Source organism: Bidens hawaiensis, unplaced genomic scaffold (assembly GCF_021521415.1).
Source record: "Bidens hawaiensis isolate Kalapana, Puna unplaced genomic scaffold, B.hawaiensis_p1.1 tig00008945_1, whole genome shotgun sequence".
In the NCBI taxonomy this organism is placed as follows: domain Eukaryota; kingdom Viridiplantae; phylum Streptophyta; class Magnoliopsida; order Asterales; family Asteraceae; genus Bidens; species Bidens hawaiensis.
In genome coordinates this window covers 295840-358535 of record NW_027491649.1, presented here as the reverse complement: position 1 = coordinate 358535, position 62696 = coordinate 295840, and the positions used below count along the sequence as shown (strand labels likewise).

Genomic DNA, 62696 nt, shown 5'->3' with positions numbered 1-62696 from the left:
AAACTTATCGGCAGCGGTGGTGGCGAACATTGGTGACAATATGTTGGTTTAGTAATCTGGTCGACCGGAAAGAAAACTACATCCAGGGCAGCCTAATATATTTTTTAGTTTTTTTAATATTATTTAATTTAATTATTTTAAATTGTAGGAGAATCAAAAATTTAATTTAATTACACAAATAGCCCTTTATATGGTAAAAAGACTAAAATACCCTCATGTGCAACTTAACTGAGAAACTTGATCTTCGTTAGTGTAAAGGACTAAAAACGAGACAAAATTCCAAATAAAGGACATAAAGTGAAACTCATTTTCGCAAAGGACCCAATCTATAATTTTAGATACTCAAAAGGACAAAATTTGTAATTTTTTATTTTTAAGATTGAAAAAATAAATAATTTATATTATTTTATATATTCTTGCAATATTTGCATAGAACCCTCCCAATGTATACGTGTGTACACAAAACAAAACAAAACAAAACGTAACATTCATTTTTCAATCCTTAAAATTTTAAACTACAAGAAAATGGTTTAAATATAATATTTATTCATTTTTTCTATTTCAAAATAAAGAAAAATTCGATGAATAAATTTTGTTCATACATAAAGTTCACATATGTCTAAATATCATGTGTAAGTTATCTCTCTTATACGATAAAGAAAAATTGGTTTTAAATAATCCCAATTATGCTCTATTGGTAAATACCAGTCCCAACTTTAAACTTGTATGGTGGCGATACCAACTAAAAGGGTATTTGTTTATAACGGATCCACGACTAACAGATGTTAACTCCGTTAGTCTATTGCTTACGTGGCATGCATACTTGCCAAAAATTGCTAATGTGGCGAATACGTGGCAAATACATCTCATCTCATCTCTCTAACTATCTCTCCCTATCATCTATCAGCTCACTCTCTAATCTCTATCACTTCCCCAATAATCAAACCCTCACTTCACCCCATCTCCCTCGTTCCACACTTCCAGACACCACCTCTCTCTCAACTCCGACCAACACACCTACCACCACCACCACCAACCTCACGTACCACCATCGACCTGCAACTTCCATCAATAGTGACGGGTGCCGTTGCTGTGACGTTCAGATCACGAGTGGCGGATGGCGCTAGTGTGGTAGTTGGATTTAGGATTCCGGCAACCACGAGTGACGGCTGCGTGGTTGTTGGATTTAGGGTTTCGGCGGTGGATTGCTGACTAAAGATAGGAATGGTTTTGATTTCTTTCGTCCAATAAATTGGGTGTTGAGAGGTTGGTATTTGGGGATTGGTTGTGCTTGTCATCGCTCCGGAATTGTTCTTGCCATGTAGCCGCCAGCGAGATTGATGCCAATGAAGGACTCTTCAATACAGGTCAACAATGCGGGTATGGGAATTGGGATGAAGAAGAAGGGTGAGGATTGGGGCCCACTTTGTCACACCCCGACCAAAGGCGGAACATGCCGGGATGCAACGTGATTGGACAAATACACAAGACACTATTTGAAGTGACAATATTCATTTAACTCATTTTATTTCAACAAATCGATAAACAACACTTCTCGTCTACACAAACAAACTGAATACAAGTAATAATTATATTGTTCGTTTTGCTAATATCCTAAAGGTCTTGGTAACGTTTTCCGTCAAGCACTCGAGTCAACAAAAGTCAAACCTGTAACATTTCATAAAATAAAGTTTGTCAACACAAAGGTTGGTGAGCAATTCATAAGTTTGAGCATATAAGTGTATAGTATGAAAATCCACAAAACTTGTATACAAAACAATAAATAAGAGCTATAAACTGGAATAAATAGTTATCGCTAACAAGTTAGCGACACCTAGCTATTGGCAATTAGTCTAGGATTTTATGACAGTTGCTAATAAGCTTACATTAGCACCACCTAACTACAAGGGGATGCCGAGTAGTCTAGGATTTATAGTTATCGTTAATAGCATACGTTAACGACACCTTGCCATTGCCAAATGGTATAGGATTTATAGTTTCACTATCCAAAAGCTGTAAACACATAGTCAAATAAGCATAGAACACCAAATCGAGCAATTATTCAAATAAGGTATACAATCACGTTTGTGGGTTTAAGATGCAAGTAATTAAAGCATTTAGTTTGATAAGTATGAAATGTCACCCCAAAACGAAAGATGGAAAAAGGGGTATGAAAGTACTCACCTCGACTGATGAACCGAGAATTAAATAGACAAGTAAATGAAGCTGAACGTAAACGAAAGATCCAACTTGAATGATAAACACCTTAGCTAGAATAAATAATGTAATATATATTAATGAACTTGACACCGTAAAGTAAAATATATAAATAGGACGGTTCGGTAGTAAATCGGATTGTCGGTTAATTTGTTAATAATTAGGGACTCATACTTAAATGATAATTAATATGAAAATGATATTATTTTATTTGGGCTTTTAAACAACCAAACCAATATTAAATATAAACAAGACGGGTTTTAAATCAAGGGTTCGCTTTTTATAAAAAGAAGGAATTGATAATAAAGTTTATAATAATACTAATAATGATAGTTAAAGAATAAAATCTTGGTATTAATTTTAAGGTGTTGTTGATAAACATAGTAATAATAATAAGTAATGATATTGATAGTAAATAATGATACTATACTCGATGTCGGTTCGATTTCTAAACGAGTTCACAAAATAAATATAATAATATTATTGTTAATAAATAAATGATAAAAATATGATTTCAATAGATAATAATATGATCTTTAATAATATTAATAACAACTTTAATATTTATAATAATAGTGATAATAATAATCATTTTGTTAAAAGATAATAGTAATAAAAAAAATATTAATAATCTTGTTAATAATAATAATGATAATACTAATAATTATCTATTTGATAATAATAATGATAAATAAATATATTAGTAAGTTATACGTAATAATACTAATAATAAATTTTATATATTGATATTAATACTAATGGTTAACAATTTGTTAAGTCTAAAAATATTATATCGAAACCGGTCTAGGTTGAGACACGAACCCGAGACCTCTTGTTCAACAACTTATGTACAAACCAACCGAACCAAAATAATTAAACCCATAAGAACATCATGTATTCATTTCCCGCTCGTTTATCTTTTACCCAAAACAAACCAACTCCATACCCATCAATCTCGCTTCAAAACTATAACCGATACACAAACCAATTATTAACTACTTAAACCCGGAAATCAATATATGAAACTAATAATACAAAAACTGAAATTTATTTACCTATCACATATTCCCGAGTCGAAAAAACTGCCGAAGATGGAAACCAAACAGAGGGAGAGAAGAGAGCTAGAGAGAGACTGAGTGAGAGATAGAGAGGGAGTGACAGCAGCCATGGCGGCCGGAATTCCGGTCGCCAGAAAAATGAAAACCGAGGAGAAAGGGGTAAGGGCTGCCGGAAACGTGAGGGAGGGAAGGAGAGGGTGTTGGCGGAGTTATGGACCAAAAGGAGGTGGAAAGTGGTGGCTGGGCGTGCGTCGGAGTTACGGGACTCGCCGGAAATGGAGGTTCGCCGGAAAACGGCAGGGGGGTGGGTGGCGGCTGGGTGAAGGTGTTCGTTGGTGGTGTTGGCCGGCAGGGGTGGCGTCGGCTGTGGCGGCGGCGGCTGCGTTTTATAGAGAAGGAGGTGGAGGTGATGGAAGTGGTGGTGTGGGCTGCGATGGTTGTGGTTTAGTGGTGATGGTGGTGGCCGGAGTTGGGCTCGCCGGAAGGCGGCAGCCGGAAAACGGCTAGAAGAAGAAGATGGCTGGGAATGTTTAAGTTAATGTTAGGGTTTGTTTTTAGTTAGGTTTATATAATACATATTTACACAACAGGCCCCTCAAGTTTTAATGGTTGTTTGAAACGAGTTTGAAGGCTTCTAATGCTTATAACACTTTACGAAAATAAGTTTGGACCATCATAAGTTTTTCTTAACGACACTACATTACGACAAACATTGGTTTATTTACGGTCGAGGTATATTATAATATTATATAATAAATAAATAAAGAACAAAGGGTGTTGTGTCGGTTTTTACAATATGAAAGTTTACAAATGAAATATAAATCGAAACTCAAATTTGACGAATGTCACACACTTTATGCCACATAATGAAGTTTTTGACAAGTAGGCATGCCACGTAAGCAACCGACTAACGGAGTTAACATCCGTTAGTCGTGGGTCCATTATAAACAAATACCCTTTTAGTTGGTACCGTCATTAGACAAGTCTGAAGTTTGGACAGTTATTTACCAATAGGGCATAGTTGAGATTATTTAAAACCAATTTTCCTACAATAAAACAATGGGCGAACTACGATTTTTGTCTATGTGGTTTGTCTAAATATGTGGTTTTAGTCTAATAGCTTTAAATTTGTGATTTTCATTCATAGAGTATCATTTCACTTGCAATTAAACCCGATCCCACTAACCTCGTAAGTATGGTCGTTAAACTCATTAGTGTCCCACTATGCCCATCACGTAAGGGGCAGTTTTGTCATTTTTCTCCCCAAATAAACCCCAACCCTAATTCGCAAGCCCCCTTACAGGAGGGGTTGGGGTGTATTTGGGGGGAAAAGGGACAAAACTGACCTTCATGTGAGGGGCACACTGATGGGGTTTCAGACTTAACGTCGTTAGTGGGGTCGAGTTTAATTGCAAGTGAAATGAAACCAAAGGGACGAAAATCGCAAATTTGAAACTATTAAACTAAACCGCAGATTTGGACAAACCACAGGGACGAAACCCGTAGTTTATTCTAAAACAATTGGTTTTTCACCAATTCCCCTTTTATAAATAACCAAATGTTTTTAAAGTGTCATATAAAATTGCCTAAATATTTTTTAAATTTTTTTAATTCTAATTCAAATCAATATCATGCTATCATGTTCATATTACATTTTATCAGCAACCAATTGAAAGGTTCTAACCCTAACAATCACCATCTTTTTGTTGCATTCAAATCCATCAAAATTCCAAGTAACTATCAAACCTTTGTAATCTGATTCACATGTTCAATCGTATTACCTAAACAGATTCACTCGAATTCACAACTTCAATTGGTTTAAATTGATTCACAGGTTCAATCGATCAATCTTTGTAATTCTTTTCACATGCATGTTTGGTTGGAAGTAATAGAATGAAGAGGAAATGGAATGAGAGAAGGAATGAAATAAACAAGGGAATGGAATGGATCATTACTATCCCTTTATCTTGTTTGGTTAACCTATGTGAATAAAATGAATAATTACTTTATGTTGTTTTGTATCTAAAAAAAATTGTAGGAATGAAATAGAAATAATAAAAATATTCCTATCCTAAAATATATATATTTTACTAAAAAAATAAAACTGAAATGCGACGGTGGTGGTGGTAGCTCCGGCGACGAAAATGGTGGTGGTGTGGTGCTAGGGGTGGCGGTGGTAGTATTGGTAGTGATGGTAGGGTGGCGGTGACAGAGGTGGTGGTCAGGCAACGACAGTAATGGTGGTGGTTATGGTCAGGTGGCGGTGGCAGCGCTGGTGGTAAAGTGGTGGTGAAGGTGGTGGCGACGGTGGCGGTCAGGACGTTAGGTGGTGGTGGCGATGGTAGTGGTGGTGGTTGTTGTTAAGTGGTGGTGTTGAGAAAGTAGGGTGAGGGAGGAATGAAATGAAAAAAAAATGGAGATGGGAGGATTGGTTTTGATGGAATAAGATTCTATGTGTAATGGATGATTCCATTCTATTGAGCAACCAAATATCACTTTTTTCATTCCCACATAATGAATCATTCCATCCCTCCCTGTCATTCCTACATACCAAACGCTACCTAATTGATCAATCTTCGTAATGCAATTTATGTAATTCGAATTATGTAATATGATTCACGTATTTGATTAATATGTAAACCTTGGTGTTTTATTTATGCTAATTTTATATATGACGTTTTTATGTCATTCATAATGAAACATCTTATCATCTTTTGTTAAATTTCGTTATTGCATTACAAAATATAATTACAACTTATAAATTCACTGCGTGTATATTTTTTCGTGACAATAAAGAAAATTTCGTAAAAATGCATCATGTATTCATATGAATATTTCATTAGAAAATATAAATTGAATTTATAAACTATTTAATTTGATAAAATATACGGGTTTTTTTTTAAAAAAAATTGTTCATTAATTTATATAGTTTAATTGTATTTCTTTAAGTATCTTGTCTATCACACGAGTTCTAAAGCTAGTTATCTATAATTTTAGGTAAACGATTATAGGTACGGAAAAAAAACATGAACAAATTATTATTATTATTATTATTATTATTATTATTATTATTATTATTAACATACACATTTGTATTTAAGGAATACAAAATAAATACAATAATATGTCAATTTCGAATGTTTTGAATTGAGAAATAAAATAGTAACAAAAGTCTCGAGCACGAGGAAGACACGCCAACAACTTTAGTCTAATTTTTCATTGACAATAAAATAGAAAAGGCCTTCACCGCTTAACGTTATTTATACTTGAATACTTGAATTAAACCTGTTGGATTTACAAATTAAAAATGACATAACTCAGTTTGTACAAAATTCTTATTCGATAATATTAAAGTGAATATTATATTAGTAAACATAAAATTACACTAAAAAGTCAATACATTTTCTCTCTAAGTTTCAATTATACAATACGTTCATACATTTTTTCTCTTCTTTACTCATAACCGCTTTCAAAAAATATTAAAAATCACTACATTGTCTCTCTTCCACTCACAAGTCACAAGTCAGAACGACCTAAAACACTCTCTAAATTATAAAAACCTTACCCATAGATTTTGACTAAAGAATGTGAATGCTCTTAGGCATAGATTATATTAGCTACACATAATCTATACATGTGTAGGTAAATCGTTAAAAATTAAGAAAAATACTATTATTATCACATAACAAACACATTTGTATTTAGGGAATACAAAAATATGAATCAGAATCACTGATTAAAATTTCAGTGACTTAGGTATGTTCTTTATGTTTATGCAATAATTTAGTATTACACTCTAAAATATTGATACAATCCTTTGCCATTTTTAGTGTGTTGAATAAACAAATGAAAGTGTAAGAAAAGTCATGAGCACGAGAATGACACGCCAACAACTTAGTCTAATTTCCAATTTCCCATTGACGATAAAAATAGACTGGCCTTCACCACATAACATTATTTATATTTTAACCTACAATATACATTGGTCTTCACATATACATTTGCAATGGCTTCCTTAATGCATATATTAACCCCTCTTCTATTTCTCCTAGTTCCACTTGTGGCCACCACTCACCACCACCACCACCATGGACTCAAATCTCTCCACTTTGCACTCTACCAACACGAAACCATAAACAAAACCGGTTACTTTGTCGTACCTGGAGTCGCTGGTCCGCCTGTCAGCCAGACCACGACTCCGTTTGGGACCTTGTTTGTCTTTCAAGATCCCTTAACTCTTAAAGCAAACCGTACTTCAAAACTTGTTGGAACCGCCCAAGGAACCTCGATCACTTCCGGACTAGATGGTCTTCAAAGCATCTCTATTGCTCAAATCAATTTGAATGTGAAGAAACACAAAGGCTCAATCTCTATTGTTGGTGTCACAAATAACATTAAGCCTTCAAACCATCCGGTTGTAGGTGGGACCGATGATTTTCTGTTTGTTCAAGGCTATGTGACGTCATCTCCGGTTAATCTGGTTGGGTTAACCGTTACTTACAAGATTGAGTTTCATCTTTATTGGCCTCCTTATGCATCTTTTAAACCATAATCCTTGATCAAGAATATATATCACCTTGTAATAATATGTTACTTTTGTTGTTCGCTTATATATGCTTTTTATTTATTGTTCCATTATCTATTGTTAGTACTAAGACGAACCATTTGTACGCTTTTCACCTATAAAGATAATAAGAGCAACAACGCGGCTTCATTTCCACTTGATCTAATATCATGACGGGTAAGGAGACCGGTCTCCATAATTTCGTGTTTGTTGTGTCCTGCCTGTTAATGAATTTTGCTTGTTGGTCATATATATTAGTGAAATGGAAATATGATTATTTACTTGGTATGTAAAGAATAAAAAAGGGAACTACAGAACAAAAAGAACTAAGTAGTGAGTTGTGACCGAGTCATTCCTAGTTGGTCAAACAAGTCACAATAATAAGACCCACTGGATCAGACTTCCTCCAAATTTCATTCAAATTCCAAATAGGATACTTGATTATGGCAAGGAAAGGTATTAAAATAAATTTTTAAAAAAATGAGATACAACAAAGTCAAAAGAGTAGTTTGATTTTAAGGTTAAAAACTAGGAAACATGATTAAATACATTTTATTTTTAAATACATTTTATTTTTAACATGAAAACGGTGAGAATCAATTCGTTGTTATGATTAAGTTTATTTTTATAGGTGTTTGCTGCTACTTTTTGTTCGTATTTGCTAATTTTCGATTATGAGACGTTATAAGTATTTGCTTATTTATATTTTATTGTTATTATTAGATGTTTTCTTTTGCTGTTATAAGTATTTGCTGGTATATGCTGTTATTATTGTGTTCTTGATTTTGTTTATTTTGTTGTAGTTTTTAGGTTATTTTCTTTGTTATTATAAGTCATTGTTTATGTAGATTGGTATTGTAGTTGGTATTGTTTCTTACGTTCGCATTTTTAAATAAATTGGCATTATTTTCTATGTACTCATGTTAAGATAAAAAATGTACATGAACCTTCCCCTAAAAACTAGTAAGTCAAATAGAATATTGGATTTAAAGAAATTGGAAGTTTGTTTAGGCTAAACGTAGTGGGCGAGAAAACACGCAATTTTGGGGCGATTTTTTGGAGGAACACCCCCCCCCCCCCCCGGCGATAATTGGGCGATTTGGGGCGGGGGCGGGATATATTTGTCGCCTGAACTTTGAGAAAATAATAATATTTTATTATTTTGACCGTTTGACAACGGTACAAAATAAAAAAAAATTAAAACAATATATTATATATCTATATAAACATATACCTTCTTCTCCATTTCATATCCTTCTTCTTCATTTCACATCTATATAAACATAAACTTTCTTCAAAAAATTTAGTAAAATGAATCCTACAAACAACCCGAACCAACCGACACTCGTTGGAGTTACGGGACTCGTCGGAAATGGAGGTTTGCCGGAAAACGGTAGGGGGGTGGGTGGCGGCTGGGTGAAGGTGTTCGTTGGTGGTGTTGGCCGGCAGGGGTGGCGTCGGCTGTGGCGGCGGCGGCTGCGTTTTATAGAGAAGGAGGTGGAGGTGATGGAAGTGGTGGTGTGGGCTGCGATGGTGGTGGTTTAGTGGTGATGGTGGTGCAAGATGGTGGTGGCCGGAGTTGGGCTCGCCGGAAGGCGGCGGCCGGAAAACGGCTAGAAGAAGAAGATGGCTGGGAATGTTTAAGTTAATGTTAGGGTTTGTTTTTAGTTAGGTTTATATAATACGTATTTACACAACAGGCCCCTCAAGTTCTAATGGTTGTTTGAAACGAGTTTGAAGGCTTCTAATGCTTATAACACTTTACGAAAATAAGTTTGGACCATCATAAGTTTTTCTTAACGACACTACATTACGACAAACATTGGTTTATTTACGGTCGAGGTATATTATAATATTATATAATAAATAAATAAAGAACTTCTTCAGCTTCTAGGTCTCAAAGCTTCGTTTTTAGCAGGATTGGCTTTGCTGTTCAAAAGGGGGTTGCGGCGCAGCTTGTTGCCCGTTTGCCTGCCACTTTATTGTAATCGTTTTATAGTAAATTATATAAAACTTCGATTTAAATAAAAAAAATAAAAAAATAAATAAAATAAAGAACAAAGGGTGTTGTGTCGGTTTTTACAATATGAAAGTTTACAAACGAAATATAAATCGAAACTCAAATTTGACGAATGTCACACACTTTATGCCACATAATGAAGTTTTTGACAAGTAGGCATGCCACGTAAGCAACCGACTAACGGAGTTAACATCCGTTAGTCGTGGGTCCATTATAAACAAATACCCTTTTAGTTGGTACCGTCACCAGACAAGTCTGAAGTTTGGACAGTTATTTACTAATAGGGCATAGTTGAGATTATTTAAAACCAACTTTCTTACAATAAAACAATGGGCGAACTACGATTTTTGTCTATGTGGTTTGTCTAAATATGTGGTTTTAGTCTAATAGCTTTAAATTTGTGATTTTCATTCATAGAGTATCATTTCACTTGCAATTAAACCCGATCCCCCTAACCTCGTAAGTATGGTCGTTAAACTCATTAGTGTCCCACTATGCCCATCACGTGAGGGGCAGTTTTGTCATTTTTCTCCCCAAATAAACCCCAACCCTAATTCGCAAGCCCCCTTACGGGAGGGGTTGGGGTGTATTCGGGGGAAAAAGGGACAAAACTGACCTTCATGTGAGGGGCACACTGATGGGGTTTCAGACTTAACGTCGTTAGTGGGGTCGAGTTTAATTGCAAGTGAAATGAAACCAAAGGGACGAAAATCGCAAATTTGAAACTATTAAACTAAACCGCAGATTTGGACAAACCACAGGGACGAAACCCGTAGTTTATTCTAAAACAATTGGTTTTTCACCAATTCCCCTTTTATATTTAACCAAATGTTTTTAAAGTGTCACATAAAATTGCCTAAATATTTTTTAAATTTTTTTAATTCTAATTCAAATCAATATCATGCTATCATGTTCATATTACATTTTATCAGCAACCAATTGAAAGGTTCTAACCCTAACAATCACCATCTGTTTGTTGCATTCAAATCCATCAAAATTCCAAGTAACTATCAAACCTTTGTAATCTGATTCACATGTTCAATCGTATTACCTAAACAGATTCACTCGAGTTCACAACTTCAATTGGTTTAAATTGATTCACAGGTTCAATCGATCAATCTTTGTAATAATTTTCACATGCATGTTTGGTTGGAAGTAATAGAATGAAGAGAAAATGGAATGAGAGAAGGAATGAAATAAACAAGGGAATGGAATGGATCATTACTATCCCTTTATCTTGTTTGGTTAACCTATGTGAATAAAATGAATAATTACTTTATGTTGTTTTGTATCTAAAAAAAATTGTAGGAATGAAATAGAAATAATAAAAATATTCCTATCCTAAAATATATATATTTTACTAAAAAAATAAAACTGAAATGCGACGTTGGTGGTGGTAGCTCCGGCGACGAAAATGGTGGTGGTGTGGTGCTAGGGGTGGCGGTGGTAGTATTGGTAGTGATGGTAGGGTGGCGGTGACAGAGGTGGTGGTCAGGCAACGACAGTAATGGTGGTGGTTATGGTCAGGTGGCGGTGGCAGCGCTGGTGGTAAAGTGGTGGTGAAGGTGGTGGCGACGGTGGCGGTCAGGACGTTAGGTGGTGGTGGCGATGGTAGTGGTGGTGGTTGTTGTTAAGTGGTGGTGTTGAGAAGGTAGGGTGAGGGAGGAATGAAATGAAAAAAAAAGAATGGAGGTGGGAGGATTGGTTTTGATGGAATAAGATTCTATATGTAATGGATGATTCCATTCTATTGAGCAACCAAACACCACTTTTTTCATTCCCACATAATGAATTATTCCATCCCCCCCTGTCATTCTTACATACCAAACGCTACCTAATTGATCAATCTTCGTAATGCAATTTATGTAATTCGAATTATGTAATATGATTCACGTATTTGATTAATATGTAAACCTTGGTGTTTTATTTATGCTAATTTTATATATGACGTTTTTATGTCATTCATAATGAAACATCTTATCATCTTTTGTTAAAATTCGTTATTGCATTAAAAAATATAATTACAACTTATAAATTCACTGCGTGTATATTTTTTCGTGACAATAAAGAAAATTTCGTAAAAATGCATCATGTATTCATATGAATATTTCATTAGAAAATATAAATTGAATTTATAAACTATTTAATTTGATAAAATATAAGGGTTTTTTTTTTAAAAAAAATTGTTCATTAATTTATATAGTTTAATTGTATTTCTTTAAGTATCTTGTCTATCACACGAGTTCTAAAGCTAGTTATCTATAATTTTAGGTAAACGGTTATAGGTACGGAAAAAAAACATGAACAAACTATTATTATTATTATTATTATTATTATTATTAACATACACATTTGTATTTAAGGAATACAAAATAAATACAATAATATGTCAATTTCGAATGTTTTGAATTGAGAAATAAAATAGTAACAAAAGTCTCGAGCACGAGGAAGACACGCCAACAACTTTAGTCTAATTTTTCATTGACAATAAAATAGAAAAGGCCTTCACCGCTTAACGTTATTTATACTTGAATACTTGAATTAAACCTGTTGGATTTACAAATTAAAAATGACATAACTCAGTTTGTACAAAACTCTTATTCGATAATATTAAAGTGAATATTATATTAGTAAACATAAAATTACACTAAAAAGTCAATACATTTTCTCTCTAAGTTTCAATTATACAATACGTTCATACATTTTTTCTCTTCTTTACTCACAACCACTCTCAAAAAATATTAAAAATCACTACATTGTCTCTCTTCCACTCACAAGTCACAAGTCAGAACGACCTAAAACACTCTCTAAATTATAAAAACCTTACCCATAGATTTTGACTAAAGAATGTGAATGCTCTTAGGCATAGATTATATTAGCTACACATAATCTATACATGTGTAGGTAAATCGTTAAAAATTAAGAAAAATACTATTATTATCACATAACAAACACATTTGTATTTAGGGAATACAAAAATATGAATCAGAATCACTGATTAAAATTTCAGTGACTTAGGTATGTTCTTTATGTTTATGCAATAATTTAGTATTACACTCTAAAATATTGATACAATCCTTTGCCATTTTTAGTGTGTTGAATAAACAAATGAAAGTGTAAGAAAAGTCATGAGCACGAGAATGACACGCCAACAACTTAGTCTAATTTCCAATTTCCCATTGACGATAAAAATAGACTGGCCTTCACCACATAACATTATTTATATTTTAACCTACAATATACATTGGTCTTCACATATACATTTGCAATGGCTTCCTTAATGCATATATTAACCCCTCTTCTATTTCTCCTAGTTCCACTTGTGGCCACCACTCACCACCACCACCACCATGGACTCAAATCTCTCCACTTTGCACTCTACCAACACGAAACCATAAACAAAACCGGTTACTTTGTCGTACCTGGAGTCGCTGGTCCGCCTGTCAGCCAGACCACGACTCCGTTTGGGACCTTGTTTGTCTTTCAAGATCCCTTAACTCTTAAAGCAAACCGTACTTCAAAACTTGTTGGAACCGCCCAAGGAACCTCGATCACTTCCGGACTAGATGGTCTTCAAAGCATCTCTATTGCTCAAATCAATTTGAATGTGAAGAAACACAAAGGCTCAATCTCTATTGTTGGTGTCACAAATAACATTAAGCCTTCAAACCATCCGGTTGTAGGTGGGACCGATGATTTTCTGTTTGTTCAAGGCTATGTGACGTCATCTCCGGTTAATCTGGTTGGGTTAACCGTTACTTACAAGATTGAGTTTCATCTTTATTGGCCTCCTTATGCATCTTCTAAACCATAATCCTTGATCAAGAATATATATCACCTTGTAATAATATGTTACTTTTGTTGTTCACTTATATATGCTTTTTATTTATTGTTCCATTATCTATTGTTAGTACTAAGACGAACCATTTGTACGCTTTTCACCTATAAAGATAATAAGAGCAACAACGCGGCTTCATTTCCACTTGATCTAATATCATGACGGGTAAGGAGACCGGTCTCCATAATTTCGTGTTTGTTGTGTCCTGCCTGTTAATGAATTTTGCTTGTTGGTCATATATATTAGTGAAATGGAAATATGATTATTTACTTGGTATGTAAAGAATAAAAAAGGGAACTACAGAACAAAAAGAACTAAGTAGTGAGTTGTGACCGAGTCATTCCTAGTTGGTCAAACAAGTCACAATAATAAGACCCATTGGACCAGACTCCTCCAAATTTCATTCAAATTCCAAATAGGATACTTGATTATGGCATGGAAAGGTATTAAAATAAATTTTTAAAAAAATGAGATACAACAAAGTCAAAAGAGTAGTTTGATTTTAAGGTTAAAAACTAGGAAACATGATTAAATACATTTTATTTTTAACATGAAAACGGTGAGAATCAATTCGTTGTTATGATTAAGTTTATTTTTATAGGTGTTTGCTGCTACTTTTTGTTCGTATTTGCTAATTTTCGATTATGAGACGTTATAAGTATTTGCTTATTTATATTTTATTGTTATTATTAGATGTTTTCTTTTGCTGTTATAAGTATTTGCTGGTATATGCTGTTATTATTGTGTTCTTGATTTTGTTTATTTTGTTGTAGTTTTTAGGTTATTTTCTTTGTTAGTATAAGTCATTGTTTATGTAGATTGGTATTGTAGTTGGTATTGTTTCTTACGTTCGCATTTTTAAATAAATTGGCATTATTTCCTATGTACTCATGTTAAGATAAAAAATGTACATGAACCTTCCCCTAAAACCTAGTAAGTCAAATAGAATATTGGATTTAAAGAAATTGGAAGTTTGTTTAGGCTAAACGTAGTGGGCGAGAAAACACGCAATTTTGGGGCGATTTTTTGGAGGAACACCCCCCCCCCCCCCCCGGCGATAATTGGGCGATTTGGGGCGGGGGCGGGATATATTTGTCGCCTGAACTTTGAGAAAATAATAATATTTTATTATTTTGACCGTTTGACAACGGTACAAAATAAAAAAAAATTAAAACAATATATTATATATCTATATAAACATATACCTTCTTCTCCATTTCATATCCTTCTTCTTCATTTCACATCTATATAAACATAAACCTTCTTCAAAAAATTTAGTAAAATGAATCCTACAAACAACCCGAGCCAACCGACACTCGTGGAAGTCGCCGCTACCATGAGAGAAATCATCAAAAAACAAAAAAAAAGTGTCGAGGAACTCAACGATGTCATGAACGAAACAAACAAACAACACGAAAAGATTGACCAAATGTTGGAATTGCGGGAATTGAGTGAAAAATACGAATCCCTCAAAGCGGCCGGGTCACACGAAGAGGCCACATTATTGCAAAGACAACGAATTGAAAAAATTCGCAAATATTATGAATATTAGTATGTTATTTAGTTATGTTTTTTAATATTTTTAGTTATGTATTTTTTTTAATTTTAATGTATTATTAGTTATGTTTTTTTATTTTTTTTGTATTTCTTTTTAATTTTAATGCATTTTTATTTAATTATTTAAATAAATTGGTTTTTATTTAATTAGTTTAGTTATAAAAAGAATATAATAAAAAAACACATTGTGGGCCCAACTTGTAGCCCCTATACCATTACACCCAAAAACAAATTTCCACTCCATGCTGACTGGGCGCCACGTGTCACAATTCGCCACCAATTGTAACCCCTCCACTACACATGGCCTTATAGTCAAGTTAATTGACTTAAAACATTTTTCTTATACTATGTTAGGCAGGGTTAAGCGAACATAACAATCCAAGAATTGTCAAAAGTATATACATAATTACATAGAGTAAGAAAGGAGAAATTAATAAAACATATGGCCCCACAACTTTTATTTCGTTTATAATATTAATCTAATATTACGTATTGACACCCAAAAACATAAATGACGCCATTTCTTTAAACAAATTACGCAACTAGTTTAACTTCTAACATAACATATCCCTCACGAATATACCAAGAAAAAAAACAAGGTAAAACCAACGAACATCTAGATTAACCCGACTTGTGCAGCTAAGCATGTCCATGGATTCAACCCACATAAACAAAACCAATATACACACTAAACCCAACCTACGAATTTCTTGTTATTGTATTTTGTCCATAATTATTCAAAACTTGATTTGCAAAGAACCCTAATGCCTCCACCGATTACCCAACTGAAAACCCGAAAAATTCAAAACCCACTTTCTATAGCCACTTCAAACCGGCGTGTTGCGGTAGGGAAGCGACAGAAACTCAGTCGGTATTGGTTTGGTTCGTTAAAAATCATCAAAAAAAAATATGTATTGTGAAAAGCTGAAAGTTTGATAGCCAAAGAGTTGACAAAAAATTTTAAGGCAAAAATTCACAAGTATAAAAGGCAAAAATTATGGTCAGAGTATAAAAAACCAAAACTTATCAAGTTAATTTTTAACGAACTTTTGTGGGATTAATCAGAATAACAAATTAAGGGGAAAAAGTAAAGAAAAGAACTAATCAAATTGCATTTTAATATAATCTAAATATTTATAACCCAGAAAAGCAATCAAATAAACCAACTTAAAACAGTAAAATAATAAATTTCGATGTCTAGTAACCACCAGGCTATAAATATATGAACAAAATTGGTTTTGGAAAGAAATCCGGTTAAAAATCTTTCTAAAGCGGCTTTGTATTGTTTTAAAGTGTAACAAATTTTAGAGATGACACTGTCAGTACAACCAAAATGTTTTTTCAGGTATTAAATCATACCAAGTCAAGTTAACCACATGAGCAACATAATAAGGATAACAGATAAGGCAATTTCCAAAACCATACAGAAAAAAACATTCATGCACATAATTCAACATATTTGGCTCCGATCCAAACAGACCAATTCCACATTTGTTCACTGATACGGTATATATGTAATATATCATATTATATATATGCGGTTACAGATTCTTATGGACCAAGATTTCCCAATAGCCGCTCAACAGCTGCATGAACATTACCTCGGGTGGCGGCCAGGGCCTGAAGATTCTCACGCGTATCGAAAAATCCCATCTCTTGAAGCTGCGCGAGTTGGGTAGCATACAGTTCCTCGGGTGGCACTAGTATTTGAAAAAAAAGCATGAACATTGTGAGTTTATGGGTAAATGAACAAAGATAAGACAAAATAATGGTGGATAACTGAGGTGAGATGTTACCATTTGAATTGGTTGGTGCTGTAAAGCCGCCAGCTCCAAGGTTACCAAACATGTTCATAAGCATCTCCATATTCATGTTAGGATTTGGGTTATTGGGAGCACCTGCTATCAGAAATTAGAAATACATGTAAGGGCGGCTTTTCAAGAATGTTCAAAAATTACATTATTTCCCTTTCTGGAAAAATATCGATCCAAACTCGCTGATACGACTAGTAATAATAATTCTAAAAGATTTTTTAACTATAAATTAAGTAAATTTAAAGGCATGAAATTATGAACAAAAAGATACCTGTCCCTCCACCATTTTGACCTGCATCCCTGCATAACAGATATTCCAGTAAAATATTAAAAGGCATGTATTAATCAAACATAAGGTGGAGTTATTCCAAACGTACCAAACAAAGTTAAAAAAAAAGACCATTTTAAACTTCAAAGTGAAGTTATATGAGAAAAGACTTGTAGCCGGCTTTATGCTGTATTCTGGGCATTTTAAACATAAGGTTTTTTATTCATTGCTTTACGTTATATGTTGCACATACCTGAAACTCTTATCCACGCATTTAAAGCTTAAATCTAAGTTCATAAATAAGCTTTGCTGACCAAACAAATGAGATCCAAAATTGAGCGTGATTTACCTGGTGGGTTGTTGACCAAGTCCAGAGAAAAGAGATTGTTGCAGAGTCATCATTTGCTGTAACAGGAATATACATGATAGGATTAAGGAAATAAGTGAACTAAAATAACATAAGATGACAAATTAAAAGCTTGAGTGATATGTTTTATATTTGAGATACAAGCCCCCTGCGTGGTACTAACAGAAATACATGAAAGAATATAAAAACTCTAATGGATATTATTGACTGTTGACTAATGACTCGAAATCCTCAAATTTCAGCTGTACCTCCACTCATAAGAGTAATGATATTAAAATATATAGCCCTCTCTGACTCTGAAATATATGACCCATGACTTATATAAATTTAACGACTATCTGCATAGGTCTAAACAAAACTGATCACTACACTTGGGCAGTTATATCAGACTGAATACAGTTTTAGGACCATCAACAAGATTAAATTAGGTTAAGGGGTTAACAAACCATAATCATATGATGAGTGCCTTAGAAGTTCTGCTTGGTTTTCAACTGTTGGTATCAGAGCACAATTGTCGCAATCAACAACAAAAATTAAAGAGCAAGTGTTTCACTTGGATTCAATATCAGAAAATGGATGCATGAATAGAAAATAGAAAGACTCTTAAACAGGGAAGGCAGATAACAAAGCAGCATATTAATCCAAGAGACTCTAGACTTTAAAAAATTACTTAGCCAAAGGCTTAATTCAAAATAATTAAAATACTAATGTGATAAAGCAGATTGACTCCACATGCATGCAACATGCTCCAAGCCTTCAGACCCATGTGCATGCTGAGACCAAGTCTAGAATCATCCTTCAACATGTTGCATGCATGTGAAGTCGATCTGGTTCATCACATTGGTATTTGAATTATTTTGAATGAAGCCTTCGACAATGTAGTTTGTTACTTTGTTAGTCCGAGTATCCTGGATTATTCTGTTGCTATGTTATTTTTTTTCCCTATTTAAGAGTCTTTCTATTTCCTGTTCATGCATTTACTGATAATGAATTCACGTGAACCATTTTCTCTTATATTTCTTCTCTTGATCGTGACAATTGTGTTCTTACACCAACAGTTATGAACCCTAATGGTAGTTTGACCAACAAAATCAAACAAAGACATGAAACCATATAAGGCAATTTCACTGGATCTTCTTTTTTCTGCACTTGGGCTTTCAAATAAATTTCACTACTTCTATTCTCAATAATGTTCCATACGACCAACTTATTTCTTTAGTTTACGAACTAAAAATGGGCAGTTATATTTAACAGAACCCTTCAAGTTATAAGGAAAAAAAACTACCATTCAAAATATATTTCATAGTTATACTTTATTACCATTTTAGTAACTGATTTACCTGCATGGTCTCCGGAGAAGTTAGCTGACGAATGAAGTCCGGATTTTGCATCATCTCTCTCAATTGAGGGTTTGCGTCAAGCATGCTTCGCATTTGTGGATTGAGACCAAGTATCTAGACAATATGATTGTTTACTAAGTACACAACCCAACAAAATCTAAGTTAAAAGAAAAAAAAACAACAATCACCTGATTCATATACTGTGGGTTTGAAAGTAGACTTTGCATCATCTGAGAAATAGCAGGGTTTTGCATAAGTTGACTCATTGAATTAGGATCAGGGGTCATGCCACCAAGCAATCCCTCGAGACCTGGAAGACCAAGTCCACCTAGACCGCCAACTGGCGGTGGTGGCCTACCGGCCCCACCAGTGTTCGTTGCAGCAGCATTTGTTTGGTTAGCTCCACCTGCGAACTCGTATTTAGTTCATCATAATATAGTAAGCCCATATATATATGTCAGAAAAGGTTTGGAAGTTTACCACCACCAGCAGCCCAAGGATTAGGAAGTGGATTGGTATTTGGAGCAGGAGAACCAGTAGTAGTGTCAGCACCAGTGGTGGTAGGGTTAGCTACCTGGCCACGTGGTTGACCCTCCTGACCACCTCCCAAAAGAGCTGCAAATGGATTTGAGTTCAAATCATTGGTTGCATCACCACCGCCACCGCCCATTGTGGTCGCATTCAGAAACGGCTCTTGAACATTTTCATACATTCTCCTGAGCATATTAAACCCTTCAGGAGACGATTCAATATTGCTCATTGCTCTGTCTGTGTTACGCATCATTTCACGCATGAGTTCAGGGTTTCTTGCAGCCTCCATAGTTTGACGAAGAATTGCAGGATCATTAAGCATATGACCAAGTTCTGGATTCCTATCGATGAGGTCACGCATTTGAGGATTATTCATCATCATGTTGCGCATGATCTCCGGGTTGTTTAACAGATTTTGAAATAGAGGCAGATCCATGATTTCAAGCAACATGTTAGGGTTTTGAGTCAACTGCTGTTGCATTTGTTCCAAATCTGGAAGTCCACCTCCAAACATGCCACCACCATTACCTCCCATACCACCCAGACCGAGTCCAGGAAACAGACCACCAACACCCGGTCCACCTGTGGTCCCACCTCCGACTGAGCCAGTTTGCCCTGCAGTAGGTGGAGTAGTAGTTGCTGCAGCAGGGGCCCCACCTGCTGGGGTAGCTGTAGCAGGAACAAAACTGCGCACTAAGTGAACAGTGTGCTCTGCCTCCATACCTATAAATTACATAAAACAATTAATACCGTATAACAGAAATTATGTTACTACCAAATAGATGAATCATGGAACAGAAGCGTCAGCAAAAAATCAAATAAGTTGGCATAAAAAGCCATAGAAAGCTTATTTCATCAAGATAGTGAATTATTGAATTTTTTATTTGTTTCCTTTGGAGACCGATAGATAGATACGACTTATATCGTGATGTCATTAAATGTCGACCTTAATACAAGTCAAAAAAACTGTGCCCTCTTACATATGTTGTCTACACGTGACTTTGTTTCTATATAGCTTCTACGATCTATCAAAACCGTGTTTTCCAGATAACATGCAACTGCTGTCATTATAACTTCAACCCTCATTTGCCTTTATGTTTCAGTTTTATATATGTTACCCATTTGAATAAACCATCTATGGTTCTTCTTATGGTATCAAAGGTTACTTCTACCATCTCACTGCTTCAGGAGGAAAACTAAAATCAAGAAATTACATAAAAATACAGATTTCAATCATCACTAACAGTTATCCTAACTCCTAACACTCACTAGATAAATACTACCATTAATCTATATGACTATATGAATATTATCAGATATATTCGTCACGTAAACGTATCCTATCAGCCTATGCCAAACAAACATCAATCTCTGCCTATGTTCCAAATCAATATTCTTCTTTCATGTTACAAAAAGTAAAACAATTTCATTTTCTTTCCATTCAACCTACAATTTGCAAGAACATCTCAATACGCCTAGATAAATAACAATCAGACCTAATACTCCATCGGTCGACACAAATTAGCACAAAATATTCAGCTTCTGTCTTTTCTGTCAAAACTTTTATCCAAACCATCTATGGTTCTTCATATGGTATCAAAGGCTACTTCTAACCGTCACACTACTTCACGAGGCAGACTAAAATCAACATATTACATAAAATCACATATCTCGATGATCCTTGACAAAAATCAATATTCATATTATCAGATATGTTCGTCAGGTGAAGTCGTAAACGTATCCTATCAGCCTAATCCAAACAAACATCAATCTCTTTCTATGTTCCAAACCAATATACTTCTTTCATTTCACAAAAGGTAAAATAATTTCCTTTTCTTTCTCTTGTTTCATACGTTATCACAACCTCTTTATAAATTTCAACCTAGTAACTCTTCAAACTAAAATCAGACCTAATAGTCTAATACTCCACCGGTCGACATAAATTAGCACAAAATGTTAAGCTTCTGTCTATTCGATTGGAACTTTTACGCAAATTTACATCTAAAACCACTAGCTCTAGCAAATTCATCACATTCACCTCATCAATAAAACACACAAAAGCAATCCACATAAGTGACAAATACACAAAAGTACAAAACCTAGCATTCGAATCAACATTCAACAGTGAATACAACTAAACAATCAATCAATAAACAGATAATACAAGAAATTAACAATATACCATAGCTCTTAAGAGTCTGATCGTCCTTGAGAATCCGTCCTTTGTAAATCAAACGCTGCTGTGCCGCCGGTATGTCACAATTCTGTTCGAGAACAGACTTGAACGACTCAACGGACGACTCCAGACTCGCCTGGACGAAGAACTTGTTGCCGTTAGAGCAGCGGACGTTAATTTTAACGGAATCGGCGCCGTTGGATTCATCACCGCTTCCGCCGCCCATCGTAATTGTGAAGAAGAATTGAATCGAATTGGAGAAGTGAGTGATTGATTGATTGGTGAAGTGATAATATTCGAAACCCTGAATTGGAATTGAAATGGAGAATCGAAGAGAAGAAATGGTTTTATTAAGTGAAGAAAAAATAAAAGAAAAGAAAACTTGGGCAAGGAGGAACTCTTGCTTTCTTTCTTTCACTAAATAAATAAATAAATAAATAAATTGTTAACTATTTATTATTTATAATAATAAATTGTTATTATTATTATGTTTTAAATTAAATGCAGTCACAATCAGCCGTTGATTACTGGTGGTTTTTCATTTTTGACATCACTATATGCGTTAATTCATCATATCATTTTTAATATTTAATCATTTATTTTATTATTGCATATTTAATGGATAAAATACTTCTGTTCACATTATCAACTTAAGGAAAATGTATAACTTCTTTAAAGAATTCTCGTAACTTAATTTTTGAAACACTATTATTTTTATTAATTACCTTTTATTTTTTCTCTATTTATAATCATTTTCAATAAATATTAAAATATTACTGAGGCTGTTGAAAATGCTCTTATACATTACTATTTTTAAATCTATACACCATAAAATCAAACATTTATTATTCTTATTAATAATTTAAGTTTAGTTTTGATACATTAAAAAACAAAAAAAAACATTAAAGATGTTGATATCTTAGAGAATTCACATTATCTTCTCTATAATATGTGTGTGCTTTCTATATTTTATGGAGTAATAGTGAGTATAAGAAAGAAAATGTTATTGTCCATGAGTAAATTTGAAGAAACATTATTCATCATTTATAGATATTTTATTCTCTTTTTAAAATAGTTATAAGTGAAAGAGAGAAAAAAAATATAATGATAAAAGATCTATCCGGAATTGCTCTTACATATATAAGATTATATCATATTACTTATATGTAATCCAATGTGTGATATATGTAATATTACATCATATGTATGTAATGAATTGATTGTAATTTGTAACATCGTTATATTGAATAACATATGTGTAATAACGTTATACTATGTGTAATAACATTATCACACATATATACTAAAAACTTGCTTATTAGAGAGAAGATGTTTTTTTCCGAATACCGGTACCGTACTAGTAATCTAGCCTATTCGGTATCGGTGTCAAATTTTATTCATTTCGATATTATGTAAAATAAGTGTCGGCACTAATATTTTTCGGCATTATGGCTTGAACTTGATTCGCGAAAGTGGAAAAGTGTCGTTGGGTTGAAAGTGAAAAAGATATTTGTGACTAGTTTGTTAAATTCTAAAAGTTTGTGATCAAAGTTGAGAGGGTTAAAAGTTTTGTGCAATGTGTAAAGATGTAAAAGTCATGTGTCAAGGTTAAAATGCTAAAAGTTTTGTATCAAAATATAAAGGCATGAAATTTTAGTGGGTAAAGTTTGAAAATCAAATAATTTGGTAACCAAAGTTTAAAGTTTAAAACTTTTCAACTTGTCTTTTAATATATAGATATTTATACATGTTGCATAATTTTGGGCATAATTAAACATATATTTTACATAATTATTTAACATTGTATGTAATTAACACGCGTGCATGTCTTTCTAACCCAACTCAGTCACATCCTGAAGCTTAAACGTGGAAATAGAAAAATATCTTTTTAATCAAAACATATAAATTAGTAAATAAATTTTAATACTGAAAGTGGTTAACCATTAACGGTATTAGAAAAATGGAACCATAAAATTAATTCTATTTTATATGATCAAGGTATATTTTGTTATCGTAGGCGATAATGTACAAACATGGATACGAATATAAAAACGTGATTGAGAAAATGATGGTTTAAATAGTTATATGTTATCAATTTCCACCGTCTTACAATGTTATCTTCAACAAGTGTCGACTCACCGCATTATAATCAAAAATGCATGTCCTATATGATTAAAGAATTCCTCTAACTACCAAGTTTTAAATCATACGGAAAGGACAAACTTTTTTAATCAACAAATATAATACTATAACTAGTTGATTTGAACCCACACGTTATAATGGGAAGCCGTCAAAACTCAGTCGGTATTGATTTGATTTGTTAAGTAACAAATGAAGTGTGTAATATCTAGGTTAACATTTCAAAAATCCTATAACTAAAGTTTTGTATTTTAAAAATTATTTAGTTGAATAATTCAATATGCCTAAAGAAATGAAAAATAGCTTGAATAAAATTTATGTCAAAACATGGATATAAATATTCTTAGAATGTCCCATTTTATTAAAACTATTTGTTATTATGAAAACTAATTGTTATTAGTTTATTAAAGATGCAAAGTTAATCAAATTAATTGATTAAAGAATCAATGTTTATATAAAACTTTGTGAGATAATATGAAAATCAAATAGTAACATTCAAATAAACAAGTTTTTGAAACAAACCACGGATTTGTTCTTGATACAGCACACATATATGAAACCATAAATCTTGATTTATGTGTTTCACCATGCTTGTAAGTCTACAAAAGCGAAAGCCCTAACAAAACAAAGCATTTAAGCGGTGGAGATGAAGACATTGGTGGTGTTCTAGCAGAGAAGTAGAAGACAAATATACTGAATTATCTATGTACGTGAGGCCAACTATAAAGTACCAATGGTTATGTTCTCTCATATTCAACTTGGTTACGGAGAGGATTTGAGCTAAAATTAAATCGCCATCATGATAGGGTACATATATTATACTCAAGCTCGCATTAAATGTTGCATCGATATTTGTCGCGTTTCTATGCGATGCATATACACACAGTCTAGCAGGGATGAATTTTCTCTCTTATGAACTCATGTAACTAAACACAATGTACCATATAAGTGATAAAGTTGGTCGTGAATGACAAGAAAAAGTATGCAAATCCAATAATAGAAACTAATCATTAATCGGATAGGTATGGCTTAAAGTTCTTCAAGCCCACTCCTTGTCAAATCGACATTTTCTAGCCTTTTCGGCTACACTAGGATCCCCGACAAAGAAATTCAAGAGTTGAAGAGCAATAGGCAATGACTTGACATAATCCCTAAAACTCAAACCCTTAAATGGACGGTGATTTGCTCGCTAAGTACGTTGGAGTATTTGTCATGTGTCAACTAACGATGGTTTCACATCAAACATAAACAATTGTATACTTCATTTATCCTTTTACAAAGTATTTGAATATGGTCACTCTCATCCAACATTTGAGGCGCTTGTCGAGCAGTATTAAGACGGTAAAATCGTCTTCTATTCACCATAATTGACATGATGAAGAATTAGAGCACTCATCAAACATTTAGGGATTATCCAAAAATCGAATTGAACACACTATAGGTTGTTTTGTAGCTTTTTTGTATGTAGCCTCTTGTTTTGAACCTATAAGAAAGATAAAATTTGGTCAACCAAATATAAAAAAATAACATATATCTCATTACTATTTTAAGCTATTCCATACGCCAAACAAAAAATTGCAATGTTAACCCAAAATCAAATAGAAACATTTTAATGAAACAACTTTTTAAACACAAAGTAATCAAAACCATAGACATGTTCATGTTTATGTGTATCATCGCGTGCCTCTTCAAAATCAAAACTAACAAATCAAGGCATTGATGCTCAAAAGAACAAGGGCGGGGAATAGATGAAGACAATGGTGGTGCTCTATTGAGAGGCGAAGACAAAAATACCGAGTAACCTATATTATGCCAACTCTAAGGTGTCGATGGTTATGTTCTCTCATATATGGTTCAATTTGGTCAATGAGAGGAATTTATGTTTCTTTTTTTTTTCAACGGGAGCTAGGATATATGTAAATCTCTTCTTGAAAGGGTATACAATCTATACTCGCGCTGAAAGGGTATAAATATTTGTCATGTTTCCCCGATGTGTGGACATGTTTTGTCAAAGGTTGGCTTTCCTTCCTAAGAACTCATGAGTCACTAAACACGATGTACGCATTCTTTTTTTTTTTCCTTTGCTATTAACTGCGTATGGTGAATTTATTACAAGAAAAAGAAACTTTTAGCAAAAAGCTAGATGAACTGTTCAAAAGGTTCACGTTGATATCTTCAATGAAGACAATGCACATAAAGCAGCTCATATTCCACAAGGCATAGCTCAATCATGTACTTGTGGTGCACCTGTTTAATGAGCCAATCAATAAGGATAGCTCTCATCTTCTCATTGAGGTCAAATTGTTGTCATATAATCTGGAGAGACCAAGCTCAAATTCTGCAAAGAACCAGAATTAGTCTCATTTAATTTTCTGGCAATAGTCAAATAAAAAAGTAGCGCGCACAATCTGTGAAACGCGCACAATTTGAGTTTTTGTAGTAAGTTTTGTCGTTTTCAATTCATCATGTGTACATATTAAAAGGGTACAAAGTTCCTATTTTTTCTTTTTCTTTTTTTTCCTGGGCATAATAGCAATGCAAGCAAGAAACATTTCCATAAAGAAAAATCATAATCTGCATATTCAACACTTAATCTATAATTATTTTATAGAACTCAAAACATTAAAGTTTTTACACAAATAAAGTCAAAATAATGAGCATGGTTTAACTTTTTTTTTTTTTAAATAATTCAGTTTAATAGAAAAAAAAATATGCCTAAAGAAATGAAAGCACCTTAAAAATTTATGTCGGTCAAAACATGTATAAAATATTCTCGGAAGGTCTCATTTTAGTAAATCTATTTATTATTATGCTTATAAAAAGTAATTGTTATTAAATTATTGAAGAAGCAAAGCTATATCAAATCAATAAGATTACATCAAACTTTGTGAGAGAGATGAAAATCAAATAACCTTCAAATAAACAAGTTTTTTTTTTAATACAAACCCTTGATATGTTCTTGATACAACAATAGATATGAAACCACAAATTTTGTTTGATGTGTTTCAGTGTGCTTGTAAGTCTACACAATTGAAAACCCTAACAAAACAAAGCATTTAATCAGTGGAGATGAAGACATTGGTGGTGCTCTAGCAGAGAAGATGAAGACAAACATACTGAGTTATCTATGTAAGGCATGGCCGGCTTAGAGAATTGAAAAAAAAAAATTAGGCCGAAGGCGAAAAATATTTTGTGCCTAAAGTAAAAAGAGTTTTTTTTTTTGTTTAAACAATTTACTTTTTTAAATTGGCTTCTTTGGTTATGATTTGGGTTGTTTAAAAAACTAATGTATAAAAATAGGTTAAAACATGTATCAAATGAGGCTAGTGCTCACAACCCTTTGATTGAGAGTCATACTCTTTTGTCACTAGACTAAGTTAGTTTTTATGTAATTTTTAAAACATTAACTATAGATATAGCTTTTCATAAAAATACATATAATTAAATCATAAAAAAAAAATCCAGGCCTAGCGGATAGTCGGGCCTATGGCCGTCGACTACCCTGCCATATGCCATGGCCGGCCTTGATGTAAGGCCAACTATAAGGTGTCAGTGGTTATGTTATTTCATTTGAGCTAAAGATAGGGTACATAACGCATTAAATGTTTCCATTAATATTGATCACGTTTCTATTTGGTGTGTACACATTCTCGTAGTGACTAATTTTCTCTCCTATGAACCTACGTAACTAAACACAACGCACCATATAAGTGATAAAGTTAGTCATTAATGACAAAACAATTAAAAGATAGTAATATTATAAAGATAAACGTATGTAAAACCAAATATAAAAACAAATCATAGATCGGACTAGTATGGCTTAGATTTCTTCAAGCCCACTCCTTGTCAAATCGACAGTTTCCGGACTTTTCAGCTACACTACGACCTCCGACAAAGAAATTCAAGAGTTGAAGAGCAATAGGCACTTGACATAAACCCTAAAATGTACAATGATTTGCTCATTAAGTACGTTTATATTTGTCATGTGTCAAGTAACGATGGCTCCACATCTTAATGTAACAATTAGTATACTTCATTTACCCTTTTACAAAATATTTGAGTATGGTCACTCTCATCCAACATTAGGAGTGCTTGTCGAGCAGTTTTAAGACGGTAAAATCTTCTTCTATTCACCCACGGAATCGACATGATGAACGGCGATTTAGAATACTCATCAAATTAGGGATTATCCAAAAATCATATTATACTAACTATATGTTGTTTTTTACCTTTTTGTATTTAGCCTTTTATATTGAACATATAAGAAAAATAGAAACTGGCTAAGCAATTATAAGTTTAATTAAAAAAAAACCCACAATACTATAATATTAAGCAATACTACAGAAACATTTTAACCCAAAATCAAATAGAAACATTTAAATGAAACAACTTTTCGATACAAAACCACATTTGTGTATCACCGTCTGCATGTCTCTTAAAAATCGAAAACCCTAACAATCAAAGCATTGATGCTCAACAGCACAAGGGTGTGGTAATCATAGAAAAACCCTAACAAATCAAAGCATTGGGTGGGGAATATAATAATAGATGTACTATGCTAGTTCTTAGTTATCGATGCTCTATTGAGAAGGCAAAGACAAAAAATACCGAGTTAGATATACTATGCCAGTTCTAAGTTGTCGAAAGACGGAGGAATTTAGCTACGATATATGTGTTTATTTTTTTCAACGGGAGCTGATATTGAATGTTTCTATTAATATTTGTCATGTTTCCCGATGTGTAGACACGGTCTATTAAAAGGCTTGTTTTCCTTCCTAAGAACCCATAACTCAATAAACACGATGCATGTTTCTTTTTTCTTTGATTTTGACGGCGTATAGTAAATTTAAAGGTGGGAGATCTTCAAACTTTGTTAGATGAACCAGATACAATCACACATATAGTTCAAAAGAACGCCTTGATATCTTCGATAAAGACAACGCACTTAAAACACCGTATCTTTCCTAAAGTACAAGAGAATGTAGTGGGATCGTTTGGAAAGTTACAACCTCTAGCAGATGGTTTTAAATTGATTATAAAAGAACCTATTTCACCAAGTAGAATAAAACTTTTGTAACAAAAGCGTTTCTCTTTTACTACATATATAAAACTAAAGGTGTTCTTTCATTGGTTAGTAGTCGGCTCGCTGATATCACCCTTTATCTTCAGTTTTGTTTTCGATAATCAAGCTAAGTCGAAGACAAACCGCAGTTGCATACTTTCAACAAGGAAAAAACATTCACACAAACAAAAAAGCATAACCTTTATTAATCTTGTATATTTTTTGATTATTGTCACAAATAAAACATTGTTCATGAATAAAACAATGAAAGTTACAAAGTCAAACTGACTTACAAACCCCCCAATATAAAAGTCAACACACAAGAACCCTCCCCTCACATAAAGGCAACAAGTGAAGTTGCTAAAAAAAATCATATAAAAGGTTAGCCAATAGACCAACACACAACCACCACCACCACCACTTTAGTTCAACACAAACACAGGTTATGTCACATTATTATTCCCATCTTAAGAACTGTTATTCTCGAAAAACATGTCGGTCTCCTCGACAAGAAACTTTGCAGGCTCGCTTTTTGCTGCGTAACCGAACTTTGATGTATTATACTTCCTATAAACACCGGTCAGTCTACCCACTGCCGCCTTTTGATGATACCCCACAATCATCCTTGAACATTCCCTAAATAGAAAGTCAAAGCAAACATTATTAGAAACATACACATGATTGACATATTGACATGAACCTTATATTATCAACTAAAGTGTAACTACTTACAGAAGCTGGTCTTCAGTGTAGTGAGTGTACCACTCACATGTCTTGGACCATTGTCTCAGACCATAAAGAGTACAGTGAGCCGTGTACACTGATGCAGCCGCCAATAGAGATGGTGGGAATTTAAGCATCTCATATTCCACAAGGCATAGCTCAGTCATGAAAAATGAGAGCTGGTCAAGTTTTGAATCTGATTGAGCCGCCTTGATGAATCTTTTCACGAAAACATACGGGGTTGGCAACGACATGTTAAACTCTAGTGCATGCAATATTTGTTTTTCCTGCAAAACACAAAGAGTTGTTTGTTAATAAGATTAGGCTTTAATGTGTAAATAAGATTAAGATATATGATGAAAGGTGTTGACTTTTTAGTACCATTGCAAGAATCTGACTTCTGGAGTAAGCTTTGTCCGAGATAAAAATCAAATCGTCGATAATGGGGACCGACACTTCCTCAAACTTACACGCCAAAATCATTGCAACTAAACCTACCAATTGCAAGTTCTTTCTAATTACAGACTGCTTAGCCAAGAATCTGTCAATGAGATTGACTGTCAAAAATAGTGTTTCTGGTTGGAGATCAAACTTGTGGTGCACCTGTTTAATAATACTCAATATTAGTAATAATTATAGATGTTAAACTTATACGAGTAATAAGAACCGAACTTTAAAATCCAAGCGACCGAAAAAGTTACCTCAATGAGCCAGTCAATCAGGATAGCTCTCATCTTCTCATTGAGGTCTAACTGTTGTGTCATGTAATTCGGCGAGACCAAGCTCAAATGCTGCAAAGATCCAGAATTAGCCTCATTTAATTTTTTGACGATAGTCGAATAAAAAAGTTAACGCGCACAATTTGACCTTTTGTAGTTATTAGTTAATTGTGTCGTGTTTCCGTATAGTGAAACACAGTAGAATTCTACAAACAACCCGAATTAAGAGATACTAGTTTACTAAAAATGCAAATGAAATTAATGAACCTTCCTATTTTTAGCATCAAGAACTACAAGGTAAGTGCATAGTAATTATCATGTGAACATATATATTACAAGGGCACAAAGTTCCTATTTTTTCTGGTCATTAATAATAGCAATGCAAGCAAGAAACAATTCTCTAAAAAATAAAGTCAAGTAATGAGTATGTTTTAACTTTTAAAGATCAAAGAAACCATATACCTCCATCTTTCTATAGTTAGCATAAAGATCTTCGACATACTCCACCACCGCAAGCGGATTTTCACCATCGCAAGCATCGATATCAATAACAGATTCCTCACAAATATCCTCCATCTCAACCTCCTCCTACAAAATGTTTTCAAAAAGTCAAAACTAATAATCTCAAAACACATTTCAATAGAACACACAAATATAAACATATATATACCATATCATGATCCACCATTGTTTCTGATGTTTCCAAAAACATTGGCACTGGTTCACTTTCATTTTCAACTTCATCTTCCCACACACCAAAACCCTCATTTGTCTTCTTAACCTCCTAATAAATAAATCAAATCAAAAGTCAAAACCTTAACCAAATTATATAAAAAGTCAACGTTAATGGGAGCTTAAAATTAGTGGTATACCTCTTGTAAACACTGCTTCTTATTGCCAAATTCCACAACAGGTTTCCTTTTATCACAAACAAAATCAAAACCAATTGTCAGTATCAACATCAACAAAAATTAAAAATTAAACACAGTATATTATACACACACACACATAGTTTTGACTCAGAAAATATAAATAGATCAAAAGCAATTAAAGTTTGAATGTGAATTTAATAGGTTTAAATACCAAATCAAACATGATTGCATTACCATCAGATATCAACAACACAATAATACCATGTTAATTAAATAAAACCATAATAACCAAAACTAAATAAAAATAAAATTAAAAATAAAATAAAAAAACCTACAGTGGCAAAGCTCTCTTGCTAGCAACAGCACCACGGTTATCCAAATTCTGATTAATCACACTCAAAGCTCTGCGGTTACGCCCGACACACTTCTTGACACCCATAACATCTCCTTCACCTATAAAAACACAAACCCACATCACACACTAGCTCAAACATCAATCCAATCAATCCAAATCAATAAAAATCGGATCTTGCATTCAAAGATCGATCGATACCTTGGTGGGTATTTGTGGAATTCAATAAAGATTGATTGTTTTCCATTGATGATTCAAATTATTCAACTTTCAAGATCTTTCAGATAATATATAATGTATATATGTATATATATATGTATCAAGAATGAATCCCACAAGTCAAGCAAACCCTAGATCATCTGAAGGATTTGCAGACACCAAGAATGAAGAAATGGGTGTGTGAAGGTGACCATTATATTTGAAATCAACGGCTATAAAATCGGTCCGTTGGATTTAAGATAATAATCAATCTTAATATTAATATTACAATATTTATTCATCCGCCTAATATGATGCATTAATTTGCTTTTTCCAGATTAATATTTACTATTTTGAAAATTGTTACGCACTAGGAGTTGTACGTTTGGTTTAACAGGTTGTGTTTTGGTGTGGAATAAAAGGAAAGAGTTTTTTAAGGGTCATTGTACGCAACGGTCACCTTTGAGGTTTATTCCACGTGGCATGCACGCTGTTTTGGTTAATTAATTAAAGAATGGAGTGATTAATGATCAAGATTGTAGTGAGAGAAGAATATTTTCTTACCTTCTAAAAATATTTATGATTCTAAATTTTAATTAGTTTAGAAAAAATGTATTTATTTTAGTTTGAAAAGAAATGCATACTAATAAATATTTTTCCTATAATTGTGAGATCAAGCCTACTAAATACTATTAGTTAGTTAAAGAATATGTATAAGTAATAAATTGTGCCAATTAATGTTTGGTACATGTGTTTAAGACCAAACTCTAATTTTGAAATTTGAAATTCAAATAAGATAATGCTATTATAATTCTATTTTCGGTTCTTTGGAAAAAATGGAAAATAACATTCTAAATATAAAATATACCAGAGTAATTAATTCATCTAGAGTTTTGACGAACAAAGTCGAAAAGAGACACGTATAATCAGAACCGTTTAAGGAAACCTAAAACCGTATAGATATTTACGTATTTTGTTTTGTTGTAATGCATCAACATGTAATGTAATTGTGTACTCGACCATCTTTCTCCCTCTCGTTAATCAACAAGTACTTTTTGTAAACGTAATATATAATTTTCTAATTTTTATAGCTTTATACTTAAAATTGGTTTATATTGAATACTCTTAATTTAAATATTATTTCTTGATATATTATGTATTATTCTTTGTCAAGAGAGGTAATGTAACATAATAATAATAATAATAATAACAGGGCTTTTGTGAGTTGTGACTTGTCATATTTGTATTGCTTACTTTTTGATATTATTAATAATAAGTTAACACGTTAATTGGTTAAATAAAATATATGTAATGTATTTAATTTGAAAGTAAGACAATATTATAATGATAGGGATTGCACTTTATGGATGGGTGAGGGGATAACTAGAGGATACGCTCTTGCCCACTTTGGCTTTTCTTTTTTTGACGAGGGACGGTAACTTGTTTTTTACGAACAGGCTCCGCTATCTTGAATTTTGGGCACATGTAAACGCTCTTTCAACTTATATAATATTTCAAAAATAACTGTAACACAGAGTTTTAGCTTAAATTTAATTAATATGCTATATCATATAAGGAAAATATTTTAACGTAAATTCTTACTATATATATTTTAGAACTTAATTTAATTAATATGCTATATCATATAAGGAAAATATTTTAACGTAAATTCTTACTATATATATTTTAGAACTTTGGTGTCGCAATGACCCTGTTGGACCATTTTGCGGCACCTTAGTGGTGGAAAAATATTTTGGTGTCGCAATGACCCTATCGGGTTTTACCAACGCTTGAGTTTTACTGACCGACACTGTTCCGCTGGTCCACCTTAAATTTTATTACTTTTGTTTTATTTTTTTGGTTTTTGTACGGGCACCAAAACCAACCGAATTCGCATTGACTTACCGCCTCAATGCTTAGATTTTACCACCCACTTGAGTTTTATCAACCTGGCCCGGCGCAACGCGCCGGGTAAAAGACTAGTTCATTAATAATAACAAAGGAATGCATTTATATGTTACAAACGATGAGACGAGTGAATAAATAATTATTATAATTTGTTAAAGAAATTGGAATTTTAAGAATGTTTTCAGTATGATCGGTTTTGTCTTTCAAAAGGGGATGACGGTGCAGCTTGTTGTCCGTTTACCTGCATCTCTATTGTAATTGAATCTTTTTAGTGAAAATTTTTAACTAAAAAAAATTAGAATTGAATTTTTTCAAAAGGAATTTGAATCTATAAAAACATTTCCCAGTTTTAGAGTGCGTTTGTTTAATAGTTTTTTTTTCTAATTTAAGAAATTGAAAATTTATCACCTTCATCGGTACCAGATACGTACCGACATTGTTACTGCATACCTAGCACCAGAATCTATCGACATGTACCGACACCGAAGCGAATCCAGCTCCCCGCAACCCCAACCAACCACCACCTAACTTACCCTTATGACCATAGAACGTATGAGTGAAGGAATGCATTGGTGTCGGATCACATCGGTGCAAGAAACAACACTGGACCGTATAGGAAATGGACTACCATGTCATTGTTGGGAGGAGGGGGGGGGGGGGGGGGGTGGGGTTAAGGGTGAGGTGTCGGAAATTTCGTTTACTTTGAGTGAAACTTTCTAATTCATTTGACAACCAAACAAATTAAAAATGAAACTGAATTTCCAATTTCATTTAGTACCTGTGGAAATTCACATCGTTTACTTTTTTCTAAAACTAAATGCAACCTCCATTAATTCTGCAAACCAAACCAAATGCAAAATTAGTGTAAAAAGAATAATGATGCAAACGTTTTTATGATGAACTTCTATAACATTTAACAATCAACGCATAAACGTAAACAACTGTAACAATCATTTAGCTTATTGCGTCCAAACAAATTTATTATACAATAACTTACACCTTATATATTCAAAATTACAACTATTTTTATATGGTGTGGTCCTTAAAATGAATATATGTTCTTTGTCGAAATTTTAAAGAATAGCAAATTACAAAATGTCATTACGTTTTGTTGGTAGATGATTACGGGTTTATTCATTAAGAATCCAAAACTACTCTCAAATCATATTTCTAAAAATGTCACTCGTATAGTAACAAAAGTCAAAGATGTAAAGCATCTCTTTCCACACCCAATTAGTGTGAATTGAACCTCCATGGAGTTAGGTGAATAGTGTTGTGTGTGTGTGGGTGGATTTCGAGATTGTCTATTTTACAAAGAGTTTCGAGTTTTCTCTCAAAGTCCATTTAATTCCTTAAATGACCACCACAATTTACCCGAGCCCAGTAAAAGACAACCCCTGGCGAGTATTTCCGTCGGTCTTTTAGGCAGTGGTGAAGTTTGGGCGAGAACGCACGCGGAGATGGGGTAGACTCAAAATGTATTTTAAAAAAGTCATAAACAAGGGAGGTCGGGCTCAAATGTTAGTCAAAACGCGTAAATTTACACTACGTACAAAAATTTCGGGCAAAAAACAATTAAATTTACACTATCGCGTAAAAAGATTTGAGTGAGAGAGGGGGGGAGATCTTGGCCCTCACTAAGCTTCGCCAATGAACTTAGGAGAAAACGCGTGGCACCAAATTGTAAGGGACGAATAGTTTAAACTTTAAAGAACAAAATGTAAGAGGCGAGTATATCTGAAAGGAAAATTAGTAGGGATGGCTATTTTTACTTAGAAAACTTTTTTGCTTTTATTAATATTATATTATTATAATTAATTTTACTTATAATTAGTTTTTCTTTTATTACTTCTTTTTTTATAATACACCGTTGACATTTGTTTTATTTTTGTGTTGACATAAACTTTATTCAAAATCGAGTGGATCAAAAAAAACTTCGATATAAATTAGACCCGCTCGGTTTTGAATATACATAAAAAATGCATGTCTCAACGGTGTAGTTGAAATTTCGTAAAACTTTAAATCTTAAATATTTTAAGAGTTATAAAAGAAAAACTAGTTATGAGTAAATTTAAATATTCAGAAAAGAAAAAAAGGTTATATAAAAAAACCCGCCCCACTATTTTTTCCCTAAGATAGTCGCCCATTACATTTTGTTATACAAAATATTCGTCACAACAATTTTCTTAGCCTAAAATACTTGTCCCAGTCAGTTTTAGTGTCACGTGTCATTATTTTATAAACTATTTATTAACTCTTAACAATCTAGGCTTGACAATTGTTTTATGATGAACATTTAAGAAATATAATGTAAAGTGGAGACAAAACTTAAAACTCTCTTTTTAAAATAGACATTTTCGGAATTTTCCTTTAATTCAGGTTGGAAGATAATGTCTAAATGTGACCTGATGGTGGTTTGAGACTCGGCATTCGGAGATGTTGAAGGTCAAAGGACATCGTGGTGCGGAAATGAGGCTGCCTGTGGAGGCCAACCTACAAGTCTATAACCTTAACTTGGGGTTAATGAATCCTATAGGCCGTTGGAACATTTTATTTAATAATGTATTATTTGTATGGGAACATTACTGAGATTTGACCTACTTTGGAAAGAGATTCTACCTTTGTCCCTCAAATTATGTGTTTTAGATGCTAACACATTGTTGACCATGTGTTTTGATACCTAACTCATCTTTAACGATGTGTTAGGAATCAACCTTTCCATAAGTGACCGGAACATCTCCAACAACGTCTTCAGAATTAATGGAGATAGTGTTGGTTAATCGGTTGGTTAAACTGGTCACATGGGTCATGGTTCAACAGTGGAGGTCAAGTTGCGTTGGATAGAGTCAACCTGGAATAGTGGGATTTACCCACGTTTAAATCTGTTGCTTTATGTTATTTGTTTCATGGTTTGTTAAAATAGTTGGGCAAATGGTTGTTTGTTAGAGCAAATTTTTAATTCAAAAAAGTTTATTAGAACAGCTAAAACTTTTCGATTCACCAACCGATTGTTGGACGTAATTTCGGACTTCAAGTCACAAGTAGGCGAACTTGAAGGACCCATAAAGACAAGTTGGTCATAGTTGGTAATGCTTCTTAATTACGTTGTTTCTTAATAGGTGATACCTTGACCAGTAAGTTATGTTAATTTATATCGAGTCATGGTTAAACATCTAGAGACACACATGAGTTGTAACCAAGTTAGGTTTCATCTAGATGTAACCGAGTTAAGGTTCGTCAAGATTCAAACCGAGTTAAGGTTTGAGAGTTTGTAATCAGTTTTTTAATTTAGATCTTCCGATTAATATAAACAAGAGTTATTCATTTAGTTTGTGTTTGTTTATCGATCGAGACTTGACTGATGAGTAAACGACTAATGAATTAAACGGGTGACAATACAGTTCAAATTTATATCAAAATACGAGCAAGTCGAATTAATTACTCAAAACACACAGAGTCACTCACAGATAACATGACCATCATCTACCTTCACCAATGATATCATGAAGAGCCAGCCCAGAAGCATTACTAGATGACAGTGGCGAAACCGTTGATTGACTAGTACTTGGCACTGAATCAGTACCTGAAGATGGAGCCATACTTTTAAAGGTTGTAGCATCTGTGAAATTAAAACCAGTCAAGTACTCGGGCCGAGTAATAACACCACTTGCTTCTATGTCTCCTGAAATCATAGCCACCACACGTGACATTGATGGTCGTTGCGTTGGTGACGTTTGTGTGCATAAAAGAGCCACTCTTATTACACGTTTTACTTCGATCTCATCAAAGTCCGATGACAATTCTTCATCGACCATCTCAAGTTCCTTATTAGCCTCATGCAGGTTCCATGCCTAGGATTATTATCATAAGTATTTAAAAATAAAAATTAAAAATTTAAAGATACAATCATAATGAAGAAGCATACATATTACATACCCATTCAAGAAGATATACTTTCTCATCTTCCAAAGTTGAATCGGAATTAGGTCGTCCGCTTATTATCTCCAGAGCTACAACTCCAAAGCCAAACACATCGGCCTTTTCTGTAAGGTGTCCACGCATTGCATACTCTGGTGCCAGATATCCACTACATCATAGTCAATCATTAATTCCTTATTATTACTAATATCACAAACTCAATAACATTAAATAATAGATGTTCATCTTACATAGTGCCGGCAACACGAGTACTCATGTGTGTTTTCTTGTCATCATAAAGTTTAGCCAAACCAAAATCTGAGATCTTGGGGTTAAGGTCAGAATCAAGTAACACATTGCTTGCTTTAACGTCTCGGTGTACAACACGTACGCGAGATTCTTCATGTAGATATGAAAGACCACGTGCTATCCCAAGGCAAATTTCAAAACGTCGGGCCCAACTAAGCATCATCATCATCATCGTACTCAGTATATCCCACCAATAGCAATGCTATGGTAGGGTCTGAGGAGGGTAAGATGTAGACAGCCTTACCTCTATCCCATAGGGATAGAGAGGCTGCTTCCGGTGAGACCCCCGGCTCGATAGTAGTTTTGCATCAAGCCTTGGACATAAGGCACATAGCACTCAATCATCGGGACACCGGCTGATCGGTGCATGTGCCCTTGTCTTTCGGCTATCAACGCCACCACATGATGCCTGATTAACCTTCCGCCACTTTTAACGTTATTTTCACGAGATTAGTAAAATAACGTCAAAATTAGTGCAATTTTACTTTTGCCCACCCGAGGGTTCACACATATATACATTATATGTGCGCACCGCAAGCAGGGCGTCGGGCCCAACTAAGCGATAACTTTTTTTCTCCTGCATATATGATTTCATGCCTTTAGAGTTTAGACCCTACATTTGTATTTATCAAGTTTTTAATGAGATATTTCTGACCAAATAATGCTTGATCAAGACTGTTGTTCTCAAGATACTCATAAACAAGAAGTCGTTTTTCTCCATCGATGCAGCATCCGTATAGTTTCACAAGGTTACGATGCTGAACCGCAGATATTGTTGCAATTTCAGCAATAAACTGACTCTTGCCCTGATGGGAAGCTATGGAGAGTTGTTTAACAGCTATTACTCTTCCATCCTCAAGGGTTCCCTGTTACAACCCAAAAGTTTTCGAGTGGTAAGTTTGCTTCAAATATTGGTTTTTAATCAACATTATTAGATACCTTGTAAACAGGTCCAAAGCCTCCTTCACCAAGCTTATTTGCAGGACTAAAATCATCGGTTGCATTTTTCAGGTCACCATAAGCAAAGGTATATGGTTTAGCGTCAATTCCTAAAAACTCTGCAACATAAAATGAGCACGGTTGATCAAGAATAAAAAACAGTAAGCACTTTTAATATTTGGAATAATATGAAGATCCAGAAAGGACACCTTCATAAGGGTTAGGTGTATCCTGCTTTTTCCTCCGCTTACGAAAAATATACAATGCTAATAATGACAGAAAGCTTACAACTACAATAGGAACCACAATGCCTACAATTAAACCGGTTCTATTTTTCTTTGTGGAAGGTGGTGTGTTGCTCACGGTGGGAGTGAAGTCTATACAAACATAGTAATAAGTAAAAGGTAGCGGTTGTCAAGTAACTAGATTAAAGAACGGATTTTACTTGGGGTGGCGCTTATTGCTGAGATAAGAGGTCCAAAAGTCCCTTGGGTAGGTACACAGCAAGTCCCTTTTCCGGTCCATAAAAAAATGTATATCAAGATAGTTAATTGAAACCTGAACTATCACTTGCCTTGAAACAGGACGTAAGGAGGCCCCCTTGCTTCCCTTTTTATATCAAAATCTTCAAACACACGGTTTCCCTGCAGATAAATGTCAAAGACGCGCCTTCCGGTACTTTTCCAAGTGGGACCGTCTTCAATCTCTAGTTCCGCAAACTGGAGGGTGACAGTGTAGTTACCGTTTTCAAGTCCTAAACCATAGTATCTTAGTGAACCAGCGGAGAGGCGTGCTGTCTGAAAAAGCTCTGAATCTAAAGTGTTTGTGAACTGTCGTGAACTGAAGACTGTATATTTTGGATTGTCCCTTTGACCAACATTGCTGACTCCCCACCGCCTTTCAGAAGTCACAAAATATGTTGATGCTCCAAGAGTTTCATTTCCTTGCTCATGAAGTATTCGCTCAGAGGATGTGATTGGTGGACCACCACAATTGATCCCAAAGTTACTATCTGTAAACCAACATTTATAGAAATATTGGACACACGGTTTATATATATATATATATATATATATATATATATATAAAGATGAATTAGAAACTTTATGTTCTTGCTTACATCTTGGGGACCCAGGATCACAAGGGAAATTCCTTTGCAAACAATTCAAACCCGAAGGTAACCCACTGGAGACAACACATTGCATTTCAAAGATTTATAGAAATAATAGGCGCATTTAATTACAAAAAAGTACAATTACCTGTTTGTTGAACTTTCTAATGTGAAGTTGTTCACAACTAGGTTACTGTAAATACAGACATGAAAAAGACACGATATAAGCTCCACACATAGTAGTTCGCTGTTATGCTTTGTCACTTTTTAATAAGAAGTTAATTAAAGTATAACTGAAAATAATGAACATACAGTTGTAGGTTCGCCTCATTCACCCATGAAGGAAGTGTCCCAGATAGTTCATTGTATGACACATCACTACATGAAGAATAATATACGCAAATTTATGGGAAAAAACAAAATAATTATTTACCCTTAATTAACTAGAAGCCTGTTAAAAAACCTGTATCATTTCTATAACACGCAGAATTTACTTACATATTACGAAGAGTTGCGCTCTTTACACCGGGAAGGGTACCATTTAAGCTATTGTTTCCAAGAAACCTGAGAGTTATGGCATGTAAGTTTATAGTTTGTATTCAAAATTCTATTTTTAATAGGAGAATAAGTGTGTCCAATATTACAAGAAAGAGAGTTGACTCAAATTGAACAAATCTCTTGGAATTTGCCCAGTCAACATGTTGAAACTCAAATCCCTGAAAAGAAAACACCTAAGTTAGTAGATGATATGAGGCCAAATAATAATAACATTTGTTAATACTTATATATTCATGCGAAACGTATAGATACTTTACTCACAGTCGTGACAAGTTTTGATGTTCTCCTATGACAGATGGAATAGATCCAGAAATTCTATTATTTCTCAAACTTCTGCAAGACATTATACATGCATATCGTTATAAATTATCTTCGGAATTTTAAAAGGTAGACTTGAGAAAGATCAACATAAGTTCTCACAGAACAGTTAAGGACTTCAAATCCGTGATAAAATCCAGAGTTCCATTAGATAAACCGCTTATCCTTCTGTAACATTACGAAACCGCTTTTAATTACAAGATCAAAACATGTTTAAAAAGTAATAAAAGTCTTACAGTTCCTGCAAAGAGGTCAGTCTAGAAAATGAAGGCGGTATTGAACCTTCAAAAGAGTTCCCCTCAAACCTCCTATATAAACAGCAACCATGTAAGTAATCATGTAGCTCGATTTCATACTCGTACACCTTGAATATGTCCTAACGGAGAAAAACTTACAATGTTTGTAACTGCCTCCAGTTCCCTATAAAGTCGGGTATACTCCCTGTGAACGCATTGTCAGAAGCCCATCTGTCACCCCGAAAAAGTAAACTTCCGTAAACAAATATGCAAATCATACACTCATCAGTAAACTTACAACTGTTCTTACACTGTGACCAAACTTGTTAAATTAGCAAATGTAGAAGGAATTTCACCACCAACTCCAGCGCTATCAATGTAACTGATAACATGAATATACTAGATGAATATCAAGATTCAACACGAGAAAACTAAAAACTAAGAAACTTAATATTTAAAATGTCGTTACAGCTGTTGTAATCTTCGCAAGTTTCCAAGTTCGGATGGCAGGGAACCATTAAAACTATTAGTGCCAAATGCCCTGCAACATAAAAGGTTACTTTAAGTCTTTAACCAGTAAGCAATTTGTTGCATGATTGTAACATAAAGTAGAGAAAAGAAATATATACAGAGATCTAAGGTCAGTAAGCCGCCCTAGCTCTGGTGGAACCTCGCCTGATAATGCATTGATGCCAATAGTCCTAAAGCAAATTCGAATTAATTAATAACAAATTTCATATGTCGAAAATGATCATAGAGTTTAAAGTATCTATCGGCTTACATCCATTGCATCCGAGTTAAATTTCCAACGGAAGGTGACAAAGGGCCTGTCAAGTAGTTTTACGCCAAATTTCTGTAATAGTTGAAATTATTACACTGTTACAACTTACAAGCTTAAATCATAACTAATGAACTCAAAGTACATACAGGTTAGTAAGGTAAACTAAAGTCCATAGTCCTTCTGGAATTGGGCCCACAGCGTCCAATGCGTAAACTTTTCTGATAGATGATGCAATGAATAAGTTTTGTATAAGTAAGAATTCTTTTTTTTGTAAATGTGACAGTCTTATATAAGGGATGAAATATAAACACTAGCTTGCTTACAGTCGAGTGATGTGGCAAGTAGCATTGGGGAAAGTACAATCGCATTTGATGGCGGGATTGTAGGCGTTGGAATCGAAGTCGGTGGAGTTGATGGCAGCGCCGCTGCATGGTTCTCCGCTTATGTTCCACCCCGTCTGCGTTACCGAGCTTTCTGGTATTCCCCACCCCCTGAACAATTCATTTATGACTCGCACTGCAAAAATATCCATTCGAATCAAAATCATGTTCCTATTTGGTAGGATCAAACACTCACTAAACTTGCACACTCGTTTCAAGAGATCAAACAACCTATTCTGTTAAACCTTAATAATAAAGTTGACTTCATATATAAACATGTTTAAAAAACATAACTAACTAAACTAAACTAGAGGGAGAAAAACAAACCTTCAGCTGGATGAGTGGTGTTTTGTGGTTGAGCTATGGTATTGGTAATCAACCAGCACAACCATAATGCCACCCTTAATTTGATTCTGCATCCGCCACCGACACCCATCGTTATAATTTCCACTGTAAAATATCAACTTTAATTAACTTAGTAGTATTTCAAATATATTCATAAATGGGTGGATAGCAGCCACTGTTTTGTCATGCACTTGCAACTTGCTAGTGGGGTTGGCCCATCGATCTCCAACGCCGATCCTTCCATTTCTCTTTTTATTATTTCCACCATTAAATTAATTGGTTTTCTACATTTTATATGTTTTGACTATTGACTTTTGATCAAGCATGTTCTACGAAAATAACAGCATAGTATTATATATCATAAGTATATTCAAACATAGTGAATGCATGGGTGTAGTGGTGGATCTAAGAATTTTTTCTGGTGGGTTTACTGTTCGGGTCGTTTTGACGGTTCATTTTCACAAAAATAACTTACATAATTGTAATATATAGGGATTGTAATATATAGGGTTGTTCCATGTTCTGTAATCTGTATATTTGATGTGTGGAGAAAGTAGGGGAAAAGAAAAAAAATGCGCTGAAAGCATAAATCGAACCCGGGTTCTAAGATTAGAAAGCATGTATGTTTACCACTAGAGCAAAGTTCCACTTAGCATATGGGTTCACTAAAAAAATATATGTGGGTTCACTCTCATGTTTTATATATACAGGCGTTTGATATAAAATTCAAAACTCGGTGGGTTCCCGTAAACCCGGTCTCACCTACATAGATTCGCCCCTGCATGGGTATATGCCATAAGACGTGTTAGCCTGTTAGGTTGTTAGCCTCTTGTTTGTTTGTTTTTTTTAATATTATATTAATATAACTAATTTTACTTATATTTGTTTTTTATAACTTTTAATATATAAGGTTTTATATTATTTCGAATATACCGATAAAACATGCTTATTTTTATCTATATGCTAGCATAAATTTTATTTAAAACCGTGTGGGGTCAAATTTTATGAACATTTCGATATTAATTTGACACGGCTAAGGTTTAAGTAGTTCATGTCGGTTCGTAGATAAATATAAGCATGTCTCATTAGTATATTTGAAATAACATAAAACTTTATATATTAAAAGTTATAAGAAAAACAAATATAAGTAGAATTAGTTATATAATATAACATTAAAAAGAAAACAAATAAGAGGCTAACACTAGGGGTGAGCATGGTTCTGTTCGGTTATCGGGTGAAACCGAAACCGAAGCTATTGGTTATTTTAGAATACCAACCGATCGGTTTTCGGTTATTAGGTTATTCGGTTTTCGGTTATTTTCGGTTTCGGTTATTTTCGTTTTTTTATTGTGAGTATACATTACCTAAAAAAAAGAATTCAAAAAAATTGAGTACCTCATATATATTGAAATCAAAATACAAAAATAAGCACGTGTTAGGTGGAACGAAACAAATACAAAGTTGTTTGAGTAGTAGAGTTTAAAATTCAACAAAGTTTTTAATAAAAAAAACATTAAAAGTTTGGTCCGAATCTTCATTCATTATCTTATTCATCTTCAAAGTTTAGACCTAATCTTCAATATCTCATCTTCATAATTTTCAACATCGTCAATGGTAGATTCTTTTGGTGTTTTGTTTTCGGTCATAATATTTTAAAAAACACGTAGAAAACATAGGTTCGATTAATTGGTTCGGTTTTTTTAAAATGGATAACCGAACCTAAACCCAAAAATTGGTATTTCGAAAAACTAAAAAAATTAACCGTCGGTTAATGCATCGGTTCGGTTTTTTCGGTTATTCGGTTAATTCGGTTAGCTCACCCCTAACTAACACGTCTTTGACTATGTGTTTTAGATGATAACACGTCATTGATCATGTGTTTGGATACCTAACTCGTTTTTGACGATGTGTTAAGAAGTCTAACGCATCGTTGACGACATGTTAGAAATCTAAGGCATCTTTGACAACGTGTAAACACGTCGTCAAAGATGCATTAGACTTTCTAACACATCGTTAAAGATGAGTTAGAGAGAGATATTTTTGAAATTTTAAAATTTATGGGACAAAAGTGGAATATCTTTCCAAAACATGTCCAATTTGGAAATTTTCCTATTTTGTATTAAATGTTACAATGCAAAGTTAGAATGTTAATGAGGAGTAAATGGTATAACTACTTTTTTCAAGGCCAACAACGTGCCTATTTCAAAAAATTTATCACATTTTAAAGACGAGATTTTACATTTATTAATTAATAAAAAGCAACATTAAATCCAGCTAAATCACTAATGAGAGTCAAACAAGCCAGTTAAAATTTGACATCCAGATGTTGCTTAAAGATCGTGACAAAACGAGTTCAAAGATCATTGGCCCAACCTTCCTCTTCATCTAGCGTTGTGTGCACAACGTTGGGTGAAATTTTGAAGTTCGAAAACGCCGGAAGGGGGAGGGGGTAGTCCCGACGTTTTGGGCCAAAAATCTCCTTTACGTTTGGTCTTACAGTTTACTTTACTTTACTTTAGCTTCTTGACTAAGGTGGACTCAACAATAACACATATATGCCTAACCATATCCATCTCTTTACTCTCCCTAAGAAAAATTCAGTCTACCACAAAATATCCAACCACCATCCTCCATCGATTGGTTAAAATAACTATTTTAGCAACTCCGATAATTGGTTGTTGCCTTGTTGGTTACAACTCGGGAGGTAGTGTTGCTAATAACGAATCCAAGTCATTTAATTAATTTTTCGTAAAAGGATTTGGATTGAATTGGACTATATCAAGTGAATTGGATTTTGTAACGCATTTGGACAACACAATAGTGAAGGAAACGAAACCCATCACTTTGCCACAGACTACCGATTGCCATTCACATAAACAAACATCAAGGACGTGGACAACTCACAATTGCGCATTGTCAAAGGCAAACGATATGTTTAAGATATGGAGTTAGCACAAGCAAATATCATAATCTGACATATTGACGTCTTTCACAACACTCAACTCAACACACGTGTTGGTCATATCAACTTCTATATAATTCTAGATCTTCAAAATGAGATTGAATTTTTGAAGTAGCGAGAATAAATGGGTCCACATACAAAACCATGGTGTCTCCGATTAATATCTGTATGCCTTATGCAGTATTTAATTTCAAACGTCGAAGGTGTAGTGACACCAATTCACATAACAACATATGATATAATCCATTTTCCTTTAAATGGTCAAAATTTGACCATCCAACGAAATTGAAAAAAGTTAAAAAAAAAAAAAAAAAAAACAGGTGGCTTTGTTGTGAAGATGTAAATATGCTACACTTCTGTTAAGAAACTTTTATTTGAACATGTTTCTTTTTTTTTTTTACCAAATTTACACCATAGTGTGAAACGTGTCCATCGTAGTAATATGTCCTGCTGACTCCAACTCGTGACTCGGTGGCATTCGTGAGAACAGAACATAATATTGAGTTCACGCCTTCTGTATCCCAACCCCTTAATCAATCATAATTTTGGTGAGTGATAATAATAATAACAATATTATTATTAATTACGGCTTGATTGATTCATAATCATAATATTAGATCCGTTAGGTATTCGATTAATTACGAAGTATAATCGATCTTGCTTGATCGCCCAATCAATTATCCATTCAGAATTGTTTTAACTTTAGAGCCGATGGTCTCTCTGGAAGCCACCTCTTTATTCCTTTGGATAGAGGTACGGTGTGCCTACATCACCCTACTTATAGCTTTGCTGTCGGTGGGATTTTACTGGGCATGATTGATTGATATGAATGAAGATCTCCAATTGTGCTTTACATTATCATCTTGATTTCCGTTCATTTCAATTTGTTTTTAATTTGGAGTGATTATTTGGTTACTGATGGTAGCTGCTGGATGTGATGTTTAATGTTATAAGTGACGCATTGTTTGGGTTTGGGTACATGTTTGTTTTAATTGACTTAGGGTAGGGTTTAGGAGTGCTGATTTGGATTGAGAAATTGAAATAAGTGTCTGTTTGGAAATTTAAAATTTGTGATTTGGATAGGTTTTGGCACATGTAGACAAGCGTAATCCCGATCGTAGCTACTGATAGGTTTTTGCACATATGTTAGGCCACATATGATGAACTTTTGAATTGAACGGCGACAACAGAATTACTGAATGATTGATTTAGGTCACGTGTGGTTTGGTATGGGGATCACTATGGGCATGGATTTTTATCATCTTTCTCCTTAGTTTGATTTTTTTAAACCTTTGTTTCATGGGTTTTTCTAAACACCGCCCCTTTATACAGTTACTATTATACACTTCGGTCGTCATTTATTTATTCACTCCAAAACCTTAAAAACAAACACACCCTTGGTATTTGATGGGGCCTGGATATCATGAGGCACAATTTGTATTGTTGACTTGTAGTAAATATCCAAGTATGCAGCTGCTGTACCTTGTTTTTTCCTGTTATTGTATTTTTTTTATTGCTAACATATGAAGTGTGAATTGACGTATATAGAGACGTTGAAAATGAAAGGCTTTGTTTTACACAGGAACCATATGTCATTTTAGTGTGCAAATATACGGTGAAGTCGGTAGAGTAGATACAGGGGTCACAGACTTAAATATATCACAGTTTTTAGATAGTACAAGATAATGTCAGAGGGGGGAGGTGACATTGATGTGAATTCAGAAAACCAATTTGGAGATGTTGTACAACAAAATGAAAACTTGAACTCGAACCCTCAAACTAGTGGAGATCTAAATGAGGATAATATTTCATCTGATGCTACTCAAGATCAGCTTATGCAAATGGTGGTAGAGCTCAGATTTCAGAATGAGTATTTGAAGTCTAGTCTCCAAGAGTTGAAGACTGCACACATAGATTCAGCTGATTCTATCCAACAGACAAAAGCAATTGACCAAAATGGAACACACGAAGATTTAAAAGAGTTGCATGAAAAAATAGAGTCTTTAAATAGAGAACTTGCAATAGAAAAGCAAACACGTGGTGCTGCAGAGGCAGCTCTTGAGCATCTTCGGGAAGAATATACAGAGGCAGATGCTAAAGCCCAAGAGCTTGCTGCTAAACTAGCTGAAGGTAATATTAAATTTCAATTTATCTTTTGACTATTGCTATTGTTTTTTCTATAAGTATAACCGTGCTTTATGTTGCTGGTTGTGATTAATTTAAGATCTTACTTTAAATGCATACTATGTTTTATGGACACAGCTCAGAAGAATCTGGAACAACAAGTTAAAGAGCGTGATGAGAAAAACTCTGAGCTTGATGCTAAGTTGAACAGGCTTCACAAGAGAGCAAAACAACGTATCCAAGAGGTTCAAAAGGTAATCTTATTTGTGGGCCCTTTGTAACCATTTTTTATATGCGTTGTATTACATTAGCATTCAGATATGTCTTTAGTTAAAACATAATACCATACCTTATATCAGCTGGTTATCATAGAACATAATATTTCTCTCTCTCACCGACAGCATTGTTTAAAAAGATAATAACATTGTTTTTCATCTTTTATATTTTATTTAACATTACGTAAGACACATCCTTATTTAACGTCACTATAAGTTTGCAGCCTATTAATAAAGAAGATCTAGTAAACAATATCAGGATGCTGCAAAAAGTTATGTGAGAAAGTTAAATGCTTTCAGACAACTAAGGCTTGAAGTAATAAGATGACAACTATATAACCAAATTCTGTTTTCCTTTTATGTTTTGTAATGCAGTAAGGGGTATTTAAACTATTCAGTTTGTGTTTTATTCTGACTGGTCATTGGACATAACCGTTTACAGGAGAAAGATGACCTCGAGGCTAAGTACCGTGAAGTCAATGAAAAGTCAGAGCAAGCTTCTTCACAGTTGGCAGGATTGCAGCAAGAGCTTGATCGCACACGCCAACATGCTAATGAGGCACTGAAAGCAATTGATACAGAGAGACAACAATTAAGAAGTGCAAACAATAGGTGCTTGAAGTTTACCATTTGTGGTTTCATGTTTTCAAAAATTAAAAAAGTTCTTAACTTTTCATTTATGCATTTATGGTTATTTATATTCTCCGGAATTGCATATAGAATTTGGATGGCTAACTATGCCAAATTTGTAGAAATTAGCTAAATGCTGTAATCTATGCTCTTGTGTTAAAAGGCCATGATTATTATTTCTTACTATATATGAACTTAATACTTTTGCAATCGTCACTTCATCATTAATTTTATTGTGTTATTTTTTTTTGACCCTGTTATCTCACTCTCGTTTAGACTTCGGGACAATCTTGAAGAGTTGCGCCGTTCTTTGGAGCCCAAAGAGAATGCTATTGAGGCATTGCAACAGTCGCTACAAGAAAAGGAGCAGGTATTGAAATGTTTCAACTAGTTTTACTTATAATAGTAAAAAGATTACTTGTGACTGTGCAATATTTTGTTGTTTTTCTTGAATTCATTTGTCTTTTTATTCTAAGTGGTAGTTGATTAGATCATTAGATAATTATCCTGGTAGAATCTCTTACTTTGACACTAATATTAAAAAAAAAATAAGGATTTAATGGCAAGAGTTATATAATTAAAATATTGCCAGATGCTAGACAACATGCGAGGGCAACTGCAAGCTGCAGAAGAGAAGAGACTAGCCTCATTGGCTGAACTTTCTTCAAAACATCAACAGGTAAGTTATATGTTACTCATTGATGGTGACAAATATGAGCTGTAAGTTTGTATGCGTTATACCTTGATCACAATGTTAGCTAATTTAACATGCCTTTTGTACTTTTCAGCAAATAGCAAATCTGGAAGCTCAACTTGCTGACTCAGCAGCAGACAGAACCAAAGCAACAGAAACAATATCTTCTCTGCAGGTAAATAAGCATTTATAGATACTTACATAAATACGTTAAAGTTTTATTTTGAAAGCTGACATGCCTTCTTTCTCTTCTTTTAGAAACTTGTTGCGGAAAAAGAGTCAAAACTGGCAGAGATGGATGCAGCATCAACTGGCGAAGCAGCTAGACTTAAAGCTGCCATGGAAACTATTAAAGGAGAAATTATTCACCTGAAAAATGAGCATGTATGAAGTGTACACTTCACAAATTTTATGTTATTGGTAGCATAGTTTATCTACTATTTAGGTTATGTAATGCATTTTCTTAATAATATTTTAGGAGAATGAAAAGGAAAAATGGGAAGCTGCTTCTCAGGCACTCAACAAAAAGCTGGAGATTGCTGAGGATAAGTGTATACGTGCTGAAATTGAAGCTGCCAAAATGAAAAGTATATATTAATTTACCTCTTTGTTTGACTTTCTATTTGATATTTATTATATTATTGACCTAATGATGGAATTCTGCAGGTCAAATGGAGCTAGAAATTTCTTTGCAAAGTCAACGGTCAAACACAAAAGAGGCCGAATTAATGGCTGCCAAAGAGGAGGTACATACTATTAAAGTGTTGATATATATGTCTTGTTTGTATCAACACGTTTTAAAATTTAAATTATATCTTTATTTATGCAGATCAAGCGTCTAGAAAGTGAGTTCGCTTCCTATAAGGCTCGTGCTCATGCACTTCTTCAGAAAAAGGATGCTGAGCTGGCGTCTGCTAAAGATAATGAACAAGTTAAAGCTCTCGAAGAAGCACTAAAGGTTTATATGTTTTTCAGTGCACATTTTGGCCTTTTGTGTGATGGCAGCAGTGTGGCACACGTATTTATTTACTCACATATACCATCTTATTCTTTTAGGAAGCTGAGAATGAAATACTGATAATAACTGCTGAGAAAGACAAAGCTCTACAAGATCTTGAGATTGCTTTAAGCCGTCACGACAAAGAACTTAGTACAAGGTAGATTGCTACTTGCTTTCAAGATTATTAATTTCATGTTTTTTGGTTTCTGTTAATCGTGTCGTGCATAATGGTTATGTTTGTTTATTTAGAGATGAAGCTCTTAGCCTTGTTGAGCAACAAGTGAAGAACCTGGAAATGAAGCTCTCTTCAGCACTTTCTAGCCATCAATCTGAGAAAGAATCTTGGGAAAAGAATCTTCAAAATGTGGAAGAAACTTGGCAGTGTAAGCTATATCATCTTAATACTACAATTTTTTTTTAAATTATATTAAGTTTATATTGATAAGGAAATTAACTATTCCACAGTGAGATTACAGGTACTAAAATCTGAACTTGAAGAACAAAAATCATCACCTAGTGAAACTCTGCAAAAAGAAGTACAAGATCTCCAAGCACGATATAAAAAGTTAAAGGTGGTGTTTCTATTTCTAATTTGTATGTTGTGACTAATATCAAATTACTCTCTTGTAAATTTCTATCACTATATTATACAGGAAGAACATGATTCATTTCGTGATCTTGCTGATAAGTTAATTGAAGAGAAGGACAATGAGATTACAAGGCTTATAGACAACAATAAGAATCTTCAGCGTTCATTATCATCAAAACCACCGGTATCTCCATTGTTTTAGTTTTAATTTTGCTATTTTTTATTTGTCGTGCTATTAATTTGTTTTTTAATTTCTAGGCAAATAACAATGAAAATAGCCAAAATATGGATACATCAAACTCACACACCTCTGTTGCAGAACAACAGATATTGGTATAGTATATACTGATATGAAAATACTTTTTGTTTTTCAAGCTCCAAGTACATCATGATTATATGATATTTGGATTTCAGATTTTGGCTAGACAACAAGCTCAAAGGGAGGAAGAGCTAGCTCAATCACAAAGACATATTCTTGCACTTCAAGTATGTTTTAGACTTTCAGTTTTATATTTTTAGTCATTTGTCAAATTTTGTAAGGTAGATTCTTATATACTTTATTCCAGGAAGAACTTGAAGAGCTTGAACATGAAAATCGTCTTCACGCCCAGCAGGTATTTATTTTAGAAACAATATTACTGTATGCGCCCGATTGACTCATATTCGTTTTAGTTAAAACGGTTATACTCGTAAGTTCTAACTTTCAATATCTATTGTTTTGTACCAACACACAGGAAGCTATGTTGAAGGAGGAGCTTAGAAATATGGAAAGATCAAAGAAGAGGGAAGGAGTGGATATGACATACCTTAAAAATGTCATAGTAAAGCTTCTTGAGACAGGTATTTTTAACCTCAGTAAAAGTTTAATTTGGTTACAGTTTTACAGGATCTTATCATTTTACCTAAACACTGTAAATTAATCTTTCCCGTTGAACGAACTTTTGTGTGAATAGGTGAAGTTGGTGCTCTACTACCAGTTATTGCAATGCTCCTTCAATTCAGTCCTGATGAGGTAAGCATTTGAATACATTCAGGCTACTATCGACCCATTTAATCCATTTGGCTCATTTCATTTTTAAACAAAGTTCAAGAAATAGTGCAAACTCGTAGGTTTTCTTAAACCACTTTGAATCGATTCTGAAATCGATAACATATTGCAAAAGTTATTTGTGATCTAGCGTTAAAGCAACTACGCGATATCTAATTTTAGTTTTGTGGCATTCAAATGCAGATGCAAAAGTGTCAAAACGCTTATCGCAATTTTGCTGATGTTCCACCAACTCCAGGAGGTGGTGAGGCACCAAGTACTGGACTCTCGCTCTTTTCGCGGTTTTCCTTCACCTAGCAAGTCTGATGATTCTTGTATTCTTTTTGTAACAATTAACTTTTTAATGAGATAAAAGTGCCATTATGAGAGAGGAAATTATATACAACGTATATGCAGACTGCAGTCTTGAATTTTTGTATCTTGAGTTTATCATAGGAAGTGGTGTATAAAAGTTTGATACATTTTTAGCCTTTTTTCTTCCTTTTTCATTCTTATGTATAAGTATTGTCATCATTATGTTCAAGTATTCATTAATTGTATGGCTTTTCACTGGTTTTTCTCTTCATAAGCGTACAATAGAAATGCTGCTCATATTTCAGTTTGTATTAATTCGCGAGTCTTTGTAGTAATTTATTCCCACTTAATGAAAACTTTAACAAAGCAGTAGTTGAATAATAAATATGATTTGATAGCTCAACAAGTCATGTCCTCTACATTCTACAAGGGACTTTTTAATTTTTAAAAACAAAGTACAAGTGTACAACTACATATAGCAGCTGGAAGTAGGTTATAAGATCAAGAATTACAATGTTATATAATAAGCTCGTTTACCATGCAGAGTGACTAGTTGTGTGTTTTTCAGACATGTTATCTACTTGGGTAAACCTTTTTTTCCCTACATGATTGTTCAAGATAAGCATATCCAACGCTATACATATTTTAAATACATTCGTTCTTTCTTATCAGTATTTCGACTATTAAATGTACTATACGAGCATCAAACCATAGGATCAAGATTTTGAGTTTATATAGCACAAAAGTAACCATAAGAACTCAAAAGCAACTTCTATAAACTTCAATATACTGAACATATGGCTCACAAATGTCAGTAAATATTCGAGCCAGTATCTTATTAAACTAAATCCCGACTCATTCATGTGCAATCATAATCACTCGATATACTTCGACTCGATCAACCTTGATTCAAGACCAAATAAAAATTACACTTGGTTGCAGCTTTAGTACCCAAATCCCTCTTTATCAATAAAATAGCCATTGGTTGATGTTCTTCGCACATATTCATCAGGATCTTTAGCACAACTGCATACCCCAATTGTCGCCAAAGTCTTAGTCATGTCAGCAAAAATGCACTTATGGTATGCCGGGAAATGATGCAAGCTATTAAGTAAACATTAAATAACTTCTATTTATTTCAATACTAAACTATAGCTTGAAGCACCCTAAATGGTTAAACAAAATCCTCGCCATTAGATCTTCCATCATGACCCACGGCCACATGTTCAAAAAAGTCTTTGCTTGCATCTGCCACAAACACACAAAGAATCAATAATATAATCAAAAGTAACAATAAAAAGTTACCAAACCAGATTGTTTCATACCATGTTTCATTGTTAGAGATGGAAATTCCTCTTTCACATAACCAATCACCTTAGCCGGTATTCCTGCAGCCATACTTTAAACAAAAAACACAAACTATCAGAACACGTTTTAAAAGAAACAAAAATAATTCATACGCGACATATATCATGTCACACCTATGTTGAGGAACATCCTTAAGAACAAGAGAACCCGAAGCTATCATTGCGCCTTCACCAATTTTAATATTCCCAAGGACCGTCACACTAGCTCCAATTAATGCACCTTCACCAACTTTAGGATGCCGGTCCCCAGTTTCTTTCCCACTGCCTCCCAAAGTTACACCCTGTATAAAAAACAATATTTACACTAGTAAATATTTACTAAAAAGACAATATTATTACAGAAATAATCTAGCTTTATACTGTAGTTACCTGCATTAGTGAAACTCTATCTCCAATAACAGCAGTTTCTCCTATAACCAATCCCGTTCCATGATCCAATAATATCCCCTCCCCGATTTTAGCAGCTGCGTTCATAAGAGAAACAGCTATTAATAAAATCCATAAAAAAAACTACTATTTATGTTGAGGAAATCATTTTCTAAATAATACCTGGATGTATATCAACTCCAAACACCTAGACAGAAGTAGAATTATGTAAATAAGAAGTAACTTGCATATATTATATAAATTATAAAAAGGTACCATAATAATATAAAATTCAAAACTTGATGTTACCTCACTAACTCGACTTTGAAGTGCAAGAGCTAACACCTTGCGTCCTTGATTCCACAATGCATGTGCTACTCGATGTGTTTGTAAAGAACGGTAACCCTAAAAAAGTATCATGAACTCAATACATGACATTTAATTTATCACGTCACCTTAAAGAAGGTTCCAGAAGCTAACGGCAAAGGAAAACAAATTAATACCTTCAGGTATAAAAGAGCAGAGCAATAAGACAAGCATGAAGGATCTCTTTCTTTAAAAGCCTGTTGAAGGAAGTTAGTTGAACAATAAATTAGTAAACAACATAAAAGGATATTGAATGCATGCTAAAGACATTTCACATTACTACCTGTAGATCCATGCGTGATGCTCGTTTGATGCCTCGGTTTTGAACCAACACATCACAAAATATATCCATTAACTGAGTTTCTAACAAAGTATTATTTTGGAGCCGGTTAGCAATAATAAATCCTAATGCGCGTTCTAAACAGTCATGTGACAGTACACTGGCGTATAAGAAGCTGCTTAAAATCGGTTCATTCTCCGCCTGAAATTTAACATCAAATAACCAACTTTAGAAATAAAACTACCACCAATTTGTAATATTTTCACATTCCAAAACTAATCATCTCAAAAATGGATCATGTTAACATATATCTTCACACAAAAAAATACCACCTTTACAAGAAATAGTACAATTTCAGGTTTCAACAGTAAGATTGCATAAAGCATCAATCCTGTTAACAGATTTAAATAATTGAAAAAACCCTTTTAAATAATAAGTCTTTTAAGCTTTTTTATGGTAAAGTAGGGTTGTTAATGGGCCAAGTGAACATCAAATAATTAGAGACTAATTCAACAAGTTGACTAGCACATAATTTCCTTTTTGGGAAAACCATCCAATAATATAAACAACAGACACACATACAATTATTATTATTATTATTATTATTATTATTATTATTATTATTATTATTATTATTATTATTATTATTATTATTGTTCCATAAGTAAATTTTAAAATTTACTGAATTTAATTTAGGAATTGGTGTTTGGTGAAGTTTAATTACCCAATTAATTATCTCAGCCTTGGCCTCTAACCTAACAGCCTCCCAAATCGAATCCCCCAAAACCGAACCCGAATTACCACCCGGGTCGGATCTTGGGGACAACCCGCCTCGTGCGTAAACCGGAAAGATTCTCTCGACCTTGTGCCGCATCACCATAATCGATGTATAGGTTGCATTAGGGTTCGAATCGTTAGTTTCGGGTCGGGTTTGTTCGTCCAGTTCTTCAAGAACCGTACGGATGGTGGGCATTTCAGATAGCGGACCCAAACAAGCCGCCATTGATGAGGTCTAGGGTTTGAATTAGAGGTGGAGATTGCAAGCAAGCAGTTGTTCTAGTGCAGATACATCAATGGTATGGTATGGTATGGTATGGTATTGATATATAATAAATAATAATGATAATAATGATGATTGTTGTACAACATCATATAAAGACATCGTTATCATATTGTCTGGTGGCTTTTAGCGGTTCACTTCAGGGATGTACATCCATCCATATTGCACACCCTTACAAAAGCTTTTTACTTATTTTATTATTATTATTATTATTATTATTATCTTTTTGTATTTTTCTTCGTAATCTTAAATTTTAGATTGTTTTATTCGTAAATGAAGATTTCTTATACATTTTACTAGAATTCACGGAATGAGTATTACCACAACTAGATTACCTTTAAACGTATCATACATCTAACTAAATTAAAAATCAATCTCCTAAAATATTTGATATCAAAATCTTATAAATATAGATATACTAAAAGTTAATATTAATATCTGATATTTAAAAACAATATCATTTTTAATTAAGAAAAAATTTATAGTAAAAATAAAAAGGTCATGCGTCAGTTATAACATCTCATTTATTTGTTAAACATTTTTCATCATCAAACTCTAAGTATATTATGAACTTTCTAACAATAAATAAAATTAAAAATATTTAAGTATTAAAAACAAATAATATAAAACCAAACCTTGTAATACGGAGGATAACAGCTAGTTAATATATTATTTACTTGAGTGAACCTATGTCTACAATTTTATTTCTTTAAACGACCAACAAACATAATTGCCTAGAAACTTTTGTACGAGGTGATCCAATGGTAAAAGATTACCGTTAGCTGGCCCAACCTAGTCGTACGGAGCTCTTAAACGCCTCCAAGTTATCTCCAGTCCGGGGAAACCCACCCGCCCGAAGATCCACTGGTGGTAAAACCCGGACGCCTCATGATCGAACTGGAGGATCTCAATCTTCCTTTATTGAGTCACCCATGTCTCTCTAAATTATTGTCATACGAAGCTTTTAAACGCCTCCAAGTTATCTCCAGTTATGGGGAAAAACCACCCGCTCGAAGATCCACTGGTGGTAAAACCCGGACGCCTCATGATCGAACTGGAGGATCTCAATCTTCCTTTATTGAGCCACCCATGTCTCTCTAAATTATTGTCATACAGAGCTTTTAAACGCCTCCAAGTTATCTCCAGTTATGGGGAAAAACCACCCGCCCGAAGATCCACTGGTGGTAAAACCCGGACGCCTCATGATCAAGCTGGAGGATCTCAGTCTTCCGTTATTGAGCCACCCATGTCTCTCTAAAATATTGTTAGTGAAGTTTGAACTTGGATCTACATTGAAAAAGCCAAGTTTCTTAACACTACACCAAATTAGAGAAAAGGACTACAAAGATTTTTTTTAATCATTTTTATTATAATGGTAATACATAGTAATTTTGGGATAATTTTTGTTTTATAATCATTTCTAATATTTTTCATACCTAAACCGATTATCGTAACATTTTATAACTAATATTTTTTAATATTTCTAATATTTTATAAATATTTTATCAACTGAATGTGGTTTTTTAAGGAAATCTTTTAATATTTGAAGGTCTGATAATCAAGCGTTTTAAAAGAAAACAGTTGATAAAAGCTCCATTTGATCAGTTATGTAACATGTTCCCGACATGTTCATTCAGTTCTAAGATGATAAAAATTAGTTATAATTACCACAAATATTTTTTGCTAAAATTAGTAAAGTATATTATTATTATTATTATTATTATTATTATACTCAATAAATATATATAGTGTTTGTACATGTATACCAAGTTAGTGTCATTTCAATCTTGACTTGGTGTGCGTTATTTTCTGTTATGGATTTTAGGCATGGTAAGTAGATCGGTATGTGTCATCATAAAAAAGAAGCTAGTATATTTAAAAAATAGTTTATATTTCTAAATCTCTTTTTATCTTGTATTTTGTTGCTAAAATAAAATAATAGCACTTGCCATTAAATAAATGCTACTTCATATTTAATAGTATATTTTTTATTCTAAATTATTGTCAGAATAAGTATATATAGATATTTTGTACCAACTCTAATTATGAACATTTTTAACAGCAGATTTAATAATGCATGGAAATTTAAACTCAATTATTTATTTTTCATGGGCACTGCTGAGTGCTTAGGCTACGTGTAATAGATGAGCTATAAATTGAGTGAATTGCGACACGTGACGCCCAGTCAGTAAATGATAAGAATTTGTTTTAGGGTGTAAGGTGTTGTGGGCTAATATATACATATATATACCCCACACAAACATATATAATAATATATAATAATAATATTAAATCCAAAATCGCCCGACAATAGTTGTCCCCCCCCTTTTCGCCCCACATTTTGCCCGGAAGGCGGTGTTGTCACCGGATTTCGCCTCTTTTTGTTGCCCACTACGGGTAGTCTTATAGACGAACTATATGCAGGTCTATTCAATCTACATCAATTACACACTTTTAGAGTTTATCGTTTTCTGTTCTAAGGCTGCTTGTTGTAGGAGGTTTTGTTAAAGGGTCACATCGATGTTACATAACTAGTGGGTTTAACTAACTCACACGTTAACTAGCACGTTGTGAGCCAACAATACATTAAATAAGATTTTATATAAAAAATGATTGGTCATTTGGGAGGTGGTCCACATCTTTTTGTCTCCCATTAACATTTGTTGCTGTGTAGCCGATGTTAATGGGTCTCCACATAAGCTTTAACTTGTTTTTACTATCCCACAAGCAACATAATATTTTTACTTTGCACTTATTTACGTGTTGAGAATTCTATATAGCCACTTTACATGTGATAATTGTAGTTGTAATAAGTAATGTTTTCATAACCGGATCGGACATCAAATCGAACGAGTAACCAGTTCACCGTTTAACCGGTCGAACAACTTTTGTCCCAAAAATGACAGTCAAGGCCGAAAAAAAAAGAATTAAAAGAAAAAAATCATAGTAAACCGGAAACAAATCTAGTTTTCCAGTTTGGACCTACCGATTTTTTGGGAGCCATAGAACTGCGTATGACCGGACCGGTTAGTGGACCGAATCCCGGTCAAACCGGTTCAACCGGCTGATTCGGTCTCAACAACAACGATAATAAGAGTAATTAAGAGAAAATTGCATTTTGCGTCTATGTGGATTGGAAGCCGGAATAGGCCGTGTCTTTCTTAAAATATTGAACATGTTAAGTCCCTGTGGTTTTATGTGGTCTTATGATTAACTAAAAACCCAAAAATCAAAATAACCATAAATGATAAATCATTTGACAGTTGAAGATTTTACTGACCATCAATGTAAAACCTAAATCAGTAAATCTTGATCATGGACGTTAACTTTTTGGTGGTGAGCCAAAATCCATCCTTGGAATATTTACTCATGGCTATAGCTATGAAGATCAACACCATTGAAGTGACCATGATGACTAAACCCCGTCTAGACGGTGGAGTCTGATCGATAACATCTTCTTCCATGATCTCAGAAGTTGGGCTCGATGGTTCGTCCTGAGCCATGAGCTTCTTGTACTCAGCCTCCATGCAAACCGGTCCACATGGCAAGCTGATAGACCTGTTATGAGAGTTTTGTCTCACGTAGGTTTTAGCAGCCATCTGAGTTTAATTTGTCGAAAGTGAGTTATGTCTCATTGGGTATTTATAAATAAAAACACAAGGAGACATGACAGATCACTAAGTTGATTGGTGCATGTGATGAGATCTCCTTAATAAACGGGTTTCTTGATGGCCAACAAAGGCTTTAATGACTTCCCATTTATCTATTAATCCTCATGATCATGATTCATGTATATTTACTTATTTATCTTACATCTAATATATAATTTGGTTGGCTGGTTGTAACTTAGATCAGCCATTTTTATCATTTGCGACCATCAAAACCATCGTAGGAAGCTAATTTATTACGAGAGTTTTAGTCAACACAAAAAACCTTGTCCCCAATCTTGGTTCGACTTTCGGTTGCTCATGGCTTTTACAATGTATATAACCATTACTAGCTTTTGAACCCGTATATTACACGGGATTTGTCAAATAATAAAAATAAAAAGATCATTATCTGAAAGAAATTGACAAAATTATAGGTAAAAATAAGATAATATATATAGTAAAAATAATAAGAAATCTGGAATCTCAAATTTAAAAATTCGATTTTTTTATATACAACATTTGCAAAAATTGTTTTGATCAATTACACGTGGATAACTATGATAAATGAGATGAGAGATTAGAGAATTAGAAGATAAATTATAACCCATTTCTCAAAATTGTTTTGCTTTTGAACCTGTGCATTACACGAGATTTGTCAAATAATAAAAATAAAAAGATCCATTATCTGAAAGAAATTGACAAAATTATAGGTAAAAAGAAGATAAAATATATAGTACAAATAATAAGAAATCTGGAATCTCAAATTTACAAATTCGATTTTTTTTATATACAACATTTGCAAAAATTGTTTTGATCAATTACCCGTGGATAACTATGATAAATGAGATGAGAGATTAGAGAATTAGAAGATAAATTATAACCCATTTCTCAAAATTGTTTTGTCCCATGACTCATGGATAGGTATGATAAATAAGATGAGATATTAGAGAATTAGAAATGATTATAACCCATTTGTCAAAATTAATTTGACCCATGACAAATGGATAGTTAGAATGAATGAAAATGATAGATAAGAAAATTAGAAAGGAAATTATAACCCACTTACCAATATGGTTTTGCTCCATAACCCATGGATAGATAGGATGAATGAGAAGAGAGATTATGCCAAGAATGAATATGGGATTGCCACATCATCCTTATTATTTTCTTTTCTTAGTATAGTTAGATTAGATTCGGAAAGAGTCATTTGCAATAAGGGAAAACATAATCAAAAGAATACTTTTTTCTTATAAATTCTTATTAAGTATACAATTTTATGAAAAAAGAAAACCTTTTTTTTATACTAGGCAAAGCCTAAACACAAGATGTTGAGAGGTCCTATTGGGTTCCAGTTTCTTAGCTAGATGACAAAAGTTCGTCGTTTAAACAAATATTATAATGAAAATTAGATAAATATATTAATCTAAGTCAACCACGCATCTAATTATTTTACTCCATTCTGTTTTTCTTTTTTCGTTCACATGTGCTCATTGCATACGTTGTATCTTCCCAATATAGGATCACTAGCTTCAACATTTCATCCATTGTTTCAGTTTTACATTTGATTGGCACATGGCTTGTATTATATACATCACATGCATTTGATCAAAATTTCAATGGCTTTGCAGAAGGATATTGTAGCATGGAAAAACCAGCTAAATGTTGGATTAAATCATTGTATTCATATTAATCTATTATCTATAAATGATTGATTCATCTAATCAATTAAATATTTAATATTTTATGACTTTAAAATTAACCATATGTAACTTTGTAGCTTAATAATGATAACATGTATATGACAGACTACCTTGTGATCATATCTTATCTTCAACTCTTAATTAATTTCATTATTTGATTCATAAATTTCTAAGTGAGACATAAATTTGTCTAATATAGAAATGATACACATGTGGCGACATTTTAGCGACAACGAATTAGCGGCGACATTTTAGCGGCAACATGTCACCGCTAATACTTTTAACGGCGATTTTAGGGGTCTTAGCGACGACTTTTGTCGCCGCTAAAAGTCAAATTTCTTGTAGTGACAAGTCATATAATATTATAACACAATTACCTAATTGAATTATACTAGATAAAGAAGATCCATGTATTTTCCTACTCATAGTTCTGTAAACTCGCATTCGCCTATGAGAATTTCAATTCGTAGATGTTTTTATTCTATGTATTGACTTCTTGAAGTCAACCATACCGATACAAATTATGCAAATCTTGAACAGAAGAACAGTTTAACAAATTCTACCCTTAACAACTTCTTTTTCACCTTTATAAATTGTTAGGATCCTCTTACCTATACTTTAATTCCCATGGTTAAGTTTGAGTTTAAACTTGTAAACTCGTGATATGTTTACACGGCCATTTGATGTTCAACATACAAGGATTTACACTCCATTGTTTTCAAACTTACTTTCAATATGTTATACTCATTTACTTGAGTGAGTTTGCTTTCTGTCGGGGTATGGTACTAAGAACCCTAATTTATTGTGTTTTGGGCTTATTTTATTATATGGGCTAATACATTTGTTTTTGGGCTGAGGGGGTTTTGTGGAGGTAACCCTAACTGGGCTAGGCCCATTAGGGTACCATGATGGTGGCCATGAGGCTCCCTATATAAGGAGGTCTCCACCTCCTTATCAAGGGTTGGCAAATAGCTCAATAAGAGCCACCACCATATTTTTGTGTCTGTGAACAAGAGATCCTCTGGATTTCTTAACGGTCACCTCCACACCCCCAAAAGTCACAGCAGATCACAGCAGCGGTCGGAGCAGAAGCAAGCAAGTCGTGGTTCGTTCATCTCGAAGTCCGTGGAAACATCGTCATGGGTCAGGTCAGATTCATTTCACGTTTCTACACTTTCGAAGTTCAACTTAATACATTTAACCTACCAAATTTATCATTTCGACTAGGGATGGCAATGAAACCCGAACCTGATGGGATAACCCGAAACCCGATATAAATGGGACGGGTAATACCCGACCCATTAGGGTTTGGGACGGGTTTGGGATTAGTTTTGAAATTTTTCGCGGGTTTGAGACGGGTTTGGGATTTCTAATATACCCGATTACCCGACCCGATTACCCGATAACATAAACCCATTTACCCGATTATATACCCGATGTACCCAATATAGCTTATTAAATTATATATATACTATATTCCAAATATATTATTTGTCGGAACTTGTTTATGTCAATTATTTTGAGATATTTTATCTTTATGGTAACCATCTTTGTAATTGATTAATTATATTTTGTCAAAACCCAATAGAAACCTAGCGGGTTTTGAGCCGGGTATACCCGACGGGTATTTTATCAAAACCCGGTAAGAAACCCGAAACCCGATGGGAAAACCC

At 33.8% G+C, this 62696-nt stretch overlaps 7 protein-coding genes and 1 pseudogene across 9 annotated transcripts; 3 read left to right on the top strand and 5 right to left on the bottom strand.

Annotated features, from left to right (window-relative positions):
• Window positions 1–7240: 7240 nt before the first annotated feature.
• Window positions 7241–7846, top strand: LOC143530383 (dirigent protein 1-like). The gene has a single exon (XM_077025932.1). It carries the CDS (start codon window positions 7282–7284, stop codon window positions 7825–7827), a length of 546 nt encoding a protein of 181 aa, XP_076882047.1. The 5' UTR covers window positions 7241–7281; the 3' UTR covers window positions 7828–7846.
• A 5239-nt stretch (window positions 7847–13085) lies between these two features.
• LOC143530382 (dirigent protein 1-like) lies at window positions 13086–13693 on the top strand. Its single transcript, XM_077025931.1, has one exon. It carries the CDS (start codon window positions 13128–13130, stop codon window positions 13671–13673), a length of 546 nt encoding a protein of 181 aa, XP_076882046.1. The 5' UTR covers window positions 13086–13127; the 3' UTR covers window positions 13674–13693.
• Window positions 13694–16694: 3001 nt separating this feature from the next.
• LOC143530405 (ubiquitin domain-containing protein DSK2a-like) lies at window positions 16695–22156 on the bottom strand. Of its 2 annotated transcripts, none has more exons than XM_077025950.1 (8): window positions 21757–22156; window positions 19524–20297; window positions 19232–19449; window positions 19044–19157; window positions 17686–17741; window positions 17340–17368; window positions 17051–17155; window positions 16695–16954 (listed from the first exon to the last, which is right to left on the bottom strand). In XM_077025950.1, the coding sequence occupies exons 1-8, from the start codon at window positions 21974–21976 to the stop codon at window positions 16806–16808; spliced, it is 1665 nt and encodes a 554-aa protein (XP_076882065.1). In that variant the 5' UTR covers window positions 21977–22156; the 3' UTR covers window positions 16695–16805. The 2 variants fall into 2 exon arrangements, with proteins under 2 accessions (XP_076882065.1, XP_076882066.1); XM_077025951.1 differs by having other exon boundaries at window positions 17051–17152.
• A 7212-nt stretch (window positions 22157–29368) lies between these two features.
• Window positions 29369–32445, bottom strand: LOC143530381 (G2/mitotic-specific cyclin-2-like). The gene is made up of 9 exons (XM_077025930.1): window positions 31819–32445; window positions 31601–31718; window positions 31266–31311; window positions 31064–31177; window positions 30856–30981; window positions 30376–30465; window positions 30056–30277; window positions 29684–29961; window positions 29369–29587 (listed from the first exon to the last, which is right to left on the bottom strand). Exons 1-9 carry the CDS (start codon window positions 31862–31864, stop codon window positions 29419–29421), a joined length of 1209 nt encoding a protein of 402 aa, XP_076882045.1. The 5' UTR covers window positions 31865–32445; the 3' UTR covers window positions 29369–29418.
• Window positions 32446–37082: 4637 nt separating this feature from the next.
• On the bottom strand, window positions 37083–41935 carry LOC143530403 (putative LRR receptor-like serine/threonine-protein kinase At1g56140; annotated as a pseudogene). The gene is made up of 20 exons (XR_013134845.1): window positions 41894–41935; window positions 41742–41813; window positions 41582–41653; window positions 41423–41494; window positions 41272–41343; window positions 41113–41184; window positions 40979–41044; window positions 40820–40891; window positions 40645–40716; window positions 40499–40564; window positions 40313–40378; window positions 40149–40193; window positions 40010–40074; window positions 39335–39901; window positions 39099–39266; window positions 38890–39008; window positions 38594–38816; window positions 37893–38112; window positions 37660–37810; window positions 37083–37574 (listed from the first exon to the last, which is right to left on the bottom strand). The product of XR_013134845.1 is annotated as a putative LRR receptor-like serine/threonine-protein kinase At1g56140 (transcript).
• On the bottom strand, window positions 41895–42828 carry LOC143530402 (putative LRR receptor-like serine/threonine-protein kinase At1g56130). The gene is made up of 4 exons (XM_077025948.1): window positions 42601–42828; window positions 42217–42409; window positions 42040–42111; window positions 41895–41965 (listed from the first exon to the last, which is right to left on the bottom strand). Exons 1-4 carry the CDS (start codon window positions 42707–42709, stop codon window positions 41953–41955), a joined length of 387 nt encoding a protein of 128 aa, XP_076882063.1. The 5' UTR covers window positions 42710–42828; the 3' UTR covers window positions 41895–41952.
• Window positions 42829–46974: 4146 nt separating this feature from the next.
• LOC143530401 (protein GRIP-like) lies at window positions 46975–52406 on the top strand. The gene is made up of 20 exons (XM_077025947.1): window positions 46975–47710; window positions 47843–47958; window positions 48422–48591; window positions 48886–48979; window positions 49202–49288; window positions 49398–49478; window positions 49562–49687; window positions 49782–49890; window positions 49970–50049; window positions 50133–50261; window positions 50360–50460; window positions 50553–50686; window positions 50769–50875; window positions 50957–51076; window positions 51151–51225; window positions 51307–51378; window positions 51459–51506; window positions 51627–51732; window positions 51846–51904; window positions 52124–52406. Exons 1-20 carry the CDS (start codon window positions 47266–47268, stop codon window positions 52235–52237), a joined length of 2373 nt encoding a protein of 790 aa, XP_076882062.1. The 5' UTR covers window positions 46975–47265; the 3' UTR covers window positions 52238–52406.
• Window positions 52407–52958: 552 nt separating this feature from the next.
• Window positions 52959–55702, bottom strand: LOC143530404 (serine acetyltransferase 2-like). Its single transcript, XM_077025949.1, has 9 exons — window positions 55338–55702; window positions 54617–54814; window positions 54471–54530; window positions 54277–54372; window positions 54151–54175; window positions 53971–54065; window positions 53716–53882; window positions 53560–53633; window positions 52959–53482 (listed from the first exon to the last, which is right to left on the bottom strand). The coding sequence occupies exons 1-9, from the start codon at window positions 55614–55616 to the stop codon at window positions 53409–53411; spliced, it is 1068 nt and encodes a 355-aa protein (XP_076882064.1). The 5' UTR covers window positions 55617–55702; the 3' UTR covers window positions 52959–53408.
• Window positions 55703–62696: the final 6994 nt, after the last annotated feature.

Coding starts and splice junctions, on each gene's coding strand:
- LOC143530383 (XM_077025932.1), top strand. CDS start 7,282: ATGGCTTCCTTAATGCATATATTAACCCCTCTTCTATTTCTCCTAGTT.
- LOC143530382 (XM_077025931.1), top strand. CDS start 13,128: ATGGCTTCCTTAATGCATATATTAACCCCTCTTCTATTTCTCCTAGTT.
- LOC143530405 (XM_077025950.1), bottom strand. CDS start 21,976: ATGGGCGGCGGAAGCGGTGATGAATCCAACGGCGCCGATTCCGTTAAA. Junction 19,158..19,231: donor ACCCACAGTATATGAATCAG/GTGATTGTTGTT, acceptor CATATTGTCTAG/ATACTTGGTCTCAATCCACA. Junction 17,369..17,685: donor CTTGGTCAACAACCCACCAG/GTAAATCACGCT, acceptor TCTGTTATGCAG/GGATGCAGGTCAAAATGGTG.
- LOC143530381 (XM_077025930.1), bottom strand. CDS start 31,864: ATGGAAAACAATCAATCTTTATTGAATTCCACAAATACCCACCAAG. Junction 31,178..31,265: donor AGAAGCAGTGTTTACAAGAG/GTATACCACTAA, acceptor TTTATTTATTAG/GAGGTTAAGAAGACAAATGA. Junction 30,982..31,063: donor CAATGGTGGATCATGATATG/GTATATATATGT, acceptor AACATTTTGTAG/GAGGAGGTTGAGATGGAGGA.
- LOC143530402 (XM_077025948.1), bottom strand. CDS start 42,709: ATGGGTGTCGGTGGCGGATGCAGAATCAAATTAAGGGTGGCATTATGG. Junction 42,410..42,600: donor CACCACTCATCCAGCTGAAG/GTTTGTTTTTCT, acceptor ATATTTTTGCAG/TGCGAGTCATAAATGAATTG. Junction 42,112..42,216: donor ACTTGCCACATCACTCGACT/GTAAGCAAGCTA, acceptor ATCATCTATCAG/AAAAGTTTACGCATTGGACG.
- LOC143530401 (XM_077025947.1), top strand. CDS start 47,266: ATGTCAGAGGGGGGAGGTGACATTGATGTGAATTCAGAAAACCAATTT. Junction 48,980..49,201: donor CGCTACAAGAAAAGGAGCAG/GTATTGAAATGT, acceptor AAATATTGCCAG/ATGCTAGACAACATGCGAGG. Junction 50,687..50,768: donor TGTGGAAGAAACTTGGCAGT/GTAAGCTATATC, acceptor ACTATTCCACAG/TGAGATTACAGGTACTAAAA.
- LOC143530404 (XM_077025949.1), bottom strand. CDS start 55,616: ATGGCGGCTTGTTTGGGTCCGCTATCTGAAATGCCCACCATCCGTACG. Junction 54,066..54,150: donor TGGAGTTGATATACATCCAG/GTATTATTTAGA, acceptor TTATGAACGCAG/CTGCTAAAATCGGGGAGGGG. Junction 53,483..53,559: donor ATCTCTAACAATGAAACATG/GTATGAAACAAT, acceptor TGTTTGTGGCAG/ATGCAAGCAAAGACTTTTTT.